This window comes from Equus przewalskii, chromosome 5, assembly GCF_037783145.1.
Source record: "Equus przewalskii isolate Varuska chromosome 5, EquPr2, whole genome shotgun sequence".
In the NCBI taxonomy this organism is placed as follows: Eukaryota; Metazoa; Chordata; class Mammalia; order Perissodactyla; family Equidae; genus Equus; species Equus przewalskii.
The window spans coordinates 10,161,456-10,233,544 of NC_091835.1; positions in this window are offsets into that span (position 1 = coordinate 10,161,456).

A 72,089-nucleotide genomic window follows, 5' to 3' on the forward strand; every position below is an offset into this window, starting at 1 on the left:
AACTTCAGAGGAGATCGTCCTGGATAGAGAGGGCTCTAAATCCGATGACAAGTCCTTAGAAGAGAATAAAAAGGGAAGCATGTACAAAGAAACACAGAGGAGAAGGCCACGTGAAGATAGATGTGGAAATTGGAGTGAGGTGTCTATAAGCCAAGGAGCACCCAGCATTGCTGGCAGCCACCAGAAGCTTGCAGAGAAGCATTACTCCTTAGACCCTCCAGAAGGAACCAACCCTGCTAAAACCTTGATTTCAGACTTTTGACCTTCAGAACTGTGAGAAATAAATTTTTGTTGTTCTAAGCTACTGAGTTGGTGGTAATTTCTTATGACAGCCCTAGGAAACTAATACACATGACAATATAAAAAGAATAGTTTTATGAAAAATAGATAACTTTCTAAAATAAAAGTAAATGAAAGGGAAGACTGATTTGTTCTATATTTTTGCCAATCTCTTTAATGTCTACCTAATAGAAGATGGTTCTATCCTTATATGTTTTACTGAATTTAAACTGTTGAGATATTGCTTTGGTTAAAATATGTGATGATAATCCAGCTTCACACAGATATGTAGTTGGAAAATGAAGAACTATTGTAATAGATTTTCATAAAATTGTGGATAGTCTTCTTTGATACTATGCCAAAACTTGACAAGTAGTACCTTCTTAGAGATTACTTGTAAAGTGTAATGGTTGAGGTTGTATCAATAAATTTTTCATATTATTTTCCATTAAATACTTCTTTTACCCAGCATGACTTTGTACATCATGTGTTGGTCATTTGGAAAATACTGGTTCACCAAATAATGCAGATCTTTCCAAATGTTGACACATCTCATTGTGTATTATCAAAGAAAATCACAGTCATGAAAACCACCAGTGATGTCATCAGAAGAGTTTTTAAGTATTGGGAAGCTGTCCATCTCATGGTGGATAAAAATTTTTCCAAGATTTTAATATTTCCTTGGAGTTTGAATTTAACATTGGCAACGTGTTGTCAATTGCTTTTCTTGAAGTGACAGACTCACTCAAATCTGAATAAGCATAATTTGTTCATCAGTCATTTGTTCAAATAAAAATGGTGTTCCATGAAACTTGTGGCTAGTTCAGCTCACAACTCAAATAACTGCACAAGTGTTCTATGTGTACCTCCCATCTCATTACACAGACTATTAAAAAGACATGGTCAAGAGTTGTGATTTTACAAAATTAATAATTTTAATTGTTTCATCCAGGATATTCTTGTATGAAATTGGCTTTTTTCCTTTAACTGCTTATATATGGCGGAGAAAAATATAACGGTTACTAGTATAGGTTGGTGCCACAGCTTTGAAACATGCTCGGGGCCAACAGTTTTACTCAACATTGCCGTTGCATCACCCATGCATGTGTTAGAGTGAAAAGGGCAAATGACATTTTAGTACTGTTACAAAAAGAGCTTGGACCAAACTGAGCCCTGAGGACCAGGGACCTACAGGGATCCACAGATCATTATTTGAGAATTACTGAAACAGAGTCGTAACAAAGCATGAGATGGAGTTGGATTTTATTTCAGTTATGAGGAGCATCACTTCTTGGGATTTTAGCGAGAGAGAGATGTGATTTGATTTGCATTTTTAAAAGATATCAGAAAGGTTTCTTAATTGAGGGAGTATTTGATGGTGCCATTTAGAGAGGTGGGGAAGACTGTAGGAGGACGTGAATAAGGAAATATTAAGAGTAGTTTGAGACATGTTACATTTGACTTGTCAATGAGGCATCCAACTCTGGTGGTCTAGTGGTTACTATACAGCACACTGCCAAGTCCCGGGTTTGTTTCCCAGTCAGGGAACCACACCACTGGATTGTCATCCTGCAGCGGCTGCATGTTGCTGTGATGCTGAAAGCTGTGCCACCAGTATTTCAAATGCCAGCAGGGTCACCCATGGTGGACACGTTTCAGTGGAGCTTCTAGATTAAGACAGACTAGGCAGAAGGACCTGGCTGCCCACTTCCAAAAAAATTGGTCATGAAACTCTGTGAATAGCAGCAAAGGATTGTCTGACACAGTGCCAGAAGGTGAGAAGATGGAGCAGACAGAAGGAGCAGGGCTCCACTCTGCTGTGCACAGGCTTGCTAGGACTAACAACACCAAATTATCCATCCAAATGGAAGGGATTAGTGGAAATTTTATTTGTAGGTCTGGAGCTTAAAGCGAGTTCTAGCCTGGGTTTATATACTTGGGAGTCCTTTACATAGAGAGAGAGTTCAAAACTAAGGTGATTGATAATATCACCTAGGAAGAGAGTATAGATCAAGAAGAGAAATCTGAACCAAACTTTGAACAACTCAAACATTTAGAAATATTTAAAAATAGTTAATCTCTTGGGAGCGAATTTAGGGACACTGGGTCACGAAAAGAAAGGGGAATTTACTCTTATACACTGTATGAAAAATTTCCAGTAAGTATATATTTCTCTTTTTACAGCTTTATGTTATTTAAAATGTACAATTTGATGGTTTTGTCATATGTATAGACTAGTGAAAACTTCACCACAATCAAGAAGATGAGCAAATCAAGAAGTTTTCCTGTCTTCCTTTGTAAGCCATACCTCCCTTCCCATCTTCCCCAGGCAACTACTAGTCGGATAGTATATAATTTTATTCAAAACCAAAATAATTTAAAAAAGAAATCAATCTAATCAAGCATCATTCTGCAGGAAAATAAGGCTATAAGAAATGAATTGGCTTTCATAGAGTGATACAGCTTTTTAGGGACAAAAGGAGGGCTAGAATCCAATTTTCTTGGCTTCCATTTTTGGAACATTTCGTTATACCCGGCTTCCTCCATTCTTTGACCTACTGTCCTAATTCTGTCCCTCTCCTACTTGACTCCTCTTTTTTTTTTTCTGCTTTATCTCCCCAAACCCACCCTGTACACAGTTGTATATCTTAGTTGCAGGTCCTTCTAGTTGTGGGATGTGGGACGCCGCCTCAAAGTGGCCTGGCGAGCGGTGCCATGTCCACGCCCAGGATCTGAGCCCTGGGTCGCTGCAGTGGAGCACGCGAACTTAACCACTCGGCCACGGAGCCGGCCCCTACTTGACTCCTCTTAAACAGTATCTGTTTTGACAGTATATGAGGAAGAATTTCTTCTCTGTGGGTTGAAGTCACTACTTGATATGTTAAGACACAGAGCCTTGAGTTCTGACAGCCACTGGAGGCTGTCTCGGAATAGATTTATTAGGCTTGAGAAACACACCAAAAATGTTTCAATCTTCTCTTCTCTCAACAATTTCCCATTGCATTTCACTTCCTTTGTTGTAAAATAATTCAACAAACTTTATGTAAACCTGACATTTTCAAACCTGCCAATCTTAGAGCAAAACACTGGTTTTCAACAAGGAAAATGCTAAGAAGTAGAACAAGACACTGAATTTCCATATTATTGAAATTGCATTACTTCACAAATTGTCCTGTGTTGTGTTCCCCCAGAGGTAGAGGCTAAGTCAAAGATTTAAATACAAGTAGTTTATTACGGAGGTGATCCTACAAAGTGCTAGGAGAAGAATGGGAAGTGAGGCAGAGAAGGGACACGAATCAATAAAATATACATTATCAAGCAGATTATCGCTTTGGGCAACTAAGGTTCAGTCTTACTGGGAAACCCCAGAAGATACTGTAGATTACACTTTAGAAATAGTCCATCTGAAGGGTGAGGAAGCTGGAGTATTTACCTTCCATTTCCATCAGTCATTGGCTGAGCTCTTCTCCAGAAAGCATGAACTCCCTGGAATTTTCTGCCTGCCCTTCACACATTAAGGACCATAGGAAAGCCTTCAGGGAATAGGAATCATGGGTACTTGCAGTAGGAGACTTTTGGCACGTGCTGGACTGGTATGTGGCAAGGAGATATGTGCAGGGCACTGATGATGTCCACTAAATGAAACATATAATGGTTAATTTTGAAAGGGCGTCTCAACTTTCAGAGAATCATGAGATTGTTATCCTTTCCGGTAATTTCACTAGTGATGCTGTAAGTAGGTTATAATGGTAACTTGTAAGCCTCCTGAAAACAGGATCCATATCTTATTCAGTATTGCATCCTCCAAAGGCTTGATCATAAGTATTCAACAAATACTTAACACGGCTTTGTAATCAATAGGCTGAAATGCTTTGCTGGGAACTACAACCAGATTGACCATAGGGCTGGATGTTGCAGTGGTGAGGAGCACATTCTCTGGAATTAGACTGCTTAGATGGTAGCCTGGCTCCACTCCTTACTAACTATGTGACTTTGGGAAAGTTTCTTAAGCTCTCTCCTTTTTGTTTCTCCCATCTGTTACATGGGTGTAAGCATAATTTCTATGTAATTGTGCTGCTGTAAGGATTAATTGAGATAATTCATAGAAGACAATTATCATAATGCCCAACACCTGCTAAATACACAAGATCTATTAGTTATTAATATCACTGATCACTTGAGAAGTGGCCAGTAAGATTGCCCAACACTTAAATGACCATATTATTGTTGGTAAAATCATACTTCACATTTATGTGTGGTTATAAAATGGTCGCAATCTTGTCTGAGGCAGACTTGTCAAAACTGATCATTTTCCAGTAAGAGGCAGACATAACTTTGCCCTGATCTTTTCAGTCTTTAACATGGTGTTTTCAAATGTTTAACTTATTTGGGGAAGTAGCCCTGTGTTTTGAGTTAGGTAGATGTCTCAACACAAACCATTTAAGTAAAATAGTTTCAGGTAGGATTTCAAATATGATTTTCCAACTTTACAGATAATAGATTTTGTTATCTACCTAAATACTAGTTGTGCTGTTGCCTGGATTTTATTTGTGTAGTTTCTGTTTCTGCTAATGGCTCATTTATCTTAGAATTCAAGATAGATATATCTTTTCACTTTAAACTCTTTGTTAAGTTCCTACTAGGTAAGAAGCATTGTGCTGAATGCTTGAGGTCACTTGGGCCATTTTCTGCCTTCATGTGCAATACTGAATATATCCTAGGTAGAAAGGAATTTACTCTAGAAGGAATTTTCATAGCCACTCTCAAGAGCACATTGCCATAATGAATAATTTTTAGTATATGGTACATAGGTTAAGCACTTTTGCTCTTCCATCTCCGTTGGAAATGAAAAAGCAGCAACCTTAGTGAATATACCTGAAAATTGTCATTGAGTACCTTTATTTTGTCTGGGCCAGATGGTCTGTGGTCTTTTCATCTTTTGAGGGAAGCAGCAAAAGATTATAGAAAGATTACTGGAAAAGGCATAAGAAATTTTGAAGTCTACTCTTAGCTTTGCCTCCACGCCTTTGATTCGGTGATAGCACAGACATTGTTCATAATACTTTCATTAAATGATAGAACACTGTGGATTAGATCAGGAGTTTGGATGCACTTGAAAAAATCTAGGTAAAGTATGAGGATATGGGTTTAGAAACACAGCCATTATTATATAGACAAGTATCTGAAATAGTAGAGTAATCTAAGGGGGGCAGGGAAGATCTAAGTAACATTCTTCATATAGAGTCCAAGATCTGGAGCATATATTCAAGCAAAGTTGGGCATATATTCTAGCAAATGAACACAGCAAGTAGTCGGTGAAAATCCCGTCTTCTTAAGGCTGGTCTAGTAGCAGAAGAAAGGAGTCCAGGAACCCAGCTTGGTGGCTGGGGTTCAAGGGAGAAGACAGAGGCAAAACAACAAGAAACACGGACTGTGAAATACAGAGAATGTGTCATCCAGAGACGTAACGGTGGTGGGGGTGGGGACTTATTAGCAGAGATTGAGAAAGCTTCTTCACAGGGCTCCAGAAGCAAAATGTCTCATATACTGGGGAGGAATGTGGAAATGGTGGCATGTGTTAGCTACCTACTGCTGTGTAGCAAATTACCACAAAATTTATCAGCTTAAAATGATATACCCACATTTATTATTTCACAGTCTCAGTGGACCAGGAATATAATAGGCAAAGGGATCCTTTGACTTAGAGTCTCTCCCAAGACTGCAATCAAGGTGTTGCTCAGGGCTGGGGTCTCATCCGAATGCTCAAATGGTAAGGCCCTGCTTCCAAGCTTTATGGTGCTGGCAGGTTTCAGTTCCTAGAAGGCTGTTGGATCAAGGGCTTCAGTTCCTTGCTGGCTGTTGACTGGGGGCCACCCTCAATACCTTGTCACCTGTTCCTCTTCATAAAACAGTTCAGAACACGGAATCTTGTTTCCTCAAAGCCAGCAAAGAAGAGTGTCTGCCAGCAAGACACAAGTCAAAATCTTACACAATCTATAAATGGAAGTGAATTGTCATCACTTTTACTGAATTGTGCTAGAAGCAATCACAGGTCCAGCCCACACGGAAGGAGGAAGAGGATTAACAAGTCATGAATATTAGAAAATGGAAATAATTGGGGGTCATCTTAGAATCTGTTCACTACAGGGAGCTAACATTTTACCGAGTATCCACTGCGCAAGGTACAGCACTGGGAACTGTTACATATAGCACTCATTTACCTAGAGATTCAGCTCTGAAGTTGTGTATGCTTTAGAGGCATGAATTAGGAAGGATAATACAGTAGCTGGAATAAAACTTCTCCCCTTTCTTCACCTCAGTTTCTTCAGCTATGGGAAGACAGGATCTGGATTAATGACTCATCCGGTTCTTTGGTTTCATCCCTTCAGGGGTTTCCCTAAGCCTGTGGTTGAAATCTTTCCCAGTATTCCAAATTCCTTTTTAATTGTGGTACCTGACATTATACTCCCTCTTTCATAAAGAGTCTGTTTGAATGTAATAGGGTCATAAAGGATTACTATCGTCTACAAAATGTACCTCAGCACAAACAGCCAAAACATTTCTGAAAAATAGAGTACGAGCCACACTTTCGTATACCCAATAATTTTGCTATTAATTATGAAAATTTACCATAGAAATAAGCCTACCCAAAAAACTTTAAATAAAAAAGAAAAAAGAAGACATAAGCAAGAACTAAGGGCTGAGGGAGAAGGGATAGGAGATAAGGCAGGAGCGGCTGATATTTATTGAACACTATTGTGTAACAGGCAGGATGCTGAGAGACATTTGACTTTATAACTTTATTTTGAAATGTGGGCAACTGCTTTTTCAAAACTGTCATATATTTTATATGTATTTCTTGTCTTTTAAAAACTCCGGCCTTGTGTGTGCCTTGCATTTTCTTCAAATTTTCAGATATCATCTCATATCATGAAACTTCCCTCCTTCATCCCCTGAGATTAATTTCGTAGAAAACATATCACATACGCTTTTGATAGCGAATTCTACTTGTTCATATTTTTGCTCCCCTAAGGAGGAGGAAATATCCCCTCCCAGGATCCCCATGATGACGGGGATTCAAATGCAATCATGAAAACCAGCAAGGAATTTACTGGTTGCTGTCTACATACTAATGCTGGTTGGAGCTAGAACTGAAAATCAGGCGGTGGATGTTGTGATTCTTGTCTTTCATGAATCAGTGAAGTTTCCAATTTGTGTTGGAACAGCCCTTCTCCTCTGGGTCAGCAGCCTGGCTGGATTCAATCATAGTTTCTAACCTGGCTTTGATTCGGTAGCTCAGTATAGACACAGCTCCAGTCCATGATCTTTTACTGCTCTAAGACCAGTTTTCAAATAAATAACTGGCTAAATGGTTTCCAGATGCCAAAATAAAAACTATACAGATGCAAATATATTATATTTAATTTCAAGGCTGTTTAAGGTTTTTACTGTGCCTAGAGAAGACAGCTATAAAAAATGCACATCACTTTAGCAGAGCATACTTCATCAATTACTCCATTAACAATAACAATGTGGGAAATAAAGGGTGAAATTGAGTACAATAAAGCAATGAAGAAAATGAACATAAACAAGAAATGGAAATCACGAGGCAATGAATTAATCCTGCACCATAGCTACCAGAGTACTGTTCAGATCTTTCTTGAAAATATGATGGTTCTGACCACTGATCAATAGGGTCCAGAATTTTGAATTGCTTTTCTCATAATGATGAGAGTTTAGGACTTGCGCAACCATGCTCGCTTGTCCTGTCCTCCTTATGACTCACGGTATCTTATCCCAAGATGGCTCTATGGGAGTAGAAGTCATAGAATAAGGACCCCTCCTGTCAATAAGCCATAAAATATCGGGTTCATTAGAACCACTCAGGCAATATCTCAATACTTATATGATGCAAGGTGAGAATGGATTAGTCATCGCTAGGTCATACGGCTGGGTGTACAAGTGGGTACACACTAAGGGAGAAGTTAGGATACAGATCTGTCCTCATTATAGCTGGAAATGACATCTAATCAGCAATTGCCCACGTACTGTGTTTAAAAATATGTCAGTCAGCAATCAAAGTAGGCGGCAAAGGAGAAAGACAACATCTCAGGGAAGAAATTGAGGAGTGAGGTTCACAAAAATTAGACTGATATTTGTTTTATGGAAGCATGACCTTAAAATGACATGATCTCAATTCTATGTAAGATTTTAAACTATTAATTCATGATGTTTCTTGGGAGGGTAGAGAGAACTATGTCATTGAATGGGGCTATACAAATTTTTAAAAATATAACATTGAAAACTACTTCAATTTACTTTTATAGGAGAAAAGCAGGTCATAAAGAAGAAAAAAAATAATCTGGTTTCATGTCAACTCATTTGCTAAAGCTAAGATGCTGAGTCAACTGTCCTTTTACAGTAATTCTTATGAAGTCATGAATAATAATGGAAATCCTTTGGTTCCTACCATGTCATTTGGCCAATAGGCTAAAATAATCACAAAGAGAGAAGCCCACAAATTTTAGCCTGAGGAGCGGGAGAGAATAGGAATTTGATTTCCTCTGAGCTGAAGCAGAGAGAATCTCCGAATGGTTGTGTCAATCTGGTAGTGTGGAGGATGTACCTCTGCACATGCCTAAGGTGGGGAGCTACATAGAAAGGTGCCACCGCTGTCCTTTCAGCCCTGCAGGATTTAAACTCCATGGATAATTAACACTTGAACTTTCTCTCCCACTGGATTTCCATCTCATTGCTTCTGTATCTGGATGCTCCCACTCAGCCTAGCCTCAGATTGACAATTTATGGTCTTGCTCTTTTAATTTGGTCACTTCCATTCAGCCTCCAGATCTATTTACCTTCTTCAACTCTTCTCATTAAAGTCCAGAGACCAGGGAGCCCTGCCTCAGTATCCAATACAGGCTCCTGATGCTGCTGCTCCTGATTTCAACATTTCAGTCCCCAATTTGTCTAAAAGGAGGGACTGTTTATATTCCTGCGGACCCAATTTGTGAGACTAAATCTAGTCCTCATGGATACGATATGCTCCCTGAGGATTCCGTTGGCACATGTCTCTTAGTGCTATGCATGCATACTTTCTAGCCAGAACTTGCTCTCCAACCCTGCCCTATATCTCCCCCGACTCCAGGGAAGGATTCAACTAAAAAGGTTGATGGGAGGCCATGAAGCATGGGGTAAAAATCACTGGGCAAGGAGTTAGGAGACCTGGGTTCCAGACCTACAGGTGCCACCCACGGGTTGTGTGACCTTGAGAAAGACACTTACCCCTCTAGGTCAGGTGACTTATTTACAACATCAGCAAGTTAGACTCAGTCATTAAGACCCCTTACAGCTATGACTTCTAATGAATTTTGTCATAGAAGTCTTCATATTTGCTCAGTTTAGGAATCTGTGTTTTCCACCTTCTAACAGGATGGATGGAAAGCGGCAGGAACTTAGCTGAAGTTCTAGTGAAAGAATCTCACGTCTTTGCCTGTAATTTTCTCTCTCTAACTTTATTCCCAACATAAAACTAAAGAAAATGAAATATGAATGATTCCTTTTCACATCCATGAAAAGAACCCTCCAAGAGACTTTCCATTCATGCATTCAGATTTACTCCACTGCAAATCGGTGAGATCCTACTGCATTTATTTAAACTTCTGTCACCATCATTGTGAATGCAGCCAGAGGTCTCCCTTGGGCTACTAGATGAAATGCTGAATGGCAACAAAAGGAAACAAAGCAGCATCTCACTTTCTATTCTCCTGGCTGCACCATTGGTATTTAATGACAGACGAAATACCCAGAAGCTACAGTTGAGTTAAGCAAGAGCATAAATAAAGTGACAATCCAGCAAGCTAGATGCTCATATCCTAAATTCTAAAATCAGATTCTTTTCTCTCCAGGTACCCTTCAAGCTTAAGTTATATTTCTTCTGTTTTTACAAAATTTACCTCACCAGAGGGATTTCTAAAGTTGAAACTGTAGCTCAGTAAACAGAGTGGACCTTATCTACGCCCACTCCCTGCCACCTCTTCTGTGCTCTTTGGTGATGAAATGGCCTTTTCCTTCGTTTTCCTCAGGAACAGAGCATCCTTCAGGGGCTCTCGTGCCCCTGGGTAAGGGAAATAACTAAGGAATACAATAGTCTTAAATTTGGCATACTTTTAACGGTCAGTCTCTTTTTGGAACATGTAACTTATCAATAAAGTCATCAGGGAACTGACCAGGTCTATTCTAACTGGCAGTTAGTTTGTCACAGTTAGTGTCAGGGCCATCTAAGGTCTGGGGAAGGTGGAAGGAGCTGTAGCAAATAGGTACCCCTAAGTTGCAGGGGCAATATACACGCAATGGATCAGGTGAGATCTGAGTTGGGGCAGGTCACCTAAGGTACTGGTAAACAATTGTTAGCCAGGCCTGGTGGTCTAGTGGTTAAGATTTTGTGCTGTCACCGTCCAAGCCTGGGTTCATTTCCCACTCAGGGAACCATACCACCTGTCTGGCGCTGTCATACTGTAGCAGCTGCATGTTGCTATGATGCTGAAAGCTATGCCACTGGTATTCCAAATACCAGCAGGGTCACCCATGGTGGACAGTTTTCAGCGGAATTTCCAGACTAGAACACACTAGGAAGAAGGACCTGGCCACCCACCTCTGAAAAAATTGACCATGAAAACTCTATGAATAGCAATAAAGCATTGTCTGATTAGCTCTGGAAGGTGAGAGGCTGGTGCAAAAAGACAAGGCAGGGTTCTGCTCTGCTGTACACAGGGGCACTAGGAGTCAGAACTGACTCAACAGCACTAACACCACCAACAACAAAAACAATTGTTGTGATGAACTGGATCAGAGTGGCATCAATGAAAGTTTGAATGAGGATGCCACTGGCCTATGAAGAAAGAGATTGGGATCAGACTGAGCTTCCAACCACATCTGTAGCACCGATTAACTCCATGGCTTTGGGAAAAAGACTGCATCTTTCTGAATCCGTTCCTTCATCTGAAAATTCATTCATTTGGTTATTTATTCAACAGGAAACTTCCATTTAATTTTTGTTTTAAAGAATGAGTAGTTGTAATTTTCAGGTGAAGGAAAGAACAAGAGAAAAGAAATGTGGAAATCTGAAAACATAGCAATTTAAAAAACAGCCAATCCTTCAATATGACCAAATTGCATGAGCTTAAGAGTGAGGCAGATGAAGCTAGAACTATTTGTTGACAAAGTTGTGAAGAACAGTTCATGTCCTATTGGGGCACCAGAATATATAGAGTAGCAATGGAGATACACTGATCATTTTTAACTAGGATCATGGCATGCTCAGGGATGTGCCTTGCTTTGTTGCTTGGAGCATGAATAATACCATACTTCTTTTTAATATTGAAGTTAATTCCTTAAGCCTCCACTGTTCAGATGAGCAGGGACTCCAGCCCCTTTCTCTAGACCTCCACCTGACTTCCCTCAGTAGTCTAAGAATCATGCAGTGTAACTCAGTCCAAAGGGAATAATCGTGTTTCCAAACAGAGGACTACAGGCCAAGAGAAAAAATGAGATGATCTGTTTTCTGCTGCCTCTGCTTCTGTCGATGATGTCATTGAAAAGTGGTTCTGTCTTTTAGAGAATTGGCTTCTCTCAATCTGATGTTTTCCCTGCTCACTCCTGCAAGGATCACACTGCTTGATCTACAACCATATTTTAAAGTAAAGAGGATGGAGAAAGCAGAGGTTTCTGCCCAAGTTGTGGCTACCTCATCTAACTTTACACTTGGACAGGGAGCTCTATCCCACCATTAGCCTGTGCTTTAAAAATTCAGTCATTTTTATTCAGTTACATGGTCACTTCACCAGATCTTCTAGGAAAATTGTATCAGAACAAGTTCTGGTATCTAGATTAGACTGTAAAATTTTCTTTGACCTCCATATTCTGTCTTGTGAATCTAAATGTCCCTCCTCATCTTCATTCCAAGTTCATACCTATTTCTTATTGCAGAAAGAGAGACATCTCTTTGTGGAGAAAAATCACTCTGTGTTATCACTGTATTTAGATAACAGCCTGGAACAATTTCTCAAAAGGAGAGCAATCTGCATAAAAATTACATGGGGTTGACTAATAAAAGAAATAAAGATTTCTTAGATTACTGGGTCCCCCCTAGATTCAATAAATGGAACTGAAGATGGGCTGGCATTCTGCATTTTCATCACATTCTTCAAATGATTTTTAGGCACAATAAAGTACAAGAACCACTCACAGAGCTATTGAGGATAAATAGACCTGAAGGACACCAGAAGTGGGAGACCAATTAAGAAGCTATTGTAATTATATAGACAAGCAATGATGAGGATTGTTACTATGACAGTGATTGTGGTAAAGGAGGAGGGCAGGCATGCTTGAGAACCATTTCAGATGTAGTTTTCAGAGGTGGATTTCATTCATTGGTAGCATTCAGATTGGAGTCAGGTTGAGCTGGCTTATGAGTGTGTCTGGACTCACCACTATTAGGGCTGGCTCTCCCTGCAAATTCTCTCAGCTCCTTTGCTTGCTGACTGGGCAGACTACACTTGCAGCCACCTGATTCAGAGTTTTGACAGGATGGGAACTCGGAAGCTGTTTTGGTTGTACTTTTGGTTATGCTTCAGCTACTTTCTTTTACTCTCATATGCACTAATACAAGCAACTGGGACCTACAAATAAGGCATTGAAGTGGGTGGCTGTGAGCTAGACCCCGAGCTGGGCTAGCCGCCAGGGGCAAGCAGGCTGCTGTCCATTTGAGATGTGAGCAAACATTGCGAAACTCATTCTGTTACCACACGACCCTGTGAGGTCCTGACTGCAGCTTCCTGAAAACTGCGAAGTCCTAAGTATATTGCCCTGTGTCTTCTTGTGTTTTTGAATCTTCAATCCAAAGCCACTAGACGACATACAAGGGATCACCAAGGATGAGGATATGAAAGAACCAAGAACCAAGTATCACGCATTACTGGAATCCCCAAACTCTGTTTTAAGGAACACTGTCCTTCAGGGGGTCAGTAGGTTTGTCTCAACAACAAACACAATAAAATAAATTGGGCAAATATGTTTAGAAAATATGGGCTTGAGCAAGGTTAACCAACTTTCATTATAGAACGACCTCCTATAATGAGCACATTAGCTATAATGCTCAAGAGCACACACCGTCGAGCAGGAATGCTGAGGTTCAGATCCTATGTTGGCTGCTTAGAGGGGTATTGATCCTCTTTGTGCTTCAGTTTCCTTGTCTGGAAAAGGCAGGTAATAATCATTCCTGCTTCACAGAGTTGCCAGGAGAAGTAAATGAGATAATGAATGAAAGGGCTCAGAGCAATGCTTGGCACCTGGAAACAAACTTAAAAACCAAACAAATGAGGGCAAATAGCATGTTGTGAACTCACTTGACCTAGGATGATTTGGGGGTGGGATTAGGCAACATGTATTCATGGAAGAGCATCCTTTAGGACAAAGTATAGGAAATTCTTCGCTAAGAAATACTGATATTTAGAGGGTAAGTGGAGGGGGAGGAAGTCAGTATTAGAGAGTGAGAAGTGATTAAAGAAATGGAAGAAGAACTGGGGTTTGAACTGGTGATCCACTGCTGCCGCTTTGGTTTTGTTTCAAAACTCAGTGACCTGAAGGGCTGACCCAGTGGCGTAGTGGTGAAGTTCGCATGCTCCACTTAGTAGCCCAGGATTCGTAGGTTTGAGTCTGGGCCGTGGACCTACACACTGCTCATCAAGGCATGCTATGGTGGCATCCCACATACAAAACAGAGGAAGATTGGCACAGATGTTAGCTCAGTGACAATCTATCTCAAGCAAAAAGAGGAAGATTGGAAACAGCTGTTAGCTTAGGGCCAATCATCCTCACCAAAAAAAAAAAAACCCACCAAAAAACCATCTCAGTGACCTGATGCAAGCAAGATCCAAATCCCAAGAGGGAAATAGGGTAACAGAAGTCAACAGTGCTATAGTGCATACCATTCTCGGTTGACTTTACCCTGTTGGAGGGTTTCATGGTGGTTAAAGGTGACACACCAATACATCAGGCTCACCAGATAACAATCCTTATTCCTATCTGGGAGATTTAGAATGTGTGTCAGAATCAATGTTATGTCTCCTCAGATTTGCCTGGCTTTCATCCTGAACCCTCAGCTGCTTGCTCAAGAACAGGCCTGTCCACTACCACCATTGCTTCATTTCAATATCACAGGTTGTCTCAGCCTCTTGAAAGATGAGATACAGGCATTGGCAGGACTCCCATCACATCTGGTGAGGCTAAAAGCTCAGCAGCTCTGGTGTCTATTTGGGCCTTGGGAGGCTCTGGGTCTTTCTACTATTTCTAGACCTAGAGGAACGGCACAGCAGGACATGGGATCTTGCTTCGGAAGGGTCCCAAGAAACATAACCTGGGAATTTAGGGGCATAAAGACAGAGAGGTGAACCCTGACCATTGAGAGACAGGAGACGTGAAGGAGATGTCAGCTAAATTCCTCTGCCTACCTTCCACCATGAAGAACTGTTTCCAGGGGCAGTGGTTCCATGCGGTCTGCCTAGAGACTGGCTGTATACTCTTGAGGTTGTGACCATCGCGATAACTCACCATCTTGTATTTACTTTCCATTTTTCCCTGCCTCATTCACCTTCCACTCATTCCCTCTGCTTTAGAATTGCCTGGAAGTTTTGCATCAGGCTCTGTTTTTAGGGAATCCAAGCTAAGTTAGATTCCATATCAAAATGGATGACTATATTTTTTACAATCATCCAAACTCCATACAGATGACCATGTTTCTTGGAGTTTTGGAAGTTGGTCTAGGACAGAAAGCCTCATAATCATCTTAATTAATATATATTTTTCTTCTAGAGAACATAACTTTCTGATTTCCAAGTTAGGGACTGCGGTTCGAACAAGACTGAGACCCTAACAGTCTAAAACTTTCCTCTCTGTTGAGAACATAGGAATAGGAATAATGTCCATTCCTCTCTGTATTTCTAACACAGGGCATATTAACTATAGTCACAGTGCCTTGACCATTGTAATCATTAAATAAATGATGACTAAATAAATTTTTTAATAGATATCTCTTTAAGCAATTTAGGTAATGGGAGAAAAATTTGCTCTTCAATTTACTTTGCATTATAGTGAAACTAAAACTCCTGGGTCAATGACTCACAAACCATCATCTATGGACGACTGACAATCCAAAGTCCATTCATTGCTTGAGTGAGAACTTGTTAGATCTCCCAGGATACCAGATTGTCAAATAATGCTGTCTATAGGAACTTGACATAAAAATGTGTGATGCCTGTTAAATATCAGCCTTCTCTCCCTACTGGAAAGCCCATTGCAAGAAGATATGCTATGACAAAACCATCTTTAAATGAACATGTGGAGACTCAATTATTTGGAATTTCTGGATCTCTGTAATGTAGGTAATGTTAATTTTGTGAGGCAGTGGTTTTCGGCCATGTCTACATTATAGAATCACAGGGGTTGGGGGATGGGGGGAAGGCCTTAAGAAGTAATCTCAGGGTCCCAACCTCAGAGATTCTAATTTCATTTGTTATAAATATATTAAATAACTTATTTATCTCATGTTTAACGGAATACCTGAAGGCAAGTAGCCATTTTCTCTAAAGAAATGGTTGACAAGTGTGAATTAGAGACTATCCAGAAGAATGTTAATAGAAAAGTTGGTAAAAAGAGCATAAGAATGTTTATGAACACCCAGTGGATGGGTTGGAAACAGCGCTTCTAGAAGTGGGGCCAAGAATGAAAAACGGGAGGTAGAGGCATGGAAAACACACTCTGTCTATATTTCTTTTTGTCAAAGGAAGTTGAGGGCATCAGTGTTCATGGCAAGGAGCCCTGATAGAAGAAAAATGATGTGTGAGGATGATGATGATGGTGATAATGGAGATAATGAGGAAAGTTAACAATTATCAAGCCCCCACTGGATAGAGGGAGCTGGATGTTTTCTCATTCAATTCTCACAAAAATTCTAAGAAATAGATATCAAATGAGAATATTCAGTTTCTAGTACATAGTAGTCATTATAACTCTTCTCTCTTCTATTGGGATACACAATTTTGGATACTTTAATCTTTAATAACTTTTGAAACCATGCGTCATCAAAATGAAAAATTAATGGACTTTCTTGGGGAACTAAAAGCTGGTCCACTCATAAAAATTATTTTCCAGACTATAATTCCTTGATGCCCCAGAAGTCATGACTGAAAGAGAGATACACACACACACAAACACACACAGCCCTCTGTTGTAAACTGTTGACATTGTTATTTATAGAAGTCCCTAGGAAAAGCCAAGAACACCTTTCAGAAGTCAAAGAATTATTTTTCTAGTTGCCTGGATTACAGGTGTTCTCAAAATAAGAAGGATGTTCAGCTACACCAAGCATGCAAAGCGCTGATCCGATGTCATCTGGAACCTGGTGGTCAACCAGAACACTCGAAATGAAGTCTGACTCCAGATGTCAAGGACTATGGCCAGAATGATTCAGTCCTCATACTCTTCACTCCTGGGACAAAGGTGACAGACAACTATTGCTCTCAAGTCCTACAGTCCTACCCCTGTAATATTTTGAGCTTAGGAAGAGCAATTGTTAATTTCCTTACACAGTTGCTGTAGTAATTAAAAATTCTCAATTATTTTCTGAAAAATTTCTTTGTGCAAAGGGAGCAAAGCCTGAAAGTTCCTTCGTTTTGCATCTGAATAATACAGACCTTCCAGGCAATCCATTTAGGAAATCTTTCTCAATTTTCTCACTTACCATTTTTGAATAATATTAAACAAATCTGTGCTCATTCTGCCAAGACAATGCCTCAAGGGCTCCCAGTGTTCCCTGGGAATCATTACTTTGTTTTGGTTTGCTTGGGTTCAGACCCCTTGTGATGGCCCTTGAGTTTCGGGTTCATTTAAACCTCTGAGTTGGGCCTGGTTTCCATCTGCAACCATAAAATTGCTTTGAATTTCTACAGACTCAGCCCAGGTTTGCTGAAAACGCGTCTAAGAGTTGGCTAGGGTTCACTGAGAGGTTTGCAGATCTATTTGATTTTTCAGCTGTTCAGAACCCCAATTTCCAAATTGCCAGGTGAGAACTTTACCTGCCTGGAAATTCTCCCATCTGGAGTCCCTTGCTTGCTAGTCAAGCCCAAGTGCAAAGGCTGCATTTTTTTTTCTTTAAGTGTTAACATATCTGAAGGGAGAAGTCATGTCTTCAAATCTCAAAATGCCTCTTGAATTTTTCCCCATATGAATAGCAAAAGCATTCACTTTCTGAACCCTTCTTGTATATACCATGTGCCCCTATTCCCTGTTAGGGTCTCCTTTTTCATTGGAAGTTACCAAGATACGTTTTCCAATGGACTCATGTGAATCAAAGTTTAGCAAATGCGAATTAACTTGAAAATGTTCTGATTTCAAAACCAATTAAAGTCTAAGCAGGATGTGGAAGCAGCGGTGCATGTGGAAGTATATTGTGTCACTAAGAGTGGATGAAGGCAGTTTTATGATGAAAGGCGGCAGAATGGAAAATGGAATACATTTTTGAGTTATGGAGGGACATGTCGGGTAGTTTCTAGGGAAGTGGTATGTCATTGATGGAAGAAGTTGAATTCCAAAATTTCAGAAGATTTAATACAATTTAAAAATTTGTCTCTTTAAACAAATTTTGGGAACAGTGGCTAATTTCATTTTCCCTTCCCCTCCCTCCTCCACCAAGCCTTGCTAAATCTAGCTGAAACTTAGATACTGCAGAATGACTTATATCTAATATGGAGACCTTGCCATCGTTATTTTAAAACATATTCTTCACTTGTAGTAACTTCTGGAATGCTTCTGATTAGCTGCTGCTTATCTGTACCCAGAGCTATGCATATGGCTAAAATGAAAACTACAATAAGGATTTAAAATTAGTTTGAAATGATTATGACTAACATCTTAAAAGACCATTTTGACAGATCTCTAGTAAAATTCAGTTTTGATGGTGCCAAAATCTAGTTTTATGCGATCACTAAAAACTCCAGTATAAGAGTCATTGCTATAAATTTCAAAGACCAGTGGTAACTATATAGAGAAAATAAGGAAATGAGACAAAAAGTTAGAAAGCAGGGTAATGAACTAGATGGATAATAGATTATTTTACTTATTATTCCTGGTACATAAAAAATACTTGGGTTTTGCTAAATGTGCTTATAACACAAAAGTGATGCACATACACATTGTTAAAATTTTACACAGCCCATCCTGGTGAATATTCCAAACACAGTGAGAGATACCTTTCAGAGGTTTCATAATTTTGCTAATTTTTATCTTCTCCGTTAAACTTAGAAATGTTTCCTACTTACACTGTGCATATTAGTCACAATGATTCAGATATAAAATTTCACCATCAAAACCAGGGCACGCTCTACGAAGCCATAGTCTTCAATGGTAGTTCTGATTCCAGAGGAAAAGTATTTTTCATGCTGTGATTATTTTCATCTATTTGGTCTCACCATCTACCATCTACAGCTGATAGAAGCATCAATGACTAGATTCCATGTCTTTGCCACAGGCCAGAACAATCCACTGATTTCCCCAGGCATTTTGGAAATGAATAGGGGTGGTCTAATATTTTCATTCTTGATCCATTGCTCTTTCGGCTTGCATGATGCTCCCCAAATGAACGTAGGCTTAAGGTCATTTAACCTGTTCCCAATTTAGCCACTCCTGGATGCCCCAAGACAGTGACCTACAGTGCTCACATTGGGAGTCAAAATATTTCTTTTAAAAACTAATTTAAATATGAAATCATTTTAGCAACAGAGATAAGGAAAGAGATGCCTGAGATTAAAAATGGCAAAGGCATTATCCTTGTGTTAAAACACGTGTACAGCTGCTAAAGTACCTAGTTGGAAAGTATTTAAGCAAAGAGGACATCAACCCACAATACTTATGTTTGGGCATTCAATCCTGTTTTTGCTATTCCAGGAAAAAACGAAGAATTATATTTTTAAAAGACTATATGTAAAATTCAGGGTTTCTGAATATGCTTGTTTCATAGAGACGCTTCTAGAAGTTCTAAAAACAAAAGTAAACAAGTTTCCTCTGAAATACCTCTGAAATAAAAGTTTTAACTTACCAGGGTGTTTTTTTTTTAGTTTAAGAGATTTTGTTTGCATATAAAAACTCAAAAAGGCCTCTAGTTTTGCTGAACTTTTGAAAATAGTTTTACACATTAATTTATTTATTCTTCCTCTATCCATCAAACATTTATTCACTTATCCATGATTTAGTCAATGCCATGCACTGAATCATGTCCCCTCCTCAAAATTCATATTCATTATCTCAGAATGTCACTGTATTTGGAGATGGGGTATTTACACAGGTAACTAAGTTAAAATGAGGTCATTAGAGCAGGACCCATTCCAATATGACCGATGTCCACATAAGAAGAAGAGAAAATTTGGACACAGACATGCATAGAGGGAAGACAATGCGAAGAGAGAGAGAGAGAGAAGACCGCCATCTACAAGCCAAGGAGAGAGGTCTGGAGCAGACCTTTCCCTCACAGCCCTCGGAAGGAACCAACCCTACTGACACTTTGATCTCAGACTTCTAGCCTCCAGAACTGTGAGACAATAAATTAATTTGAATTAATACAATCCATGAAAATGCATTGAGCAATCAACTACACGGAAGGTGTACTATTCTAGGTTGTAAAAGGGATGCAAAGGAGACTTCAAGAGATGGGGATACCCATCACTGATACATGAAAATGAGATCACGAAGGGGAAAATTAAGTGGTGGGGAAGGAGAAGGAAGCAACATTTGTGGAATATCTACAGAGGGCAGCCCTCTGTAAGTTGTCTGACATGGCTAAGCCAACGTGGAACACACCAGCAGGCGGGAACTGGAGGGTCCCAATAATAGCTGTGAATACACGTTCTCCCTTGGTCAGCCCCTCACAGAAGTATCAGAATCCTTGGTAAAATCTCTCTTCCCTTGTTTTGCAGAGGCAAGAAGATCTGGGGTGGGGAGGGAGGTGCTTACAGGTATTCACCCCTTTTGGCCTCCTGATTTCCATATGGGAGCATCTTCTGACTCAGTGAGTGTTCTAGGTGAGCTTGAAGACTCTCCCATCTCTTGTGATACATGGGGTGTGTCTCAGAAGCGCTTTCCTCTTTCAATAAAGTGATAATATTTCCCTTCGGCCACAGAGCAGTTCCTCCATTTACTGCTATGTTTGTCCTCCAAGGCCATTTCAACAAAGACAGGTGATGTCCTTCGTCACCAGCATGGACTGGATGCCCTCCTGACAGATCCACCCATACTAGAGATACAGTGTGGGCCCATCACAAGGATCCCCGGCGTTCTTCAGTTGCCTTATTTAATCTCCCCTATAGCCCTCTAAGAAAGTTATTATTCAGTCTCTTTTTATAGGCAAGGTCAAGATCATATTTTAAATAAACAACAGAGCCTGGATCTGAACTCAGGACTCTCTGAATTCCCAACCCTTATCCTGCTTCCACCCCCTACAAGGGTGGAAATGAGCACAAGGTCCTTGGTCCCATGGTAATATTTAACTCTAACAGGATTCTGATATAGTCCCATAGAGCCGTGGGACTCAACCTCCCCATGCATTAGAATCACCTGAAGGCAATTTAAAAACACAGATGCCCAGGAACACATCCCCAGAGATTTGGTTTCAGCTGGTCTGAGGTGAGCCAGGCATCAATAATTTCAGAATTTCCCTAGAAAATTCTAATAAACAGCCAGTATTGAGAATGACTACTATAAACAGAAGTTCTACATTATTGTGGGGAAAAAGATAAGAATAGGGAACATATTCTATTATGGATTTCAAAGCAAATGAAATCTATTAAAGAATTTGTGTAATTAGCTAAAGAGTTTCCATTGATTTAATAGAAATATACAAGAAAGTCAAGATAGAAATTAACATGGAATTGGTCATTTTTCTCAGAATATTTAATTTGTAAACATTCCTAATTATTGTTAATATTTTTTAAAAAATATTTAGTGAGATATTACTTTCTCAAACACTGGAAAAAGTACTTTGAAAACTCAAAACCCAGACATGTATGTTCCACGAACAGCTAAAATACTTGCCCTTGTTCATATAAGTTTTACTTCTTTAGAAATAAATACAAACCTCTTTTGGAGGACATTTTTTTAGTCTATTTTAAGGTCCTTCATGGAGCACAGTCCATCCTACTGCTCTGTTCCTGGTCCAGACTATTAATATAATGCTTCACTGAGAACTAAAGATTTTTTTTCCTCCTTAGGCTTAAAAACTGAAGTCATGGTTTCACTATTTGAAAAATCCAAAATTCAGGCTGACCATGGATGTGAGTTACCCTGCCATGTTTAAATATTTTTTGATAGAAAAAGTTTTAGTGCCACTGATTCCAAGCCACAAACATGCTTTGAATCCAATTCAATATATTTCTTATTTGTTTCTGATTTTCCTTTTTTTCCCTTTTAATTATTATTAGAAGGTATAAATTTCCAGAAAAGCCGGGCCTTGACAAGGCTCCATTATTTGCACATGACAAGGTTTATCAAAAACAGTTGGATTTTTCTAAGAAGCCTTTTATGTTTCTCCATAAAATATAAATAAATGAAAAGGATTAGACTGAGGAAGCGGAGTATAATCCATCACCACTGTGAAACATAGTCAACCGATTGCAGATGGATAAACTGAAGAACTTGGGTACCGCTCCAGGCAGAAAACCTCGCCTGTGCCAGGAAGACATCTTCAGCTTTAGGAAAGGAACTGGGCCCACTCTGTGGTTTGTGATGTCATCTTAATTTATTGCCCTTCTTTTGTTTTTCAGTGTTTAGTATATACGTCTAAAGCTTGTTTTGACTCTTAAAAATCTATCATATTCTGGGGCTGGCCCCGTGGCCGAGTGGTTAAGTTTGCGCGCTCCGCTGCAGGCGGCCCAGTGTTTCGTTAGTTCGAATCCTGGGCGCGGACATGGCACTGCTCATCAGACCACGCTGAGGCAGCGTCCCACATGCCACAACTAGAGGGACCCACAACGAAGAATATACAACTATGTACCGGGGGGGCTTTGGGGAGAAAAAGGAAAAAAATAAAATCTTAAAAAAAAAAAAAAATCTATCATATTCTAACATTGACTTAAAACTATATAAAGGCTTCCCTCTCCCCCGACCCTCCTTTCTCTTTCTCTCTGCCTCTCACTTCTCCCCTCCTCTCCTTCCCACTCCCCAAAAAACAGAAAAGTGAAACAATACAAAACATTGACAGCTGCAAAGGTAGTGGCTCTTAGCTGCGTAAAACACCATGTTTAATGATTTTACATTTAAAAACCAATAATTACTAATTTAAGACAACATTTGCTTTTACGCGTATAAATACAACTTTTCTCTAGCCTGACTTTGGCTAATGCATCTCTCTCTAATTTTGTCTGCACTGCTCACCATGCAGCCTCATTCTTGGTGAAATAGAAATTCATGGCACAATTTCCCCTTAAAATCTGTCTGAACTTTCAGAAATAAGAGACTTTTCAAGTCCCATATTCTTTCCCCGAACTTCCATTCCTATCTAATAATAATAGAGTGCTTTATAGTCCATAAATCACATTTCTGTTTAAAAGTGACCTTCTCCGTGACCTTTTTGTCTCTGCCTGTCAGCACATATTCTTCTAGTAATAATATGCTCTAGCCAGGAATGAGTAGTCAAAATTAGACTGGTTTCAGGAACCACCCTTACGAAGGCCGGGATATAGCTCATTTTGAAGGTAAATAACTTAAGAATTTTCCCCAAAAGTAGATATGAACTGGAGGAGTTCTCTTTTTAAAAAGAGAAACGTTTGGGGCCGGCCCAGTGGCATAGCAGTTAAGTTCGTGCGCTCTGCTTCGGTGGCCCAGGGTTTGCCGCTTTGGATCCTGGGTGTGGACCTATGCATAGTACATCAAGCCATGCTGTGGCAGACACCCCACACATAAAAAAAAGGAGGAAGATGGGCATGCATATTATCTCAGGGCCAATCTTCCTCAGCAAAAAGAGGAAGATTGGCAGCGGATGTTAGCTCAGGGCTAATCTTCCTCAAAAAACAAAAAAAGAGAGAAGTTTACTGATAGTTTTGAAAAAGAAAAAAAAAATGCCAATAAGATTGGAGTTTGACAGAGCCCTCTGAAAATGATAATCCGAATATATTTGCATCATTTTCCATTAAAACTGGATTGGGAATTTATTATTTCTTTTTTTTTTATTTTTACATTTTTTTTTTTTTTTAAATATTGGCACCTGAGCTAACAACCATTGCCAATCTTCCCTTTTTTTTTTTCTGCTTTATCTCCCCAAACCCCCCGTACATAGTTGTATATCTTAGCTGCAGGTCCTTCTAGTTGTGGGATTTGGGATGCCGCCTCAACGTGGCCTGATGAGTGGTGCCATGTCCAGGCCCAGGATCTGAACCCTGGGCCACTGCATCAGAGTGCGCGAACTTAACCACTCGGCCACAAAGCCAGCCCCTATTATTTCTTTTTAATTAGAGCCCAATTCTTAGAAACCATAAGAAATTAGAATCTTAGTCTACTATCTTCTTAACCTGGAGTTCTTTTAACCTAGAATTCTTCAAAATTTAAAATACTATTCTATAATGATTTATTTTAGCAGGACACATTTTAGAGTCAACTGGCCCTTTTTCCTGTGTATGAACACTCAGTTACACAACTTTAGTACAAACATCCTAGGCAATTTCTAATTTTAATATTTTACCAATAAAATGGTCCTGTTTAATCGCTATCACAACTATATTATTTATTTAGAGAAAAAGGATACAAGATTCAGCTCTTAGGATGTAGGCCGCAGAAACTTTTGAAACTGTCTAATAATAGATGAAGAGACATTTTTTTCCCCCTTTTAAGTAAATGATTTCATTTTAAACCACTGGCATAAATTTTGCATGAATTTTATTTCACAGTGAAAGCAGCTTTCTTCCATTCGGTCAATTCATATTTCAACTATTCTACATTCAAGGTTGGCTTATAATTGTGAAATAATTGCTTTTACCCAAATACACATTTAGGGAGGCAAGAGAGACCAGATATGCAGTGCCCCAGAATATAAACGGCTTTCCTACCACTGAAACGCTTTTGGACAGTCTTATGAAGGAAGAAATGAAGGAGGAACATGGGCTGCCCCCAAGATCACATAATCATGAAATGTCTGCCCTGTCACAAATCTTGGAGGTCATCCTGGAGGCATCCCCCAGGGTGTTCCAGGGGATAAAGATGATCGACCACAGGAAGGAGGAACCCAGGCCAAGGATCTGGGGAGATCCAGCATGCTGTGTCTCCTCTTGGAGATTCACCTTCCTGACTAACACGTAATGGACACTGAGATGTTTTGAAGGAAAGCGGCCCATTCACCTGCATTGAATCCAATGTTCTCTCCACTTAATCGACTATGAAAAGCTTTGTACATGGTGAACCCTCACATCTTTTTTGTTTTGTATGAACACTTAATTTCCTCGGAACAGTGTTCCTAGGGACATTAATTCAAAACTCATCATTTTAAAAATAGTAGAACGAAGTTCAGAGAATAAAACACTAGTCCCAAGATCTCATAGGGAAAAATCCTAGAACCCCAGCATCTTAACTTTCACGCACTTTTGCTGGACGTCTTCAAAGAAGAGGCTAATTTACATACTACCTGTACACAGGTGAGCTCATTGCTTGTGACCTGCCCTTATCCTTGTTTTGACTGACTGAGATTTCCTCAGGAGAGGCAGTCTATTTGGGTACCCATGGGCTACAGGTCACATGAATAATCATGACAATTGTTGAAACATGAGCCTTTCAATAACATTCTATCCAGTCACGCACAGAGACACATGGCTATACTCACTGGTAAGATGAGTACAATAGAAGATAAAAGACCCAAACTCATATGCTTAGGCCCCTGCCTTTAATAAATATTATCCTAACATCTGGTTCGTTGGCTGACTTCCCCCTGGCTATCTTCAGGTGGAGTCAGCATCTCATTTTCTTTCCCTGGAGCTTATGATGGTTTGAGAAGCACAGACTGTGAATAAGGTTCTTTCTTCTTCTTGTACTCACATCTGCGTAAAACTTTGATTTCTCTCGAATGATAGTGAATGAGCTCACAAGTCAATCCCATGGCTCACAGCATTGTAGAGTACGGAGCTGGAGGTACTAAGTACTCTGGCATGGGATTCATCTGTGAGCCAAAGTTCAAAAGGAACCATTGATGGATTAGAAGAACCCTTAATGGTGAGCAGAGAGAAGCTGCCAACAATTGCTGGGCCATGAGAATCAGCACTGTCCTGGCTGCTCCTATCAGCAGCTTTCATCCGAGCCCTTTGAATGTCCACAAGGGGCCAGGTGGGAAATAGCCAGAATCTGTGGAATCTTCAGGGATGAATTTAAAAGGAGGAAGACTTGACAAGTGGCAGTTGAATTATTGAGCTGTACTCTCTTGTTTGTGTCAGCGGCAAGCTATTCTTCTCTGTCTCTGTCTCAGAGACAAACTGCAGGCCAGGCCTATCAAAAACAGTGACGTACAACCATGAAGAGCTCCGTGGAGGAAAGAGAAATGATGCTTCTTCTCTTTTGGAAGCGATTGTTGATCAAATCACCATGTTTAAATACCAAGGCAAAACAACACAGATGCAAAAACTTCCATGGATCCTTAATCACTTGTGGCACTGTTTCTCTTCAAGGCCAGCTCTAAATTTCTGCAGGATATGCTATTTTTCTTTATTATTTTCCCTTTAAGTCAAAACTCTGGGGCAGTGCTTCTTGAAGTTTCATGTGGATATTAACCACCTGGGGATCTTGTTAAAAAGCAGATTCTGATTCAAAGGGCCTGGGCTGGAGCCTGAGATCTGCGTTCCTCAAAGCTCCCAGGGGATGCTGATGTTGCTGGTTGACCACCACATTCAGGAGCATCAAAGCCCCGGTGTATTATAACCATAACTGAGTTGCTACCATGTTAGGGTTACAGGATTGTAAGCTAATCATTGAGCAGAACATTGAATTCCCAAATAGTAGTTTTGAGTTGGAATTAAAAGTAGAGGTGGTCACTCTTCTAAAGTAGGAAGAAACTTATTGAGGAAATTGAATGAAACGAGGACATTTCAATTCTATCATTTCCTTTCATTTATCATCCTAGCTCATGAGCTTCAAAATTTTCAACTGAGAATGAATGATAAAAAGAACACCATCGTAGGCAGGTTTCAAGTGTCATTTGCCTGAACCTTTGCTCTCTTCTAAAAACTAATACAGATATTATACCCCAGGGCACCTCAGAACTCTTTTTTTTGGTCAACCTCACCTTTGCCAGACAGGGCCAAATATCAGAAAGGGAATTAGGTCAACATTCCAATGAGTTTTGTATTTTTTTGAAATTTGATCCATTTTTAGTCACTTCAGGCAATATAAAGATTAAACTATGCATTTGAAAAATACAGTTTAATTATAATTCCTTAGCCCAGCCAGTTATTCTGTAAATATATTCCAAAGGTGCTTACTCAATATCTTCCTTTTGAACAACTAAACACAGTTTTCAGAAACCAAACAATGCATCTGGCTGATTCAGTCACTGAATTAGCCAGGTGTTTTTGAACTTTTGTAACAAAGAATAGGAACAGTAATGGAAAGTCTCGGAACTTCTAAGGATTAGCGATAAATATGGCCTTAGTCATGGTCGAGAAGTACATAAGACCCAAGGCCTCCTTCATGTGTGTCAGCGCCAACTTCACGATCCAAACCCAAGATGACTTCATGACCTGTTTGCATAGAGTTTCTCATCATCTTAGGTGGGATCAATCTTTCCTCCCCACCATTATAGCCTTTGTAAGTTGAGTTGGTATGTACATTTCTGCCTCTTTTTCTAGGCCATAAGCTGCTTGAGGTCAAGAAATCCACCCTCTTCATGTAGGCATCTCACAGAGAGAAAGAGGCCCACACATGGTTATTGAATTGAAGATTCTCCCAAAAGCTATTTTAAAAGTAATCGTTCTGATCTGGTACAGGGAGAAATGACTTTGAGTTTAACTAAATATAAAGCAAGATAAATCTAAAACAATATTCTTTATGAAAAATTCTATTTCTTCTCGATCTTCGTAAGATCTTGAGAATACTTTTGATCAGGACAAATGCTTCCCCAACTGACCTGAAGTGATTGAGACGGTGGGGCTCTAGGACAAAGCTCCTCCCAGAAAAGAGGGCTAGCAGGGACTTACCGTCTGCTTGGGGCCCTTGAGCACTTAAAACTAGGCCAATGAATTTAAAGAAAACTATACCGACAACAGCTTCTGTATGTATAATTAGAAGTTATGGTGGCTTTATTCTTTATTTTCATTATCGTCTTTATTAGAATGTTAGATATAATTTATAGTAAGAAAAGGTAAAAACACTTGTGACTTTGTTTCCCTTGTTACCCTTCAATAGTGATCCAAGTGTAGGACTCACCATTATCAATGTGAGCTCTGTTTACAAATAAAAATTTGTTCAAATACAAAAATCGCCTGGTGAGTATCAGGTTCCAACAGAGTACAGTAGGGTTTGTTTGTTAGTTGTTTTAATCAAAAAGTAGCAATCACAAGAGGATATTTTAAACATAAGGGTTTGTGTGAGCCCTTACCTCCATTCTCTCGTCTGCTCTGCTATCACAATCAATTTCCCACATGTCCCCCTAACTTTGATCGTCCCCTTGAGTCACTTCCAGGCTCCCTCTTCCCTTCTACTCCTACCTTCTCTCTTTTTATCAAACAGAGATGCTCTTCCATCAACTCCTTTTTATTTCAGGAAAGACCTCTCAGTGGGATGTGATGTCAATTTGGGATTACTTTACAATGGAACCCTCCTAGGAGTCCCATTGTAGAAACATAAATTGTAATGACGTTTAAGAGATTTAGATAAAGGTGATAATTAATAGACAGAGCAGCACCAAATGCTATCAATTAACTTTATTATCTCGAGCATTTAAAAATGCATTATACTTTTCGTGTTTGTATTTGTAGAACACTGCAGGGAAATGGGGCCAATGCTACATTTTTTTTTGGTAGATTCATTGCGGTTTATCAAAACACGCAGACAGGATCCAAGAGTTCAAGTAATGTTCTCCTCGCATGTTTATGCTGGATGCAGTCTCTTTGTTCTTCATATATCTGGTGACTAGAGCTTACATTTGCTCAATCTCACATTTTATTTACTTCCTTCTCTAATTCTATTGATCGTTTAATGAAAGCTTAATCTGCTACATGTATATCATTTCTTTAATTCACTACTAAAAGGAAGCATTTGCCTTAATATAATTTTAAGTTCATTTTTTGAAATTAGAACACGAGTCGTCTTTAACAGTCCTCATCCTTTTGACCTCTTTAGGGTGTTTGACACGGATAGAGAAGCAAAGTGGCACAAACACTTCAAATGTCGTAAAAAACGAAAACAAACAGACTTTTAAATAATCCACAGTTAGATATCCGTAAGGAAACTTCTTGGTAAAGGTATGACCTCAGAGCTATAAACCTTTACCTTCTAAGGGCATAAAACAAATTATAAAAGTTCTGGGCCTAAATTCTCAAGGTGTTACAAGTTTATGTGCTAAGAACTGATTTTATTTCTGCACTGGCTCGTTAATGCGGCCTCACTTTACCTACTGAGATAGTTCCCGCGTATGAACTGCTTAATGACATCATCATTAACTTGGTTTTCATTTAATCTTTTCAATATGTTAGTTTTTATAGGGTAATGGTTATATTTAGAAACTTGCTTGTATCAGAATCCACTGATCTTCTTTGTTGGGCAAACCTTCTGGTAAATTTCTCTTTCTACTGGCAGAACGGAATTCCTCTTTTTGCTTTTCCTTCTCAGTCTGGAGTGGATAAACAGCTGTCATTTATACAGATTTGTGATATTTGAGTTTATGAAACATGCCTTATAAAAAAATCTCATTGAAAAGTCTTTGAGAGGCAGTAAAGCTTTGCTATGATTCTTGGGTCTAAACCAAGACCAGGAAGATTTATAACTGACCTCAGTTGAAAGCCACTGCAGTTTGTTGGTCCTCTCAATAATTCTGTAAAGTTCAGATTAATATTCAGACTTGAATAACAAAGCGTGTTAAGATCCTTATGTGTATATTTCCCTAGAAGTTGTGCTGAATAACTTAAGTCATTGCCATATTTATTGCACTACTGAAAACCTGGCATTTGTAAATATTTCTTATTTTTATGGGGTGATTATAGGGTGCTATGCCTTACACAAAATTCTCTCACAAGATTTTTCTATTCATTGGCTAACACGTAAAGTATTTGGTGTCCTTATTTTTTTCAAAATTCAAAAGATCAAAATATAAAATAAAATTAAAAAGGGATACAAGGACATTTCCAAACTAAGACTCAAAATGAAAGTTGCTGTGCTCTCTTAATACCAAAGTTGACTAAATTCTCTTAAAACTGGTGGGATTTCTAGTCTCTCTCATTTCAAAGAGCAAATTCGCCAAACAGTTTGAGTTTATTCAAGTTGAAATTCTGGGGCCAGCCCCATGGCTGAGTGGTTAAGTTCACGTGCTCCGCTTCGGCAGCTAGGGTTTGCCAGTTCAGATCCTGGTCGTGGACCTACTCACCGCTCATCAAGCCACGCTGAGGCGGCATCCCACATAGAAGAACTGGAATGACTTACAAATAGGATATACAGCTATGTACTGAGGCTTTGGGGAGAAAGAAAAAAGAGGAAGATTGGCAACAGATGTTAGCTCAGGGCCAATCTTCCTCACCAAAAAACATATCTTTTAAAAAAAAATTCAGTCATAACATAAAGGATTACATACTATCCACTGCAGAACACTGCCTGGGATTTCAATAACTACAAACACGATGTAAGCCTTGACCTCATCTCAAAGACAAAGTTTCTATGAGCATGGCTTTCAAACTCAAGGGAGAGTCCTGAATAACTAGCATTAATAATGTCTCTAGAAATTTAAGGTATTCTGAAATATGGGCCAGGCACAAATCAGGCCAAAATATATCTATAACATGTTGCATTTCTCTTTTAAAAATACTTTTCTGGGTGTTTCTGTTTTAAAGTATCTTTTTCCTGCCTAGATCATAGTCATAGAATATACTTTCCTCGTAGTTTTTATTTTTCACAATTATGTATTCACTTTTCTTTTGTTCAACACAAATTTATTGTATATGGGCTATACAGCTTTAAATTTATGTAAGTAAATTTCTTTATAATATTTATTCTATATTTATCGTGTATGTGTGTAAAGAGGAAAATGGCCTCCGCCAGATTGACCCATGCCCAGAAGGGAAGCAGCTGAGGGAATACATGTTTGTCCTGTTCTCTGATGTTCCTGCAATGTTTCCTCAAAGCCAAAGTCAACCAGAAGCCAGAGGGCAGGGCAGCCTCATTAGTGCAGCCCATGGACATTAGTTTCCCAAGGTCCAGAGCCGAATGGAAGAGTGACGAACAGCTCTAGAGTGGCAAAGACTATCCATCACAGTTAGACTAAAGATAATAGGTCCTATCCACAGTAGGCAAATCCAGAGAGAAAGAAAGCTGATTACCAGTTGCCAGGGGCCAGGGGAGGAGGCAATGGGCAGTGATGCTAATGGGGCTTCCTTTTGGGGTAACAAAAGTTCTGGAACCACATAGTAGCTCCAGTCCAGTTGCACATCTTTGAACACATCAGAATCATTAAAACGGCAAATTTTATGTGTATTTGACCACAATTTAAAAGAATAAAAATTCCTATGGGACAACTTGGGAAAAAAAATGGTTCATCCCTCCATCTCAGAGGTAAGAGACAATTCTATTCGGCATTTGTCTTGAAAATTGAAAATTAGGGTAGTTTGTTTTAAGTGGAACAAGCGGATCCAACTAATAAAGTGCCGATTAAACTGACACAAAGCCAACAACAATCCTGCTGACTTGGTTACAAACATTTGCAAATTTGTGCAACCTTTACAAAAAGTTGATCTGCACATTTCAAGCTTAGAAATTTAGCTTAAAAGATGACTGTTCTTCATAATCTGTACCTTCTCTACCTATTTTCATTGGTGGCAAACCATTCATTTCACTGCAGTGTCCTTATAAGACTTAGAATTCAGCAGTTGGCTCCACTGTGGAAATAGAGAGATTAAAAATATTTGAGCACTAAGCTCCAATTTACATGAACTCAATTGTGGTTTAAAGCAGCTAAGTAAAAGTACTGAAGTATAAGACTTTTTATGGCTCACATGAGGAAATGATTCCAAACCACCGTTTTCCCTAACAAGGAATGCCTTCAGTGTATTTTGGAAACAATTCTATAAATGTCAGTATGTTTTATGCTAATTCTTCATATACAATGCATTAATTTTATAGGGATTTAAATCACTGGGTTTTATTATTCCTTTTACATTGTGTGCTTTTTTGAGGAGAAACATGATTCCTAGATTTATCTTTATACACTGCTTTAATTGTTGAATGGTATGGGGTTTTTCATAACGGGTCAGGTTCCTTCAGGATGGAGTTTGCTGGTAACCTTTGTGTAGGTGCCAAAACTCAGACCCCCATCTGAGTAAGTATGCCTTCATTAGATTAATAGTGTCCTCTTGATTCAGGGATGGTTTTAAATGGCTTTCAGGGCTTTCTATTTTTGACTTGCAACTTTGCATTTTTAAATTCTTAAACACACACACTCACTTACATGACCTCATTGAGAACCAAATCCTTACCACACTCCTATAGGCAGTGTAAGTATTTTCTTGGTTTCGTAGATGAGGAATCTACAGGTTTAGAGGGATTATATTACTTCCTCAAGACCAAGCCAGGATTCAAGCTTAGTTCTTCTGATTCTAAAACTGTCACCCCATCAAATCTGGAATCTTCTCCTATAGAGATGGATAAACTTTATCTATCTTCATGGGAGATAAGCCTATCAGATCTAAAAGTTTCCTTTTAAGCTTTAGACTCTGGATCAAAAGATTAGTTTCATCTAATTTATTGCACTAGATTAAAGGAGACCAATAAGTTTGGGTTTAGTTTTCCCAGGCTATGTCTTACAGATGAACAAAGATTGACTTCAGTGAGTTAGAAAAGCTACTTTCTTCTAACAGTATTTATATTAAAATAATCATTGTTAATCATTGCAAAAACAAAAATTAACCCTGCTTAGATTTTAGTGTATGTCTCTTGAATGTTGTATCATTTTCCTTTTGACAAAAAGTACATTTTGTTTTCAATGAAGAAATAGATTGTGAACATTTTTCTTTGACAAAACAGATTCTACTGGCACATTTTACGATCATATATATTTCATATTGTTTCATTTTAAAAATGTGCTCCAATTTCCTTAGCCAATTTCCTCTCGTTGATTCTTTCAGTTGTTTCCTTTTCTTCATCTTTTTCAGAGAAACAAATTCTGTTATCAAAATCTTTATATAGTTTAGAGAACTTCCTTTAAGCTACAGTGCTACCAAAGAAATTACTGATACAAGAGTTTATACATTTTTAAGCCTTTGGAAAAACTTTCGCCAAGTTTTCCCCCAAAATGCTATGAAAATTTAAACTCTGAAATACACTGCTGCAGATTTCCAGATTCCCAGTCTCCATGATAATATTTTCACGTTTTTAATCTTTGCCAATTTGGTGGTTTAAAATCATTTCTATCTATTGGCATGATTTTGAGAGACTGTGATAATGAACATTTTCCCTGTGTTTATGTATTTCCTAGTTTCATATATATTTATTGCTTGTGTTTGTTTCTGGGGCATAGATTTATTTTCGTTTTCTATGAGGACAGATTTGGTTTTATGTTTAGAAAGGTCTTCTCTGTTCAATATTATATAAATATTTATCCATATTTTCTTTTAGTTCTATGATTTTACTTTGATATACGTATAATTTTAATACAGCTGGAATACATCTTGGTGTATAGGTACTTCTCATTTTTCTTTCTTTCTTTTTAAATACACTTTATAGATTACATTGCCAGCATCATTTATTAAAAAATCATGTCCCTATGAATTTGAAATGCCATATTTTTCATATATTAAATACTTATATGTAAATGAATTTGGATGGCTATCCATTCTTTCCTACTAATCACGCTGATAATTCTGGATTTACTCTCACACTACTTATAGTTGCTTTATAATATATTTTATTACCTAATGGTAAAAGTCCTCCCACATTATTTTGATTTTTAAATTATTTTCTTGACTGCTCTTTTAGATGAAATTAAAAACAACTTTATCAAGTTTCAAAAATCCTTTGGGATTTAACATCTTTTGGGATATTAATTGAATGATCTTAAGGTTAAAACTGTATTTGAGAAAAGATCTGATAATCTTCTGTATTGACTAATTTAGTTGTGCACTTGTTCATTCATTCATTTATTCAGTCAACAAATATTTATTGGCTTTTTTCTATACTCTCAGGACTATATCTAACATCAAAAATGGCAGCAGCCTGGGAAAACAGACAATTAGCCAAGAATTTCAGGATCGTTCCTAACATTCATCAGTGCTTCTCTGATGGAGTTCTAGCAGTTCTCAAACTTTTTTGGGTGTCAGAAACCCTTAACGAAGTTGGTAAAAATACCAATGCCTGGGCCTGGCTCTATTTCAAAGAGCCTGGGCTTCTGTGTTCTTTGTTAACTCTCCCGGTGATTCCGAAACACACCCAATTTTGAGAATTATTTCCTTAAACAATCTTTAAAATAAATTACATGTGGGTTAAGCAAGTTTTAGGTATCTTAATAAGGATGATAATATTTATTTTTATAAAGTGCTTTACAGAAAATAGATAGTTTAATTCTCACAACCAATTATGTGGTAGCCACTATTATTGTCCCCATTTTACAAGTGAGGGCCCGAGGCTCAGCAAGGTGACCTAACATGCCTAGGGCACTTACCTGGGGAATGACATAGGAAGGATGGGGACCCAGGCCACCGGATTCTCCTTAATCACTTTGCTATCTCATGTCACCTCCACTCATCTTCATTTAATGTTTTATATTAATACACTTTTTAAAGTTGAAATACATTTATTTTTATAAGAATCTTTACATCATTGCCAAAAATAAAAAGTGCTTGTAAAATAAATTCAACACACAAGAAGCGATGTTTCTTAATGCCAGCTTGATGCTATTGTTTGGGCTCTGAGCCCAAGGTCTCCACTATGTTTGTTTATTTGTTTTTTAAAGGAGATTAACGTGTTTAAAAAGCTCAGAGACACACTAACCTCAGTCTTAGACTTTTTCCTTGATTGAATTGATAAGCTTAGAAGAAAACTGAAAGAATAAATGTATCCGTGTATTGTTCAGGGAAATTTAACTATATACCTGTACTATCTGAAATTACACCTATATGTGATGTATGAACCTTGTTTTGTAGTAACAATGCATCAATGAGCTAACTCAAAAAGCCACAAAGAAAATAGAAAATATAGTGAATATTTGTCTAACATTGGATCAAGCAAGAACTTTATCAACATGAAAGCAATAAAAAATCATAGAGAAAAAGTCGATGTGTTTGATTACAAAAAGTTTTAAACAGTGCATACAAGAAAGAAAGAAAGAAAGAAAAGTAAACAAGCTGGAAATACAATCAGAAAATATTTGGGTGGTAAATATGATGTAATCTGCACAGAAATTGAAATATAATGATGTACACGTGAAATTTATATAATGTTACAAACCAGAGTTACTGCAATAAAAATAAACAAACAAAAAAGATAATATTTTCAAAATATATAACAGACAAAATGTTATCTTCTAATGGAAACCTCTTATACAAATAACTTTTAAAGTATTAAATGGAGAAATCAGCAAATCAAAATGTCAACAGCAAGGTTTTTTTTTTTTTGATCATGGCTGTTTTACTTTTATTTTGCTCCATTTCTATATTTTTCAGCTTATTATCTGTTAGCATGTATTGTTTACACATTTTGGAAAAAAACTTCTTTAATAAATACTTTTAAGAGGGAGTAGAAATAAAAACTAGTTTGTAAATAGAGAATGACTGAAACAAGATTTATCAGAAAAGCTGCTCCTATAGAGATAAAATTAGTTCACCTACACTAACTGGAGAACCATGCATCGCATATTAAATCTTTCTAGTATGATTCTAAAATATCCATTAATAAAAATTGTGTTCTACATGAAAAATAAGACAAATCAACGGAAAAGAAATGACATCAAAATTGATAAATCACTCTTTCTCTCTCTGTTTCTCTCTCTCTCTCTCGTACACTTACACACACACACACACACTCACTCCAACACTCTTGTAGAACACCACTTGGTTCACTAAACCAACTTAACAGAGCTGAAAGGTCTAGCATTGAAAGCGGACAAAACACACATATACATCTCATTTGAGTCTCTAAAAACCCTGAGAAATTGGTTAGGCAACAATCAATATCATCCTGTTTTCCAGATGAAGATTCAGGCTCAGCAACTTGACCTTTTAGTGTTATGTTTCCCAAACCGAGAGTACACTTAGAATTGCCTCCTGGGGGTGCTTTGACAAAGGGTGCAGGCCCCGCCAATCAATTTAGCATTTTGGGAGGGGGCCCAGGTTACTATATGTCTTAAAACTGTCTCAGATGAGTTGAATGTGCAGCCAGGATTAGAAGTAAAGGAGGCAAATTTTGAAACATGATTTTCTGACTTGAATTCCTGTGTTAATTTTCCTTCACGTGCCCACAAGGGATATATTATATGAACACACAAGTCTTAAAGCATATAGTTTTTATAGATGCCTGAGATTTGGTATCTTTAAAATATTTTCCCATGTCTACAGTGGTACAGATTTAAGAGCTCATGTTTCTTGTTATTATAAACCTCTTAAGCAAGTATCTACTTATAAGGCTAACAAAAGGCTAAGTCTATATTTTATTTATGCATCAGATATAAAAGGTGATCAAAAATTTTCATTGTAGCTTTTGTGTCCAGAGTTGGAAAACCAAAAATTTTGGCGAAGTAAGGAGTTAAAAGAAATAAAAATATTTGCCAAAGTTTATTTATATATGTTGCTTTAATATACTTTATATATTCCACACTCAATTTGAAGACATTTATTATTTGAAAGCAAAAATCTTTCATACGATTGTTTACTATCCTGCTTTAGGGCTAAATGTTCAAAAATTTCAATATCTATCAGATGTTAATTTTTAATAACCATATTAACAATGAGTTAATGACCACATTTAATAATTAATATACTCAATTATACATTCAAGCAAGTTTCTTCTTTATACATTTATTGGGAAACCAACAGTAATATCCCCATTATTTTAACATATGTCTTGCCTGGTTAAATTCATGAAGCCTATTTCTAAGTCATTTGGATGCTTTGTGTGGAAGAGTTGATGTTTGCCAATGGTGCTTCGTTTCCTTAAATGTTCTGTAGTACCAATTACTCTCACAGGGTAGAGAGCGCAGAATTTATTATAAATACTTGGAAGACGTTCATTTCATCAGCAAAATCATAAAGATGTAACCAACATCTTGTTTCTGCCATTAAAAGTATTTCATATGGACTGGTACTCAAAACAGAATTTATATAATGAAATAAAAAGATGCGTTAAAACATTTTACATAACAAGGATTGGTTGAAAATGTAATCTCAGTTCAAAAGTTTAACAATACTAAGTTGATATAGTACTGAATAGCTTTTTTCTTTTATTTTCTTTTTTTCTGTTAAAAAGATCATCTCAGGCCAGCCCCAGGGGCCTAGTGGTTAAGTTTGGCGTGTGCCACTTTGGCAGTCTGGGTTTGGTTCCCCAACTTGGACCTGCACCACTTGTCTGTTAGTAGCCATGCTGTGGTGGTGCCTCACATACAAGAAGAGGAAGATTGGCAGCAGATGTTAGCTCAGGGTGAATCTTCCTCAGCAAAAACAAAAGCAAACAAACAAAAAGATAACCTCATATCCAAATTTCCTAGTGAATCATCACAATATTGTGAATACTGGAGAAAGCGTTCCTATCAGAAGGAGGCAATTTTGCCTGATGAGGAGTACCTGAGCTCTGAGGTTAGCAAGAGCAAGGTTCCCATCTGATCAGATGTCCAGTAGGTGGGCGGAGTTTAAGCAAGTTTCTTAAAGGCTCCAGACTTCAGTTTGTTAGTTGCCAAATGGAGGTAAAAATACTTACTGTATATTTGTTGAGGATTACAAGAAGTGGAAAATGTAGAGCAACTGACACAGGGCTCAAAACATGTGTTGACTTTTTTGTCTTTGATGTTGCTGAGCCCTGTAGAACTTCGACTGGATCTGATTACAGTCACATATCACCTTGCCATATATGTGACTTATTTCCCATTTTTTCCTAAGCATGTTGAGAGCAGAAGCCATATTTTAATATATCTTTTAGTCCAGAACACAATAAAAATGGTAAACAGCATTGAGCAGATAGATGAAAATATTTATTTATATATTTATTAAAGGGATTCTCTTTGTATAGTATTATCAAGGATAATACAGTAGAAATCACTCTTGGATATTAGGAAAACCTTGACTTTTACTATCAGGGAAACTATAGTTTCCCTTTTATTTCCTTTACTATAAAGGAAACTTTTACTATAAGGGAGCTATAATAGGAATTTCGACTTCATATGGAGAGATTTTTTGGCATCTCTACATCTTAGATTCTTAGCTTTAGATAGTGACTGCCTTTGATCCAACTGATCACAAGTAGACTAAAGAAGAGACAGTTTAATTCTTGCTTCCAGGGAATTACTCTCATGGACGGGAACCAGGCTATTGTGATAGATTGCAGCGCTAGCCCAGTTTCTCTCCCTTGCCCCCATCCCCACACCCTGTGCCATGCAACTTTGCAGTGCGTTCCTGCTCTGGGTGGGACCACGTGCCACTCTCTCTCACCAGGGTCTAACACATGACTTGCTTTGGCCAATGGGATATGAACAGATAGGATGCAAGCAGAGGCTTGAAATGTGCTTGCATTCATGCTCGCTCTCTTGTGCCTCTGACATTGCCATGAAAACATGCCAGGGCAAGCTTACGGAAACACTGAGATGGGGAGCAGCCTGAGTTGACAGCCACCTGCTGCCCAGACATCTGAGAAAGCCTAGCTAGACCAGCACAGCCACTTGCCAATCTTCAGCTTTCCCCAGATTTGTGAACACGAATGAATTGTATACCATTGATGTCTTAGGGCAGTTTTTTTAAAAATATGGCATTATTATGACAATAGATAACCGTGACAGCTATCCTTAGAAATTACAATTCAAAAAAGGTGGTGTTGTGAGCTGAGCAAACATCTCAAAGTAATCTATTATATGCCTGCTGTGTCTTTTTCTTTTACAAAAGCTTATAAAATAAGTATAATAATGCCAGGTTTTAATTTATAGTTGTTTCAATAGTGGTATAGAAGGAAGCATGACTCGTAGGACGAACATCCATCGGATGTGCAAGGTTAATTATCCACACCTGGAACCTGAGCAAGACGCTTCCTCAGTGCCCAGATAATCTCTCAGTAGTAAGTTGAGCCTTTGTGTAAGAGCTAAATAAATATTTTCAAAGGATTGAGTCACATACAGTTAAGCTTATGGACATGCAACTCGAACAGATACTGATGCCAAAGGCATTTTTCTTTCACACGGCTTTTGTAACTTTAAATCTCCTTTTCTAAAAATAGCAACATATCAATCCATAAATGTTCACGTTCTCTCATTACTTTAAACCCATCCATTACCCACAAACTCCAAGTTCTGACCACTTGCCTGAACTCCAGACAAATATATTCAACTGCTTGCCAGACATTTCTAATTGGAGGTCTGTCAGGCAGCCCCCTACTCAACATATCCAAAGAGAAATCCACTATTTGTCATTGAAAACAGACATTTGGATTTCCTGTCTCTTTGAATGGCTCCACCCATCACCAAGCCAAGACTTGAGAGTCATTCTTTATCCTTCATCTTTCCTCAGCTCCCCTCCCCCAAACCTTATAAGAACTAGAGTGGTCCAGCGCATTCTCCAAAACTATTCATCACAATTTGCTTGGCCTTCAGGAGCCGTGCTATTTGTATTTTAGCAATCCATATCGATCACTACAATATCAAAGCCATTCATTTTTCACGATAATCGGGTTGGAGTTACAACACAGCCCCACAGTAGAAAAATGTGTGGCCATATTTTGGAACAATGATGCCAAAATCATTGTTTTAATATTCCTGCATCCATCCATGTAGGGTTTTGAGAAAAGCCTTTCAGAGAACCCCAAGAAAGGAGGATTTCCCAGCTTTTCTGTCCAACAATTAATCAATCCTTTCAAAAATCAAGTTTTCAATGCAAAGGTTAAGGGGAAGAAAGGGGGTTTAAAAGTTAAAGCATATCAACAGTTATCTGGCACGAGACTCAAAGAAACTGTTAATGCCTAAGTGTTCCTTGCTTTTCAATGGCCTGGTGCCTGAACTTACACAGAACTTCCAATAAAAATCATACAGAAAAAATAAATGCAATGGAATCTAAGGAGCTCAGCAATTATGTTAGAAATGTTTATCTAAGGAGAAAAAAACTAAACATCAATTTTTAAATCCTTTTTTTATTATAAAATATAAAGGGACTGAAAGTTTATCTCTGGATTGCACTGGGCAAATGAAATGCATATGTGTTGAAAATACACTGATTTTTGCCACATAACGAATCTGCTATGTGGTTTATTCAATTCTGCTCTTGGTGTGAAATCCGGAGGACACCGTTTGTAGAGACTTGAAGAATCCAGGAAGCTGAGCATATGAGGATCTTGACAGTGATGTAGCTTCTTCAAAACAGGTGCCTCTCTGCACGTATGAAAAACTCGAAGAAGCAACTAATGGAACTAACATGTTCAGTTTAACTGATTCACATTGGGTCTATAGTGATCATCAAGCATTCAAACAGGAATGCCCTCATCTATTATAACTGGTGTGTGTGTGTGTGTAGGGGCGTTCCATAATGAACGATGACATGCCCACTATTGGGATGTAGAGAGAGCAATCCAATTTTAGTCTACAGACTCATCAAGAAGATGGAGTTTGCACACACCCAACCGTGTTGGTCCCCCATAAACAAAACACAGAGGATTCAGAATGGAAATAGTCAAAACCTTGCATGGTCATAAAAATAATGAGGAACTCATCCTCCAGCAGTAAGTGGTCTGAAGCTGCAGGCCTCTGTAGTACAAAAAGTAAGCTGTGGATTCTGGATCTAAATCACAACGCGCATTCATAAAACTAAGGACTGCTCATTTTCTTAGTGTGATTTTGGTCCTTATCAAAATAAGAGAAATCTCAACGGATAAGATCAGAACAGTGTGGGAACACCAAGAAGACCTTCAGCAAGCTCGGCTAGTACAGGGAGACCAAGAACCCAGGCAAGATCTGGGTTAAGACATCTCTAGGAAGAGCTTAAACGATTGATTGGGGAGACAGCTGAAAATAAACATCAAAACACCGTTATGAAATATAATTTGACAAATAGAGTTGTGACTAACTAGAAATGGCCTCACAAAGTTATGAGGATTAAGTGTTCATATTGAATATTGAATTTGGAACGGACTTAGCATTGTTCTTGGCACCTAGTAAGTACCCAGTTAGTGGTAAATATTAAACACAGTTTTTATTTCAACATGGGAATTTGATGATTCTCAACAGACTCCTTGGCTTCTTAATAAAATCTTGAGTTTAATAGGAGTTATTTCTTTGTGTAACCCAAAGTGGCATGTATTAGTTATCTTTCACTGCATAACAAATTACTCCAAAACTTGTTGGCTTAAAGCAACAAAATTTATTATCTCATAATGTCTGTAGGTCCAGAATCCCAACATGGCTTAGCTGGGACCCAGGTATTGGTGTGGGCTGCAGTCATCTTGTCTCAGTCCGGCTGCTGGAACAAAGGGCTATAGACCAGGAGGCTTATAAACAATAAACAATTATTTCTCACAATTCTGGAGGCTGGAGGTCCAAGATCAAGTGCCAGCGGGGTCCACTTCTGGTGAGAGCCCTCTTCTGGTTGCAGACAATAGACTTCTCATTGTACCCTCACATGGCAGCAAAAGGGAGAAAGCTCTCTGAGTCTCTACTTATGAGGTCACTGATCACATTCATGAGGGCTCCACTCTCAAGCCTTAATTACCTCCCAAAGGCCCACCTCCTAATACTATCACACTAGGGGGATTAGGATTTCAACATATGAATTTTGGAAGGACACAAACATTCAGTCCATAATACATCTCAAGGCTGGGCTGGGGAAGCATCCACAACCAAGCTCACTCATACGGTTGTTGGCAGTTCAATTCCTTGCTGCATATTGGACAAAGCACCTCAGTCCCTCACTGGCTGTTGGCTGGAGACTGTCCTCCACGTGGGCCACTTCATAGGGCGCGCAGAGCATGACAGCTAGCCCCATCCAAGCAAGCAAGCAAGAGCTGTCCATCAGAAAGAGTGCAAGCAAGCTGGGAGTCACAGTCTTTTTTCGTCTAATCTTGGAAGTAACATCCTGTCCCTGTTGGGGAATATTCTATTCCTTAGAAGGAAGGCCCCTAGGTCCCACCCATACTCAGAGAAGGGAAGGACCCAAGGATGTGCACGCCAGGAGTCAGGGAGCATTGAGAACCATCTTAGAAACTGTCAAAGCTCAGGGCAAGATGAGAAAACACTCCACAGACAGGCTGAAGATCTTGATCTCACTTCAGAACCTACCACCACCAGGCTGTTGGATTTAAGCACTCGCTTTACAGAGCTATCGTATTGCAGCCCAGAGTGTGGGCTCTGGTGTAGACCGTTTAGGTTTGAATCAGACTTCACACAATGTGCAACCTCAGAAAGGGACCAAATCTCTCTGACTCGCGGCCCCCCCATACATAAAAGTGTGAATCATTATCATACATACTTCCTATTGTATTTGTGAGAATTAAGTGAATTGATACATATAAATCACTTAGCAGACTGCCAGGGGATAATAGTAACAATAGTATTTAGTTAGCATGATTACTGAGAGGATTGAATGAAGTGATGGATGGAAGTTCTTAGAACAAGGCCTGGCTAGTAAAACATTCAACACATGGTGCCTATTACCATCAATGTCTTCATTCCCATCCCTAGAGGGAGGAGCCTCCTCCTGCTGTGGGCACCGCTTCCCCATCTTCAGTTCCTCAAGCTTTCTATAAGGAGGGTTAGCTGATCTACGGAACGTCAATAGCAAAACCTAAAGGGTCCCCAATGTTCATGGCAGTCAACCTGTCTCAATATGGCTACTACCTGACTCCCGGTGTTGCTGTGCCACCTGGCTAAGTGCTAATGAGCAAGTTGGACAGATATGTGCAGCTCCACACAGTAGGTAGAGGAAAGGAGTCCACAACCCCTCAGAAGATGGAGGGGACTCCGGTGTCAGGCGCGAACAGGACACCAGGCAGGGAGCTCTCGCACACGTGGGCTTCTGCAAGGAGAGGTGGCCTGAGAACCTAGTGGGCTGAGACCTGTCTCTACATCCACTGGATGAATGGGAACACTTTGCAAAATTTTGCTTAGGAACACAAGTTTCAGTAGACTCCTGTTGAGGTCCCGCTGGGAAATATTGTTTCCGAGCAGTCTGGATGGAAACGAAACGGTGGCATTTTTAGAAAAGGAAAATAAACTTGCTCTGTTACTTCAACCCAAATACTGGAATAAATACTGCAATCTAGGGTCCTTTTAAAGTCCTTTCAAGACTTCAGAAAGAAACACAATAAAAGTTGAATAAGGATTTATGTTATATAGTCATCCACACAAGCAAGTTGACTGAGTGGTAAATAAAGTATAGCGTGATTATTATAATGTAGGTCACAGACAGTGCAAGTTTAGGGAATTTCCTGCATTAGGGATGAAGCCTCTTATATTAAGCGAGGCACGCTCGACATTTCATATAGTTTTTAAAACCAAAACAGAGGTCTGTAAATGGAAGGTCCTGAAATGACAGGGGGAGGGGGAAAGTTCCACTGTGGCTTTGAATTCTAGGGGAACATATATTTTATGGTTCCTTCTAAGTAACAGCAATGCCTTTTGCCTCATCTCCCCCACCTCAAACCGCCCCATGGACTCACTGGCAACCTTTGGTGTTAGTGACTTGGCATCATGGATAACAGGACAGGTGAGAACTGAATGACAGCCAACTATAGAGAAAACTTTTAAATGTGATCTGCTAAAAAAAACTTGGATAAAGCAAAATAGCTTTAAAGGGAAGATCTTTGAAAAAAGGTGTGTATATATATAGATATACACATACACACATACACATATAGATATATGATACTGGCTTTGAAGGAACAGTAAAAAAGTATAGAGAGGTAGTTAGATAGACAGATAAATAGATCTCTCTCTCTCTATATATATATATACAAGCTTTAGATTTTAAGACTAAAAGACAATGAGACACGGTTCTTTAACAGAGTAAACAATAGGTAGCCCACAATTACATTTTAGAACCATAACACACAATGACATTCGTTGACTACCTACGCGTCCAAGATTTAGAAATTTGGATTTTTCCAAAAATTAAGTGGAAAATGTTACCAAATAATGAGAACAGGGGTGTTCAAACAAGAATCACTTTTCAGAAGGAATGACTGAAAATCGCAGGCATTTTTAGAGAAGATGGAGGGGCAGGTTACAGACCAGTTAGGAGTTTGACCTTGAGGCTGGAAGTCAGAGGACGTGGATCCTAATTGCGCTTTATGCCTTTAAATAGCAGTGGGACTTCTGAAGATTTAACTAGCCTTGACAAACCTTCTCTCTCTCGTCCTTAAAAGGGGATAATGAGACGTAGCAGATTTCTTTTACGAGGACTAAATGAGATAATATATGTGAAATGCTCAAGACCGTACACAGGACATCTGAAGACTTCTATAAGAGTAGACACTAGTATCATTTTAGATTTGGAACCACTGTGTGTAACCTCCCCCACTTACTGGCCCTCACAATGCCCAGGGATATCTTGAAAGGAAAATACTGGGGAGAACAACTTCCTAACGAGCTGAATACAGTAAGTTTCACTTTCAGTATAGCAGAGTGGCTGAGAGCTTGAGATAATCTGAAGAGGGCTGGGTTCAAGGGCCAGTTATGAAATAGAGCCATGTGACCTTTTACAACTTTGACCATCCCTAAGTCTTTTTTTCTTCATCTGTGAAATGAGGATGATAATAGTAATTCCTTACTTGTAGGATGGTTGGGTGGAATAAATGCCTGGGAAAGGCGTGGCATGGTGACTGGTATCTGGCAAGTCCCTGTTAAATATTAGCTGTTAATAAATTAATAAAAATAATTGCATACATGAAAGAACCAAAAAAGTCTTTACTGATTTTTCTTTTTTTTTTGCTGAGGAAGATTCGTCCTGAGTTAACATCTATGCCAATCCTCCTCTATTTTTTTTTTCTGTATGTGGGACACCTCCACAGCATGGCTGGTGAGTGGAGTAGGTCCATGTCCAGGATCTGAACCCATGAACCTGGGCCGCCAATGCAGAGTATGTGAGATGTTAACCACTGAGCCACGGGGCCAGGCCCTTTACTGATTTTTAAAACAAAAACGTTTGACATTTTTGGTGGTAGTCCTATACCAAATATATAAAGCAATGAAATGAAATCAATCCCATTGCATTACCTGAAGCCAGAAGAAAATAAAGGCATAAACAAAAATAGACACAGTCCTATATAAGCCTCTGAGGAATATAGAGAACAATTTTTAGATGAAAAAATTTCTTCCTAAATTATATTTATTTTATTCATACATGCTCACAACCATTATGCCATATGTGTGCCTAGCTGGAATCATTCACTCATACAGCGAGTCATTCATTTACTAAATATTTTTGAGCATGAACTAGTGGTTAATAGGACAGAGCTAGTCCTTGCTGGTGGGTCATTTGGAGTCTGTTGCCTGGTGGGTGTGATAACACAATAAACAAACCAAAACTGACACCAATTATTCTTTATTGGAATCCGGATGAGAGCTATGATGAAGCACAGAGGTCCAAGAATGCCTTTAGCTGTCAAACCTAATCTGGATGGGGGGTTACGCAGGGCATTCCTGGGACCCTAACATCCAAGCTTGGACCTGAAGGACGAGCAGAAGTTAGTTGGAGAATAAACATTCGAGGCAGAAGCAGCTGGAAGCATGGAGTCTGTATGTAGGAAGTATGGGTAGGGAAACTTCCCAGGCAACAAGAGAAGAGCGGCCTGGCTGCAGCACTGTGGGCATCGGGAAAGGGTGCTGGATGAAGTTACCAAAGTAGACAGGATCCAGAACATGCAGAGCCTGGCTGGCTGTGTTAAGGATCTTAGTCATGATCCTAAGAGTAAAGGAAAGCCATTGGATGATATGAAATAAGAAGAAATATATATCTGTTCTGGTTCCTAACACAGAGCTCCTAAAACCCTTGTAAACAGGGACGCTAGGAGAATCTTTTGTTTGAACATTTACTCTTTGATCCCAGTTTCTGACAAAGAGTTCCTAAGACCTTTGTAATTTCCTGAGTCATAGGAGCATCTGACACCAAACTCCTAAATCCCTCGGAATCTCCTGGGTAACAGGAATGTCTTTTGTTCTAATGAGGTGACTCTTCGTGGGCTCCTGGATGGCAGCTGGTCAACAGAAAAACCAAGCCATGGTTAGAAGCTTGGAACTTTCAGTCCCATGCCCTATCGTCCAGGAAGCGAAGGGGCCTGAAGATTGAGTTAATGACCTATCATGCCTGTATGATGAAGCCTCCATAAAAATCCCAAACGTACAGGGTTTAGGGAGCTCCTGGTTCAGAAAACACATCCACATGTCAGGAGGGTGGTAAACCCAACTCCACAGGGACAGAAACTCCTGCACTCAGGGCCCATCCAGACCTCACCTTATGTGTCTCTTCATCTGACTGCTCATCTGTAGACTTTATCAAAGTCTTTGCTATATAATAAACTGATAAATATACGTAAATGTTTCCCTGAGTTCTGTGAGCTGTTCCGACAAATGATCCAATGCAAGGAGGGGGCGCGTAGGAGACTCCAATTTGCAGCCAAGATGCGCAGAAGTTGTGGGTAACCAGGGGACACACTAGGTACTTGCAATTAGCATCTGAAGTGGGAGAAAGTCTTGTGGGACTGAGACCTTAAATTGCATCAACTCTGATTAGTTTCAGAACTGAATTGAATTGCAGGACACCCAGCTAATGTCACAGAGAATTGCTTGATGTGGGGAAAAAATCTACATATCTAGTGTCAGAAGTATTATGAGCGATAAAAGGAGGAACACAGGAGAGGTTTTTTTCTAACTCAGATGGGTTCCAAGCAGGGGGAACATGTGAACAGTTTTCAGGTTAGAAAAGCAATTCTGGCTGTTACATGGAGAAAAGATGGAAGGAGAACTGGAATAAATAGAAAGAGGTTAACTCAAAAGTTTCTACAGTAGTCCATTTAAGAAACAATGGTGGCTTGGATGCTGGTGGTAGATGTGGAAAGAAGTTGATGCATTAAGAAATATTTAGGAGATAGACTCCATAGGACCTGGTGATTGATGGACTCTGGGGCAAGATGGTGAAAGAGAGATGTCAAGGATACCTAAGAAAATGACAAAGTCCTAGTGAGCAATTGGAAAGATGAGGATGCTCTTTGCTGACATGGGGAGCACAGAAGAGCAGGTGTATGGTGGGGAAGGTGGGGGTGTGGTGGTGGTGGTGGAATTGAGTTAAATAAAAAGGAAAATATAAAGAAAATACATGGCAAAGATGATAAACAACAAAATGTAAGATAAAATACTCAAGTGGAAGAATTAGGAAAAGAACACAACACACCATTAAATTAAAGAAAGCACCAATGACTCGAAATAGGGATGGGGTCTGTTATTATCATAAAGTGGATGAAGTTTTCTAAAGAGAGAATACTTGCCTGAAAGCAAGCATGAATCTCCAGAGTTGATTTTAGAATTGCTGTGGAGTAAGGCTCACCATAGACCAAAGAAAGCAAATGCAGTAGTATTTAGAATGCCCACTGGATGTCAGATACCAGGCAAGGTCCTCTTCACGTATTGCCTAATGCAATCCCCACGATAACCTCATGAGGTAGATAATTTTGCAGAGGTAGAAATGGAGGCCAGAAAGGCCTGGTCACCCAGCTAGTAAGCAGCAAAGCTAGGTGGTCTGACTCCAACGTCTATGCTCATTCTTCTTTATTACGTTGCCTCTTATTGCAACAGGTGTCCTAAGTGACTTCCAGAACTTCCTATACCACTATCTCCAGTAAATGGGTGGTGATTACTGGCTGATTTTTCACTTACCTAGCAAACAGTTCCTTGTCTTTTGTCAATAGCACCGTTATTTCTATTCGGCTAAATCCCTGTGTGACTTGAGGGTGCTCCTTGATGGAACTGTTCAAGTGCCCTGTGCTCCCGATGACAAGGAGGTAGGAGGGCTGGTTGCCCAATATGGAGCAACATAAAGCTTTCTGTCTGGAAGCAGAATTAGGAGCAGAGGGATGCAAAGTCTGAAAACAGTGGGAGCCCCACGGGGCTGTCAAGCAGTTCCAGCCGCCTTGGTCCCTGTCCTTCCAAGCACGTTCATTGGGCTGCCCTGTCATCCTGTTAGGCTGCCCACATTTTTCCAATAATATCCCTTTTGGTTTAGGTTAGGCAGATCCAGTTTCTGCTATTTTCAACCGAAGAGTGTCCACTGCGACAGTAGATCCATTCCACGTAGATCAAAGAGCTGTATGGAGGGAGCCACCCGAGCCCTGTGGCTCTGGCTGCAGCATCTCCTGTTCCGAAGCGCTAAGGGAGGACGGAAGAGGAGGGCATGTTCCTTAACTCAAGAGGAGTGCGTGACACAGGTGGTTAACAAAGTTCTACAGGAGTGGTTACCGGCAGTGGCCAGCCTGCCTCCAACCTGCTTAATAAAGAGAAGGTTTCATAGAGAAAGTTGGATTTGAGCAGAGTTCGGAATGAAGTGGTAAAGGAGAATTGATGGATGGTAGGTAAGAAGTTGTTTTTTAAGTACAGTGTTGCATGAAATTTCTGTCAAGAGATACATTTTTACTGGGTACAGACAGAGGTCATTTAAACTTAATTGTGTCTAATGATGACTGAGCTGGCCTGGATTTACGCCAGGCGGTTCATCATAAAATATTTCATATGTTTGCATTTAGCACAAGCCGTTGGCTTTTTGGGAAATAATTCCCCTCCAAAAACGTATGATCCTTCAAATACTTCAAACTCTTCTGTAATGAATTATATCAACCCCAATCCATGAAACAATGTATTCTTCTAAGTTAATGCCAGCCTTATTGGGAGGAACATTCTTACAATTCCTAGTTTTTGAGACACGTGACCACTGCAGATTATGTTTTAAAAAACCCACAAAAATCCTGGTGATGTTCCATTGAACTATGCCTAGGCGCTGGAAAAGTCCTGCTGCTGCTGCTGGTGGGTGGATACTGGTGGGCCCTTTGGGAAATTGGGACAAAAAGTAGTAATCTTCAATGAGCGTACTTCAGTATGCAAAGAGAGGGGACAATTGATGGAACAAGGTGTATACGATTACATTGTAAGATTTGCAATATTTTTAATCTGATATGCATAGTAAATGGATAATTTATTTCTACCAAAATTTACCAGCAGCTTACTTTTGATAAATAAATATTTTGAATCACTTCTATATACAGGGCACTCTTCCAGTCCCTCTTGGGAAGAAACCAAGGTCTCAGGTCAATAAGAAATGAATCTGGCTCTCTGGAATCACACAGTCCAGTTTTATACCTAAGTGGGGTGGGGAGGAATAAAATATGGTAAACGACTGACAGAACAGAATAAGGCAGAAGGTAGTTACTTCTAGTGTTGGAGCAAAGAAGGCTTCGTGGGGAAGTTGGCCTCTGAGCTGTTCCCTCCAGCTCCTTCCACGTTACTTACGCCTCCTATGTCCTGTGGCAGAGAAAGGAAGCCAATTGCTGTGGAATGAAGTGGCCATTAAAGAAATATCTGAGGAAGAAGAATGAGTGTCCCCAGGATGACAGAAGGATGACAAGTGGGACTTGTGCATGCTTGGCACCAAAACACCCCTAAGGAAAGTGATTCTAACGCTACATCTTGGACATGCCCTCTCTGTACTTGGAGAAGGGGGCACAATGACTCCACCAGGCCGACAGTGTGGGAGAAGCTGACTTCCAACACAGGAGATAAAAAGGCCTGAGTTTCCTACCAAGAAATGGGCTCACACCGTTTTGCGGTTTAAAGGTGGGCACTGCCCTTTCTCCTTTCTACTCATATCTTTCACATTGAAATGGTCTGTTTGTGACTTCTTTTCCCTTTGAGAGTGTTGTTAAGGTAAACTTTCACCTACTTTCATTTTACAAAGTATTTCCAAAAGTGGAAAACGCAGTGTCCTTCACCTCTGTTAGGGATGCTCTATTCAGAGGAGCCTGAAAAACACACATAAAATGGAAATACAGCAAAACATCGCACTGGCCCTTTGCCTGGTTCTGAGGCACACTGCCATGGGCATGGTGGCAAGAGCAGAAGCTTCGCATGTGTATCCCTTATGACACTAGGAACTGCCACTACCTCTGAGAAGTTCATATTAGCCAATTCTGAGGACTCAATTCCAATCCCTAAAATGGTGCCATAACTTAAGGGGACCAGCTACTACCTAGTAGAAGGTAGGGAATTATACTGAGCCGTTTCCTTCAAACCAAGGACAGGAATGTGTCCTCCTCAGAGGAGAGTCAGGCCTCTGCATGCTTCAAACTCTGGAGGAACTGTGCCTCTATTTCATCACAATTAACTGCACTGTACGGAGCCAGGGCTTCTGCTAATGGCCTGACATATGTGGGAATGGTCTTGGTTTTACCTTTGGAGGGTCCACAAACAGCTGGTCTCAGAGAGAGGTAGAATGGTATACTGAATTCAATTTCGTGCCAGCCTGGGTCTGGCACAAAAGACATTTGTGAACCATCAACTGAGTTTGTGGCGCTAGCTCGCCTGTAGTAAATACATGGATCTGGAGACCAAGAATGGAGTGAACAGTGAGAACACAAAGTCCTTCAGGAGAAAGAACAGAAAATGGAATCACAGGACAAGCTAGGTTGATTGAGCCCTGAGTAGTGATGCCAGATTTTTCAAATAAAAATAGAAGATGTATAAGCATGTGTGGACCACTTGGCACATAATTATACTAATTTTTTTTTCATTATTTACCTGAAATTCAAATTTAAATGGCCATCCTGTATTTTACTTGGCAACCTTATCCATGAGACAAGGGCTATAAGGGAGGAGAGAGTGATTGCACAGAAGTCAAACTGAAGCCAAGCAATTCAGACAGAAGCAAGCCTCATTGGAACAAAAAGTCCTCTTCATCAAATATGATAAGCAGCTAAGACCTGACTCCAATAAATTTGACCCGTAAAGACTACATTCAATATTCCCACCCTACTCTCTTGGTCAGTGATTCGGGCCTATTTTCCATTTCCTCCCCCACGCCCATCCTCCACATTGCTTAGAGTCCTCATTGCATTGGAGTCTCCTGGGTTTACCCTGAGAGGTGCCGTTGGACTGAAGAGGCTCACGGTGTGTACATACTCTTTTCTCTCTTCCCACCACAAATATTGTTATAAATGCTTTGTTTCCCTTAAACTCACCATTAGTTGGATCCTGCCTTCCAAGGAAGGGATCAAAGAGTAAGTTGTAGTTAAAACACTCTAGGAAGGAAGAAAAGGAGATTGGAAGGCTTGCAATGATCTAACCCAAACCCAGCCCTGATGTGGAGGGTGGGAGAGAGTGAAGAGAAGACCCTTTCTCCCTCCCCACTCTGGCTGCATGAGGAAAATTTAGAGAGCATCTACTCTGCGGCAGGCATGGTATTTGGAGGAAGGATAAAGCTTTGACAAGACAACAAAGTGTCTATGTTGCCCAAATGAAGTAACAATGAGGCCTATAGTCAACCTGTCCTAAGAAACCTTACCCTCACCTCCAAAAGGAAGGAGATAGAGGGGAACAGTGACAAGACTGAGACTAAACGTTGAGGGACATACAGGACTAGAATTTATTCATTCAAGAAATATTAGTTGGTGTCCAGCTTGGTGGCATGGTGGTTAGGTTCGAGTGCTCCACTTCGCCAGCCCAGGATTCACCAGTTCAGATCCCAGGTGTGGACCTGCACACCACTCATCAAGCCATGCTATGGTGGCATCCAACATACAAGATTGGCTCAGCACTGAGCCAATCTTCCTCACCAAAAATAGAAGGAAAAAAAGAAATATTAATTGAGAAAATCCTGCAGGGCATTTTTTTATCATTTAGGCAGTATAAGCCCACTGCCCAGTAGCTAGAAAACATTAAAGGGATGAGAAAATGCTTGAGATCAGAAAAAATATATTTCTTGGCTCCAAGATGTAGAGGAAAACTGCAAAAATTAATATTCAGTGTTTTATCAAATATCTAAAAATGTAATGTTATGTAAATTATCAACTCAACTTGTATAATTACATGAAAGGCTTAAATCAAAAGAACCAAAAATTAACTTCTTCTTTAAAATTCCCCAAACAATAAAAGTTCAAATTCTTTCCATTTTTTTTCCAGTAGAAGTTATATTTAATATGGAATTCTAGTGTGTTAAGACAAAAAGTTTTTTTAAGTTGCACTCTTCATATATTTGGTATTAATGTCCCAGGTTTTTAGTTATGTCTCCTCTTGAATTTTTTCAAATATGGGAATTAAATCATATTTTCCCATTTGTATATTCATTATATATAGAGTTTATGCCATCTGTAGCCCTTTGTTGTAGCTAAGTTATTCACTGATACATAATTTCCATTTTATGATCTTGATTTTAAAATATATTTTAGAAGCATTCGTAGTTGTCATCATAGACACATTAGCTCTGAAGAGTCTTTGAGTAATTCTCTGGTACAATCTCTTCATTTTACAGATGAGAAAATTGAGCCCCAAATGACTGAGTTGACTTAGGTCGCACACTTAATAAATGACACATATGGGACTCCAAATGGTTTTTCCTTCGTTCCACTTCCCGAGTTCATTTCACCACAGCACACTAACTCTGAAACATTTCCCAAATGCTTTCTCCTCTTTGGAAGAATAAAAATGCTGATGTAACATGTAAACTGTTGTTGGTTCATCCTATTAAGATGTAATAGCAATATTATTACACTTAATTCTTCTGCCCAGGTACACAATTAGTTATCCCAACTAATCTGAATGAAAATTCCCTGTGATAGAGTAAAGATAATCACATTGCTTATTTGAAAACCTTCCTCATTTTCGTTCTAAGTTTAGAGTCATGCTAAATGAATTTGGATATGAATACATTTATTACTTCAGTTTGCAATTATTTGAAATTATAAAAGCAGATATTGAAATAAAAGTCCTTTTGGGAGTGACTTCGATACAGTGTATTAATTTTAATTACACTGTTCACAAGCATGATATGAATTTATCCTTTGCTTCTGAATTTTCCTACACAGAAATCTATTTGTCCAAGAATTTCTATAGAGCCTATAACCAGAATTCTTAGGAGCTCTAAAAGAGGGGGCAGGGGGCAAGATTAACACAATAATAGCTTTCTCTTCTCTGTAAGAGTAAGTTAATGTAGACCAAATGAAAGCATATTAGAACCAGAATTATACAGCAAGATTTTTTTAGTCTGAGCTCCAAATAGGCCAGTTTCTACTTGGAGTGTTTAAAATCTTAAAATCTTAAGTACAAATGTCTTATTGAAAATAGGTTCTACATCTTTTTTAGTCTGACACTAGGGTCAATCCCTTCCAGATTTAAACTTAAACTATTTTTATTTCTTTTTATTTGTGTTTCTTTAACCTTTTTAGTTACTTTTAAAAATATTTGTGTTTGTGTTCTTCTTTTATATTAATTCGATCAGAAAGATCACATTCTTATTCATAGAAAAAAATCCATTTTAAGACATTTAAAATTTTTCTAATTTTTAAAATTTTCGGCTTTTTGTTTTCAGTATACAAGGACAAATACAAAAACTTAATTTTAGAAAAATCTCTATTTCCTATCTTAGTGACATTTCAATTCAAAGTAGCTTAAGAACATCATTAGAATAGGCCTTTGGTATAACATCTGACAGATGGAGACGAACGGGGAAGCCAGGCTTGGAACTCCTCCACTCGCTAGTCGTAAAAGAAATGTCATTCTCTTATCCTTCATTTTAACTCCATTCCTTACAATTTGCCTCTTGTTTGTAGTAGATTGTTAAATTTCCCCAGTTAATCCTTATTCTAGACTTCATTACCCAAGTCTGTGTTCTTCCATTTTTTAGAATGTCCAGGAAAGTCCTTTTTAGGGTTGCTGGCATGCCTTTATGGGAACAAACATACGCATGCAAAGAAGATATTTTCATTTGTGAATGAAGTCAGCCGATCCCCTACTATGCAAGGACGTTTGGAAGATTAGTAAGCAACTTGGGAATCCATAAAGTGGTCTGTATCTGACTCGTATGTTGGGGACTGATGACAACCAGTTTTCTCATCCAAACGTTTATGGATTAGTGATGGATCCTCAGGCCAACAGACAGACCAGCTCCATACGCTTCTGCCTTCTTCGAAGAATAAATAATGACTTTTAATCAGTCACCTAGGCCAGATCTCAAATTGGTTTTTATCACTTTTTCATTCTGATCCTTTTTCTTCCCCCTTGTTCTATGCTGCTTTTTAGAAATCTGTAAGTTACAGGGCAACCTTTTGGAGAAAATGCATTCTCTCTGACACATTCTCCTTCTAAAGCCTGAATTTTCCCAAACCATGTGTTATAGAGTTGAGGACTATCTTGGCACAGGTGCATTATAGGGCTTCCCAAGCTCTGCTTTGTAGAGTCTTAAAGGTTTCTTAGTGTCCCTTGGGGCCACAAGGTGTAGAATGGTAGTAAACAGGTATGACTCTGTGTGTGCGTGTGTGTGTGTGCGCAACATAACGTACTTATGTTGAGAGAAGGATTGTCAAATACCACTTCATTGAAGGGATTATAGGTATTGCCAATTACAGTTGCCAATATTAATTTATTTAAGCAACAATTCTATTCCTTAAATTAAAATAAGACAATGCTTGGAAGTCAATGGTCTAAGGGGAGAAAGACATTCATCAAAGCACTCTGAGACCCAGGTTAAAATTTTAACTCCAGTGCTAATCAGATCTCGGACCTTGAGTAAATCACTTGATCCTCTTAACCTTCAGTGCACTCACCCACAAAGTAAGGAGCCTCAAGAAATCATCTCGAAGTTTCTTCTAGTTCTAGCACGAGACATCTATAGGAGAAGTTCAGTAATTTTCCTTTCCAATACATTCACTTTATCAGGCTGCCATTATTTAAAGGCATAATCTTGATAAAGGTGCTTCTCAAATCTAGGACCAAGAGTTCTCACTTGTAGAATTGTTGTCCAGATTTAATGATTTCAAAAGTCCTTCTTGGATGCAAAATCCTAGGATTTTGTTGTCTTTTTATGTGTTATTTTAAGTCTACAGGGATACAAATAATAAAAGTATTTGCAGCCTTTGCTTTCCCTCTGCATGATAATAGAATTTTATCCTAACTCTCTCATTCTCTTTTCCTTCTTCGTCCTTCTAGAAAGTTCTTGACTTTGCAACCAAAAAATATGTGGTGAAGGAAATCTCAAGAGGCTGTTAGATGAAGGCAAAGGGATTTTCCTGGGAGCAAGTCATTTGAACAGATGCACGGATAGAGTCGAGCTGTGTGGAACACTGGATCAAAGGATCGGATTCTGGGATCTATATATAAATGTCTGGAGTCATTTTGAAAGGCTTTTTACTGCATAGATTAATAGATTCTCAGCGCTGAGATAAACCTTCAGGATTAAACTACAGGGTTTATAGCTTCATATGTGTTCTGGAAGGCAGTATTGTTTAGTGAAATAAGTGTTAGACCAGAGTCTGAACTGTAAAACTAGAAAAACCATTTGGGAGTTTCCAAAACTCACAATGACCTTTCTGCTACTCTGTGAACTGCTCCTACCCCCCTACCCACAGAGATGGCCGTGCCAATTAGCATTAGCCTGTGTCCGTGAGGAACTGAGTCATTATTCTCTCAGTGTCTGCCTTCCTATCTCCCATCTCTCGAGCATTTGCGTGCTTTCTCCCTCCCTTCTCCGTAATCCATGTCTGCTACTCTCTGCATATCTAATTCTCTCTTCTATCTCTGCCAAACAGCTTTCACTGGGTCCATTTAGCTACAATTTTCTCATAGCTTCTGGGTTTTATATGCCCTTAGTTCCAGACATCAGCAAAGATTAACCAATTTCTTTCAGTTCCAATTCCAAATGCACAGCAGAGAGAATTTGGCCAGCCCGGCTCTGTCCAGGTGTCCACACCTGATGTCAGCCTTGACCAGGCAGTAAGTGTACAGAAGTGCTTCCTCAATCATGATGCTCCAAGCAAACATAGGGGACTATCAGTCTTCCTCAATTCTGTAAGTGTACCATTCCCAAAATTTGAGGATCGTATGATCGTTCCACATGCAGTGTGAGAATGTCCTGTGCCTCCACAGTCCTCCAGTTTGCCACGTCATTAAGATTACACATAGCCCGTTACCCCATGAGCCACAGACGCACATACCGTTATGGGAAGAATCTGGGCACCGAACACACATTCTCACATTGCTTCAGCCCAACTCCACTGACACAGCTTACAAGACATTCTTTACCCCAGGCTTCCATCTCTGAAAGCAGGACTCCTCCAGCAGCCATGAGGTTCATCATTGTCCATCTTTCCCCTCAAATATCCCAAGTGTTTTCTGCCTGTCTCCAGGTGTTTTGTTGGTAACAATGTTCATAAAACATAGTTGATTTCTGAACAATCTATGAATGTTAACTGACAATCCTTCCCAAAGACAGCTAACCAATGGGTCTCACTGCCACAGAGGTAATTAAGGCATATTGTCTAAAAGCAATGGGGTGTAACCTAACTTGCACAAGAAGCTTTCCGCAGGCCTTGTCTCATTTAATCAGTGACTGTTGTGGACTAAATTGTGTCCCCCTGAAATTCACATTTTGAAGCCTTAACCACCAATGTGATTATATTTGGAGGGAGTGTCTTTAGAGAGGTAATTAAGATTAAATGAGGTCATAAGTGTGGGGTCCTTATCCAATAGGACAGGTGTCCTTATAAGAAGAGGCAGAGACACCAGAGATCTCTCTGTCTCTCACCACACCTTCTCATAGGAAAAACTCATGTGAAGATACAGGGAGAAGGCAGCTGTCTGCCACCCAAGGAGACAACTCTTACCAGAAACTAACCCTGACAGCACCTTGATCTTGGGCCTCCAGACTCCAGAACTGTGAGAAAATAAATTTCTGCTGTTGAAATCACCCATTCTGTGGTATTTTGCCGTGGCAGCCCAAGCAGATTAATACAGTGAGGTTATTGACGCATACTTAGAACAAAAGAATGGATGTTCATCTATGGCCATGGCCATCCCCAGAGGAGATGATTAGGTTCTCTCCCTAGGTCAATTTCACCAGTGTCATTAACATCTGATTTCCACTTAATTGATCTGATCAGCTCTGGCCTGATCTGAACTGGTCACCAAGAGGAGCGAGAACCCCCAATCGACCCTGCCACTGTCTGCTGTTTTTCAGTTGTCTAGACATAGTCATAAATAGCTGGATGACTGCCCACTGTAAATTTTTAATGAGAGATTTTGAAATTAGAAAAGAAGGGAAGCAATTGTAATTTATGGCCTGGAGTTATTCAATAAGCAGAGACCCACCTGAAAAGCCAGTGCTGGATATCCATCAGCTCTCTGACATTGTCAGCTCTCTTGGATATGCAAGCCCAGAACATCAATCCTGCTTTTACTCCCCCCACCACGACTCTCCCCAGAAAAATCCCATGATACTTCCTCCTGATTCTCAGATTATGGAATGAGAGTTTAAAATTATCCAGAAAGCATCACATTTAAATCAAATGAAAATGATTTAAGGATTATCTTTTACTGTGATTAAGTAGTTCATAAGCAGGTTGGATCAATGACCTCTTTGAAAATATGAACCAAATATAGCCCTTCTCCTCAGAGAGTATCTATATTTTGAAAAGAATTTTGGGAATGCACAGGTATCTTGAAGCCAATCCATGCATCTCTGGTTGACAGGTTAATACCCCAAAAGATAATCTGTGCCCCAGCTCCCTTGTTTATCATGGATCTGGGTTTTCTGAGCTCTGTTCCCATATAAATTTGATACTGAGAGAAATTTAGCTGGATTATATATTCTATTAAAATGTGGTCATTGAATTAGGCTACACTACTGTGCTCTCAGACAAGGATATAATGTTTAAATCTATATGCAGAACATGTATGTTTGTGTTATTTTCTTTTTCTTACAAAACTTTAGTAGGAGATATTGTTCTTGATATTACCAATTTGTCTTCTACATAAAGATCCTGGTGATAAAATGTTTTTTCCCCTAGTTTTCTCCCCACTCAGCTTCCTCTTAGAGGCAATAAAAATTATACAACTCAACATGTTTACCTTTTTTCTTGGCTCCCAGAAATCTTATAACTAAATTTTATTGCCAACAGCAATAACCAATTTATTTTAAGTTCCTGGAAATTTTCCTTTAATTTTAAAAGTTTATTTAATTATTTTTAACTAATTTAACCCGCTGAAGATTTTTTCTGAAGCAGCCAGGGCATAAATGATAAAACAGAAAAAGTTACTAAGCCAACAGACAACAATTACCCTCAGCAGCAAGATAAATGAGGTTTTGGTAGAAAAAAAAGATACTGTTACAGACTTTTGTAACCATATATCTTCCAATAGTGAGTTGGCAGAGTGAATGATACTCGCATCTGGGTTGCAAGGATGACGCTAGATGCTTGACTATCAATGGGATATGCTTGAATTCTTCCAGCTAACAATGTACTGAGAATGCAACTTGATGGCCAAGACTCTAGTAGATGGACATTGGAGGGGTGGGGTACAAACCAAGCAAGATAAGGTTCTGTCCTTAAGAGATGCGCCATTCATAACTTGGGAGACAAATAAATAGACAAATAAAGCAGTGTGAAAAATGCCAAGTTGAGTACACAGGATGCAACTTCTGTATGTGATATTTTTTCAGTAGCTAAGCAGACATACAACCTCTCTATCCAGCTGTCAATGGCACCATCAGTCTTTGATTTTGTCACAAAGTCAATCTTCCTCAAACTTTTGCTTTCCCATTTAGTTTCTTTGGTCAAGAAGTATAGCTTCAACTTTGTGTTCCATTAAGAAGAAATATAAGTGGCCAATAAAAATATAAAAAGGTTAACCTCACTAACAATAAAGAATTTCAAATAATAATTAGATGCATTTTTCTTTTTGGCTACCAATTTTACAAAAAGAACATGATTGAGCATTGGTTAAAGTGTGGGGGAAAAGACACCATCAAGTATTGTCAATAGAGGCCACATTGTCAATATATTTCCAAACATTTAACCTTCTGTATAACTTTTGAGTCAACATTTTTCTATAAATTTACTCTAAAGACATAATCAGTTCTATATGAGATACATATGAATAGTATTATTTATTATAATGAAAGAATCTAACAAACTGAAACATAAAATATATAATACTCATTGGATACAATATCATTGAAAATGGTACTGGAGAAGCATGTTCATTATCATGCAAAGGCTTTCGTGAAATTATTGAGTGAAAATGAAGCAGATTATAAAACTATTTCTAGTACAAATCATACACACTCGTGTGTGTGTGTGTGTGCGCGTGTAAGGTAGGTACATAGATTGATAGGTAGAAATACATAAAGATATATGGACACAAAAGTCTGAAGAATATACATGGAAACACTGTCTCTAAGACTGTTCCTCCACGTGTCCTGATGCCCACTAGTTTAAGCATCCACCAAAGATTTTGTTAAAATGCTAATTACAGGGTCCAAATCCCCTCCTTTGAATCAGAACACTGTGGGAGGGAACAAGGATTATATTTTAACAAGCCTCTCAATGATTATTATGCTATCGAGATGTGCACTCTACAATTAAAAAGGAATAATATTAATGCCAATTTCCAGTAAGAATTGTTTCTGCTACAGGAGCCATCCTGAAGGAGCTTCCAGTGGCCAAAGTAGAACAATGAGAACAACAATATAAATAACAGTAGCACCGGATTTTAACCCACAGAATAAAACATGAGTATCCGTAAGTCTATATTGACAAAGTTAAAGAACTGAATGAAGAATTACAAATAATAAATGTAGACAGAAAGAGAGAGAAATAGAAAATCATCATAAGACAAATGCTACAGTAATTATTGCAGATAAGATCAACTAGTGGAGCTAAAATTGACGGATAAAAGTTTGAGGGGGGAACGAAAAGGTGTTTGCCTCATCTCAAAGTATCTTCCCCAAGATGTGTATTAATTACAAAGGGAAATATTATAACTATGTAGAAACTGGCAAATACTACCTTAACCAAGAAATCAAGGTTAACATCACCAGAAATGAGGAAATTTGACATCATGAACCCCTTGATACCATGCACTGAGAAGGACACAACATCATTCTTGCCCCAAAACCTGTAACCTCATTATTACACAAGAACACATCAGAGAGACCTAAATTGTGGGACAAAGTAAGTAACCATTACTCTTCGAAAGTATCAAGGTCATGAAAGGCAAGGAAAGACCAAGGAGCATCAGAGAATGGAGGAGACCGACGAAAAATAACTCAAAGAAAGATGGAAACTTGGATATATTCCTGGAAGAGAAGGAGCACATTAGTGGAAAATCTAGTGACATTCAAATAAAGGCAATTTAGTTAAGAGTACTGACCAAGGTTAATTTCCAGGTCCAATGGTTATGTAATATGTTAATGTTAGTGGAAGCTGGATGAGGCATATAAATGAATTCCATACTAGTCTTTGCAGCTTTTCTGGAACTTTAAAATTCATTTGAACAAAAAGTTTTTTAAAAGTAATTGCTAAGCAGTCCTTTGATTCAGTACCTTTCAGTTCTCACTAACATATTTATAAATCACAAAGACAATCATGAAACCGCCAAAAATTGACTCTGGCTCTAGGAGTGCCAGATTCTTAAAGGAATTCCCTCTAAATCAGGCTGAGGATACTAAATTGAGAAACTCAGCTGGTAGCCAACAAATGTTTAACCACTAAAAAGAGAGCAAATAAACCAATAGGGCTGAAAGAAAGGAGGAAGACTCTTCATCATTTTCTCCACCGTCTGCACCTGGCTTGGAAACCCAAGGTCTGTTTGCATCAGAAAGCTGGATAGCCATATCTCCATGAAGGTGCGCCTTTCTGAAGCAGCAGGAGCTGTTTAGTTTGGGCAGGTGCCCCTGGGATACTCCACTATCCACCTGAAACATGACAAGGCTCAAGCAAGCTGAAGGCTTAGAGTCGTGGCTGCACATGTGATGGTGGGGTGCCCAGCACATCAGACTTCCAGGGTAGAGAACTCAGGCAGCCAAGCCTCCATAGACAACTTCAACAGCCAGTAAGACTGAAGGGGCCTGAAGCAAGAGAGGAAAAACTTGGCAAAGAAGTCAACTTGTCTGTGATCGCACGTCAGACATCTCTGAGGATTTTTAGAAGTCATGGAAAAAATTATTGGTACTCAAACGGCAATTGCTGGTGACAGCCGCCAGTTTATTTCTGTGCGCCTGGCATACCGTAAACACTCAATGAATGTTAAGTATTATTTTCAATGTTATTCCATTTGCACCCTGTGGCTAGGGAAATTTGCTCAAACACTAGTTAAACTAGGTCTAAGTTCATAAGAACTGCTTTCCAGGAGCTGTGTGGGCTAACAGCAGCAGTGGGGCAAACAGGAACAGAGGGTCCAAATCAAGGTGTTGGTCCTGGATGTGCGTTAACTTGGACACGCAGCTACTCTTCCATGAGCCTCTTATCTCATCTATAAATGTGGGGGTGGGGTGGAAACACCAAGACTCCAATCAGCCACAGAGTTCTTTGTGAATTCTTCAAATTCTTTCATTTCACTAATTCTTGGACATGATTACACAAGTTCTTGACCCTCTGCTAAATATCAATAGAAGTAGAATGAACTCATTAGAAATGCCACTTCTCAAACTCCACTCCAGAGCTGCTGAATCAGAACGTTAGGTGATTTCAATGCGGATAAACTTTGAGAACCACCGCTCTTGACTCTCTTCTCATTTTTTCAGAGAAGAAAACTGATGTCCTAAAAAGAGATGTGACATGTCCAGAAAACATGCTACTCTTGGGGCAAGACCTGAATCCTGATCTACTTATTACCCCAAATAGTAACAATAATCGTAATAGCTAACATTGAATAAGCCCCTCTTCTGTCAGAACCCGGGGCTCAGTATTGAACACAGATACCATAAACACCCTATTAGGTAAACATTACCTGAATTTTCCTATTCAGATCAGTAAACCAAGGTTTACAGAGGTTAAGCAACTCTCCAGAAGCCAGCTACAGAGCTGACAGTCGTGGACCCCCAATTTGAGCTCAGTCAGGGAGGGTCTGGAGCTTCCTGGCTGAACCTCTTCACAACAGTGGCTACAAATAATGTTTTTTGTTGTTTTTTTTTTTTACTAAAATGGTGATTCTTTTGCTGGCTACACACACTCCAAGAGAAAAACAAGACCAGAGGACAAGAATGGGCCTTCTTTCAATGTTGATTTTTCTTAAACATGCTGGGGAAAATGTTTTTTCTATTAACATAGGCAATATAGCTGAACGGGTAAAGTTTATGATAGCATTTTAAGCTGAAACACCAAGCTTTAAATAACATTTAGCATGAGGACAACTGCTTCAGCTCACCTCACAGGCAAGTGGGGTGAGTACCCATCTTCTCTGCATATGGAAATCCTACTCAGAATAAGTTTGAGGACTAAGCACCATATCACTAATATCAACATGTTATTTTGATAATCAAGGAAGGTCGTTTAATGAGGCCTAGAATATATTTAGTAAGTTCCCGCCCTTTCATATTTAAATTGCTGGCAGAAAGCACTGCAATGCGTGACATAGAGAGAAGTGGCTGAATAAATATCTGTTGCCTCTTCCATCAAAAGCTCTTACTCCTTAATTCACCTACGATCTTACACTCTATCCTTAGCTGCTCCAAGTATGATGTGCAGACCAGCAGCATCAGCATCACGGGGCCAATTATTATAAATACAGAATCTCAGACTCCACCCACTTCCTACTGAATCAAAATCTGCTTTTTAACAAATCTCAGATGATTCATACGCACATTAAAATTTGAGAAGGGTTGGGGCCAGCCCAGTGGCACAGCAGTTAAGTTTGCACATTCTGCTTTGGTGGCCAGGGGTTCACCGGTTTGGATCCTGGGAGTGGATCTACGCGCTGCTGGTCAAGCCATGCTGTGGCAGGTGTTCCACGTATAAAGTAGCGGAAGATGGGCACGGATGTTAGCTCAGGGCCAGTCTTCCTCAGCAAAGAGAGGAGGATTGGCAGCACATGTTAGCTCAGGGCTAATCTTCCTCAAAAAAATAATTAATTAATTAATTAAAATAAAATAAAATAAAATTTGAGAAGGATTACTCATTTCACCTATCTACTCCCAAGGTCTCTAGTTTAGATCGCTGGTTCTTAAAGCCTGGTCTATGGACCAGTAGCATCACCTAACACCACCCAAACCTGGTAAATCAGAAATGCTGGAGGTAGGGCCAGGAATCTGTGTTTTAACAGGCCCTCCAGATGCTTTTCAAATGTTGTTTTATGTTAAAAATAACCTGGAAGAAAAGAGCATCCTGGGAACATGGTAGAGTAGGAAGTACCAGGAATCTGTCTTCACACCTAGACAATGATTGCACTGGCAGAACTTACCTGATGTAACTACTTTGGAACTCTGGAGTCTATTGAAGGTTTGCCACTTCCAGGGTAAGACTTGGAGGGTGCACTGAGGCTAATTTCAGCTCTTTGCACAGTAGCAACTACCTATCCCCTACCCCCAGCACTTTCCTGGACCAGCTTGCACGCAGTTTGCAGGAGCCAGGGTGGGCAAAAAGGATCCTGTCCTCCAAATATCAGGGATCTGTGCTCTGATGGCTGCTTTTGACCACAGAGGTGCAGATGAGGAGGCTGGCAGCCATTGTTCCTCCACTCACTGTTGCAAGCCCCTCTCCCAGAGGATGAAGTGACTTCCAGGGAATTTAAAGGGCCAGCGCCTTTTGCCCCCTGCTCCCTTCTTTTTTCCCCCCTTTTGGGAACCAGACATCAAAGACTAGGACATTCAAAAACAACTGCATACATGGGAAAAGTTAGAGAGTGACTGTGCTTGCCCAGGGAAAGGCTCAGAAAAGACTTGAAAAGATGATGCTAACTTTACATGTCAGGCTGATCCTTGGTGCAGAGACAGCCTACAATCATCAAAATAAAAAACAGCAAAACTTAGGGAAGGGAGAGAATCTGATTTCCATATTTACCAAAGTAGTAGGTTCGAATACTTAGTTTTCAACAAAAACAACAAAAATCACAAGGCATATAAAGAAATAGAAGAGTATGGCCTATTCAAAGAAGAAAAATAAACCACCAGGAGCTGCCCCTGAAAAAGATCTGATGTCACATACGCCAGACAAAGACTTTAAAACAAGTATCTTTTAAATGCTCAGAATACTAAAGGAAGATGTGAAGAAAGTCAAGTAAATTGCGTATGAACAAAATAGAAATATCAATAAAGATATAGAAAATCTAAAAAGAAACCACAAAGACGTTCTGTAGCTGAAAAGTACAATAACTGAAATGTAAATTCACTAGAGAGATTCAAAGGCAGATTTCAGCAGGCAGAAAGAACCAGCAAACTTGGAGACAGGACAACAGAAATTAGTGAGTCTGAAGAACAGAGAAAAAAATTGAAGAAAAGTGAACAGAGCCTAAGAGACCTGTGGGACACCATCAAGCAGATCAACATACACACCATACACAGTGGGAGTCCTAGAAGAAGAAGAGGAAAAGGGAAAGCAGAATATTTGAAGAAATAATAGCCGAAAACCTCCCAAATTTGATTAAAGACATAAGTATAAATATCGAGAAGCTCAATGAACTTAGAAGTAACATGAATTCAAAGACGCCCACACAGAGACACATTATAATCAAACTCTTAAAAGGTAAAGAAGAAGAGGGAATCTTGAAAGCATTAAGTGAGAAGCAAATTGTCACAGATGAGGGCTCCTCAATAAGATAATTAGCAAATTTCTCATCAGAAACTTCAGAGGCCAGAAGACAGTGAGCTGATACATTCAAAGTGCTAGAAGAAAAAATTGCCAACCAAGAACCCTAGATCTGACAAACTGCCTTCAAAAGTGAGGGTGAAATTAAGATGTTCCCCTATAAACAAAAGCTAAGGAAGTTCATGACCAGTAGACCTGCCCTGAAAGAAATGCTCAAGAGAATCCAGCAGAGTGAAATGAGGAGATACTGGACAATAACTTGAAGCCACATGGAGATTAAAGATCTCAATAGAGGTAAATACTTGGGCAATTATAAAATCCAGTATTACTGTAACAATGGTTTGCAACTGCACATTGTTTTCTACATGATTTAAGAGACTGTTACATTTAAAGAAAAAACCCGAAACCAGTTGCTATTCTAAAAGCTATTGTAACTTTAGTTTGTAGTTCCAAATGTTTTTTATATAATTTAAGAGACTAAATGCATTTACAAGAGTTAGCCTATGTTTTGGGGCACATAACATATAAAGATGTAATTTTGTGGCACTGCCAACAGAAAAGGGTGCGGATGGAGCTGTAAAGCAACAGAGTTTTTGTATCCTATTGAAGTTAAGCTGGTACAAATTCAAATTAGAGTGTCATGACTTTAGGGTGTCAAATGTAATCACCATGGTAACCACAAAGAAATAGCTATAGAATATACACAAAAGGAAATGAGAAAGGAATTCAAACATTTCACTATGACAAAACAGCAAAACACAAACGGAGACAATAATATACAAAATAAGGAACAAAAAAGATATAAGGCATATAGAAAACAAATAGCAAAATGACGGAAGTAAATCCCTATTTATCAGTAATTACTTTAAATGTAAGTGGATTAAACTCGCCAGTTGAAAGATAGAGAATGGCAGACTGGGATAAAACACATGATCTAAACGTATGCTGTCTACAAGAGACTCACTTTAGATCCAAAGACACGAATAGATCAAAAGTAAAAGGTTAGAAAAAGATATCCCATGCAAATAGTAACTTTTTATGTTATGTTTATTTTACTAAAATAAAAAATTTTTTAAAAACCTAGAAGAGATTTCTAAAATCCTAATGGCCAGGCCTTGCCCCATACCAATTAAAATATAATTCCTCGGATCATTGGTTCTCAGCTTTAGATGCACATTAAACCAGATTTGTCCCCCTTATTTTTCAACATATGCCTCCCTTTTCAACTTTCTGTATGATCTCTCCACCCCTCTTGGATAAGTCCCTGTGTGGTGTGGACTCCATGTTTTAAAAGCCATTGACCTGAAGCTGATGCTGTTGGGCTGTTTCTGTTAATGGACTTAATGTACACAGGGAAGAATTATGAAAACTCTCTGTTACTGGGCTTGATCCCTCTGTTTCATTACAGGGGCTTGTAGACAATTAATATGGAGCAGGACTAAGACCTGTTTAGATAAATAACAAGGCTTGTTTGAATTTCCTTGTGTCACATGAGCAGAGCTGTAATCACTGAGCTTTTCTGAAGTGGACGCATCTGTGAATGTCATCGAAATTTGATTGTCAGAGGCTAAAATGCAAGAAAATGGCTAGACAAATGATTTATTTTATCCTGTCTTCCTGCTTTCTTCCAAAATGGTGACATGTAAAAAATTAGTCTATTGCATTTGGTGTAATTTTATAAGTATAAAGGGAAAGACTTTCATTAATTTTATTAATAATAATTTGACAGGAAATGCAGGGGATTGGTTTGCTCAAAACTGAATTGTGAGATGGCTAATAAATTGTATTGTCATTTCTTTCTCCAGTTTATAATCTCTCATATGTCAGGAATGGTCTCCCAGTTGAACAGGTGTTTTAATAATAGACTGGAATTTGCTTTAAAATATATCCCTGAAATGGCTTTTTGAGAAGCTTAAGGCTAAGACCCATGTTATAAGAACATCAAACTGAAAAGCTGCTGACTAGCGAAGCCCTGTCTGTGGGAATGGACGGAGCAGGTGACAGCCAGGGCCTCGATCACAGGAGCGCTGGTGAGGAGGCTCTCCAGTCCCCACTCCCTCCCCCACCTGGCTTAGTCAAGCCTCAAATTACCTCAGATTTAGTACCAGGAGATTTTCCTTTGGTTTAATATTTTAAAAATATGCCTAACCAGATAATTTTCATTCACTGTGTATGTTTGTGTGATATGTGTCTATGTGTCCATCTATGTGCCTGTGTGTATTTTGTGTGTGTATGTGTATCTGTCCCTTTTCTAGGATGAGTTTTTGACTTCTGGAAACCAGAGGAGAAGGCCTTGAAGACTTTGAAGTCTACGTTCGTGTCTGTGTCTGTATATGTGTGTGTGTATGTGCACATGTGTATATGTGTGCAAGTATATATACGTCTGTGTAAGTGTGTGCATGCTGATGTGTCTCTGTGTATGGTATATGAGTGTGTCTGTATATTGGTGTGTCTGTGTGTGTACATGTACATATGTGTATCTGTGTGTGTATGCTGGTGTGTCTGTGTATGCAGTATATGTCGGTGTATCTGTGTTTCTGTGTGTATGTATATGTCTGTGTGTATGTGTATATGTATATGTGTGCATGTGTATATGTGTGTGTATGCTGGTGTGTCTGCGTATGCGGTATGTCTGTGTATCTGTGTGTGTATCTATATGTCTGTGTGTATGTGTATATGTATGTGTGTGCATGTGTATATGTGTGTGTATGCTGGTGTGCCTGTGTGTGTATATAGATATCTGTGTCTCTACGTGGATGTATGTGTGTGTGTATGCACCACGTCTGTGTGTTGCGTGCGTTAGTCCCTTATTGAGGCGCAGTTTTCAGACACCAGATGAGGGGAGCTTGGGGACCCTGGCACTAGGATGTGGGCGAAGAAGAAAGAGGGCCTCTAATGGGGGCAATGTTTTCATAATATGGGGCTCTAGGAGCTGTGTCCCAAACAGCATCTCCCACTTTCTGAGTTTGCTCCTATTAACCCTAACAGGGTCTTTCAGACTCTTGAAATGCCACTTCCTAAGTTTCTATTTTTGGTGGGTTGACCCTTCTTACTATGATGGCGAACACCAAATGAAATGAAAACTTTGTCATCAGTGGCTAGGAAGAAATTCAGGGGGTTCTCTTAAAAACATTTACTTCGCATTAACTGGCCTTTTATGAGAGAGTCCCTTCCTGACCTCCCTACCTAAAACAGCCCCCTCACTCCCTCTCTGCTATCCTGCTTCACTTTTCAGTATTCATTGTCACCGCTTGGTATTTGGATCTTGGTTTGATTGCGTATTGCGAGTCTCTGCCCACCTGAAGGTGAGTCCCACTCTCAGAATGTGAGTTCTACAGGGCAGCCCTGTGCCACGAGGAGCTGTGTTGGCACCTCCTGGGACACTCAAAGCTATTCCAACTCTCCTCCAGGGCCATGCATTTGGAATAGCAGGCATAACGGAAGGAAGAGAGGTCCTGGCTACCCATGGACCCTCCAGCCTTAGACTCTTATGATAGTTCCAGGGCAGTTACTCCAAGGGTCAGGGAGTCCAACGGCTTTTGCAGGAGCAAGAAGAAGACAGAGCATGAGGATACCTCAGGAAAAGCTTGCCCTTTATGATCTGGAGGAGACACTCAGAGAGACTAAGGCACAGAATAACCTGTTTTATCGGAGGCTCTGCAGTCAGGCTCTCTGAAACATAATACTAACATTTCTGGGCTATATGACTTTGAACAGGTTCTTAATTTCTCTGGGCTTCGGTTTTCCAGTCTGTAACATGATGTAAAAAATCTGTAAAAATAGCAACAAATAGCACCCTTATTGTAATATATTATTACCACGGCTCAAATGTGTACTCTTAATCCTGCCGTTACTCTCATCAGATCCCATAGGCTTCCTGGATCTGGAGAAAGAATTTATTAGCTTTTTAATTCAATTTATGAACTGTACGGAGGCTCTATTGTGTACAAGGTAGAGAGCTAAATGTCGTGGAAAATTGAACACGAAGAAACATTGCCTGACATCTATTTATGATCCAGTAGGGTATGTAAGACATGCAGAAATACAAACCAAGCCAAAGCAAGGCAGCATTTCACAAATATCATAGGCGAGATGCAAACCAAGGGCTACGAGCCCTAAGGAAGACAGAACACTTTCAGTGGGGGCGCTGTTTGTACATGCAGGTCCAAATCAGGGTGGTGAGAGCGGCTCAGCAGGAAGAAAGAGGTGGATGGAAAAGGCATTTCAGAGACAGAGTCACAGATCCTTTGCACAGGAGGATAGAGGAAATGTAGAGAACAATTCCCACGTTTTGAGCCTGGAAATCTAGGCAAAGGGTAACAGAAAATAATAACAATAATAACAAAGCAGGGAAAGCTTGTTTGGGAAGAAAAATGATGCTTACTCATCTAGATGGGCCCTGGACCAAACATTTATGAGCCCACTCTACACTGAACTGCCTTGGCTGAATTCTTCCCTCGCAAGACCATGTAAATATGGCCTCATAGTTGTTTCATATCCACCTCAGCTTCAACATTCACTCTTTTGAGCTCTGTTTTTGTTCTATTCTGATAATATTGCCCCTGGGAAAAGTCATCAATGAGCACAGTTCCTCACTAGAAGAGATAACCATGCTCTGTAAACGAAAAAGCAAATTCTCCCAAATTTCTCCCTAGCCAAACAATAACCCTCCCATCCCCAGATAACAAGCAAAATATTTTAAACCGGTCAAATAACACTTGCCACAGATCATTCCTACCCCTTGGTAATAGATATTTGCATGGCTGTGGTATATGGGGAGAAAGTCATACTCAGTGGCTCTTGTACTCCCACCTCCAACTGTGTTGTGTGCTGTTGGTAGTATTTTGACCTGAGAGAGAAAACATATTGTAGGAATACCAGCTAGCTCCTGTGCAAGATGCTCAAGATAATTTTTCTCTATAAACTGTGTTCCTTTGTTCATCTGGACTAATTATTTCCGTGTTCAAAACAAAACAAAGAACACATTGTGGAAAAGAGAAAAGAAGTCATATTGACTTTCTGCACAAGGCCTTTGAGCTATGGTTAAGGAAAATTGGGGGTTTGGGGGGTCCTCAGACCATGTATACTAGCATCATAGGAAATTAACTCTAGAGGTAAGGCCTAATTCCACAACTTATAGATGGGAAAACGGGATGGAACGATGAAATGATGGCAGAAGGGATTACTATTATAAGTGAGTTAGAGGGAGCACCACGGCTACAATCAAGATTTCCTGCACTCTGGAAATCTTAACACTAAAAGAGAAATGTGCAAAGAAGAGAAAGCCATGGAGGGTGCAGAGGATAAAGGGAGCCAAGTATCTGGAAAGACCAGCGCTTAGGCACATTCACTGCCAGGTTCTGAGCCTGGGTGTGGCTGAGACAAGATGGCAACCCCAGATCCCTGGTGACCTCGGGACATAACAGCATGTGCTAGGGGAGGGCCACGGGTTTGTCTTCATGTGGAGGGAGGAATGCGGGTCAGGAAAACCAGCTAAGTTAATTAACAGTTAATTTCTACCAAATTTTACAGCAATCTGTGTCCTTTCTAAGCTTGCTTTTCTGAACACACAGGCTGCCTGAAGACCTCTGTTACTCCGCAGTTTCACTGTTTTTTAAAATTGAGGTAGCAAATTGGAAGTTCTTGGAGTATCTATTAAAGACCTGCACCATCCCTGAATTAATGGATCTGATGAAGTCAAGCCAGGGTTTTCTGTCCTTTTCCCTTAGAACATTAATGCGGGGGCACACAGCTGTCTATGCAATCAGTGTTCACCCCTTATTCTTATTCTCCGATCTCACCATCTCTTCCTTTCCTCTCCTCCCTTCCCTGACTGTTTGAATTTGGTCTCCAGCATTAGCTTCTAGGGCCTCACCTTTCCCTCTGCAGAGGGGGTTGTTAGGAAACCAGGGAGGAGATGGGAAAAGGAGGCCATGTCTAAATGTAGGTTTCACTGGCATTTCAATTTTTTTTCCCAGGACCTCCTCATTAACCTTCAAATGATCATGAGCAAATAAAAACTGTGTGCAAAGGTGTGTTGACCAGCTTTGGGGCACACACAAGCAACGTAATAGAACACAGCTGTTGAGTATCAGTATCTGTAAAGACCAAAAGACCTAAGTATTTAGGTATTTGGCTATAACCATGGTGTCTTGTTATTGAGGGAGACAGCAGTTACTTTTTCTTTCAGATTAATGTCTCCTAATTCCCAGGCTACCTCAGCGTAATGCACAGGAGATTTTCTGGGATAAATAATTTCTAAAGACATTAACCTACCTTAACATCTCTTCCTGTGATAAAAATGAAACGGCCTATATCTTGACAATGATGGTCTTTTGTTTAAAGCAGAGCCGAGTAATTCACTTGGATGTGGATTTTAGTCCTGTTAAATGGAAAAACCAGACTAGCTGCTTAATTTAACATCAAGAAAACAATGAAACTGGTTTGTTTCTCTCTTAGCGGAAGCAAATTTTCTATTTATATCTGTGATTATTCTGGCTGGTCCACTTGATTACTTTCGAGGATAATAGCAGCAGCAAAGGGCAGGTTTGTAGAATTGGCAAACCCTGCTCATTAAAAATTAAATCAACCCATTACTCTATTCAAGGGGTAAGGGTTTTATACACTTACCTTTTCTTTCTCATATGTTGCTTAAGTCAGAATTCAGTTATTTTTGAGCTCTCTCACACTACCTACTAGGATTATATACACCTTTCAGATATTAATCCTCCCTTAATATAGATTAACAAAGGCCATAAATTCTTTGCCACTCTCCTCACAAGAAGTGAAGTCCGATGTCCTGTCCTTGAATCTGGGCAGGCTTTCTGACTTGCTTTGGCCAATAGAATGAGGCACTTTCAACACTCTTTCTGGAAACAGCCTTAGCCAGATCCACAAGTTCATTAAATAGCTTTTCTTTCTTCCATGTTACCAGAGGCAACAGTTTCACTATTTATTCTCCGAGTACATAACTTGGATCCTCTTTTCTCCAACTTCCAAAACAATTTTCTTGCTGTTCGTACCTTCCCCAAGGCTCTTGCAGCTTCTACTTGCCACCAGTCCCAAAGCCAATGCTACCTGTTTATTTTTTGTCACGGCAGGACTGCACTTCCAATATCAACTCTGTTTCAATTATTTATTGCTATAGATCAAATAGCCCTAAAATTTGGATGCTTAAAACAGCTACTTTTTAAATTCTCTCTCACAAATCTGTGGGTTGACTAGATTCAGCTGGGTGGTTCTGTCATTCCATGTATCTCATACACTAGTTTGATTGGGCTAGAAACTCCAAGATGGCCCCTCCCAGAGCTGGCAGGTGATGCTGATTGTCAGTCAGGAACTCAATTGGGACTGTGTGCTGGGACACCTACAGGTGGCCTTTCCATATGGCTTGGGATTCTTATGGCCTTTGGGCTGGGTTCCAAGAGGAATTAACCCAGGAATGAGTGTTCTAAGAGGCAGAAAGTGGAAGATTCAATGTTCTAACCTACCATATCCAGAACTAGCAAAGCATCCCTTTCACCATGTTCTACAGGTTAAGGCTTACGCCATCACAACTCCACCTATTGGTGAGAATTTTTAGCCCTCTTTAATACACTCAA